This window comes from Centrocercus urophasianus, unplaced genomic scaffold, assembly GCF_019232065.1.
Source record: "Centrocercus urophasianus isolate 14NV4802_14NV808 unplaced genomic scaffold, USGS_Curo_1.0 seq_16, whole genome shotgun sequence".
Lineage (NCBI taxonomy): Eukaryota > Metazoa > Chordata > Aves > Galliformes > Phasianidae > Centrocercus > Centrocercus urophasianus.
This window is the reverse complement of record NW_024884711.1, coordinates 18,497,157-18,567,521: the sequence shown is the minus strand read 5'-3', so window position 1 is coordinate 18,567,521 and position 70,365 is coordinate 18,497,157. Positions and strand designations below refer to the sequence as shown.

Genomic DNA, 70,365 nt, shown 5'->3' with positions numbered 1-70,365 from the left:
CCTCTCCTCTCCTCTCCTCTCCTCTCCTCTCCTCTCCTCTCCTCTCCAGTGGCGAACATGATGTTCTATTACAGTGGGGCTTTTTAAAGTCTCTACCCTTTGCCAACTAGAAGTCAGGAAAGAATGATCCTGCCCGAAGTCAGTATGAGAAAAAAAAATAGATGCATATTGTTGATATGTTTTTTTTTTAATTTATGATTTTTTTCTGGTAGTGGTCCCAGTGACTTTGACCCAATCTATAAGCACTTTCTCAAAACCTGTGACTGAATTATTTATTTAGTAATATGCAACATATGTATGCACATATATCCACACACACATATCCATATGTATATATGTACATGAAACAAAATGTATTGGATAATTCTCTAAAAATAATCTTTGTCATACAGACTTCACCATCATAAGAACTCCTGAAAGCTGTACTGAAATAGATACACAGAAAGCTTTCAAAGTAGTTTCTTTTGAAGCAGTCTCATTTGAAATAATAGATTCTTCATTTCAAAAGAAAAAGATTCTTCAGTGAACTTAATGATGTACAATTGTATCTCAGAAATGAAGTGTTAAATTTACCTAACAGCAGAAGCTGTATTTATTACTCTTCCATTCATTTTGTCTTTGAAATAAGTAGATGAGGAGAAGAACACAAAGTGGACACATCGAGATTCCAGACCTGGCGTTTTGTCTTAATGATGCCAGAAGTGTATGCTTACATTTCAACATGAAAAGATAAAAGATATTCTCAATGGTCTCCATCTCCAACTTAAAAGGTCCCATAAAGCATCTGTGTATCACAGCACTTATAAGAATATGACTGTAGGTTGAGTGTATTTCATACGACAAAAAGAAGGCAAGGCTCTTTACACTTGGGGAATTGACCACAGAGGAAAAAATTAGAATTTGCTTTTCAGTGCAGTAAAATATCATGGCTGTTATCAAGTGTGCATTGTTACTTCACATACTAATACTGGCTGTAAAGTGTGTCTGACAAAGTGCCACAACTACAAACCATGTGCAGCTTGTAATCTGTACTTACAGCTCAGCAGGCAGATAAAAACTCCATGACAACTCTGTGCAAAAATCCTAAAAAATATATATATAATGTGGGAATTTACTGATGGAATTATCGTCTAATAACAGGATATTTGAGTCCCTCTGCTCTGAATTGTATTTCAGTCACCCCTGCTGCTCTCATTTCATCTCTCCAGAGACAATACATGTATTATAAATCCATTGTGCACATTTTCAGGCACTGAAGTTATTCTGCTACAACTAAGTTTCGTTTAAGTTTTAAGATTTTCACACCTTCAGAGACAGCATTTTTCCAATGAGAGAGTGCAGGAAGAGATATCAGTTTCTATCTATGTTTAATGACTAACGAGTAGATGTAAAATCTATCCAATATGAAAGGAATGAAAGACCAACTAAAACTTTAATTCAGAATTACAGTATAGCTGCGACAATACCTAGCTAATTCTACAGAACTGGCAGCTTTCACGTTATTCCCTTTTATACGACACATTTCATCCATCAGAGTCATAGAAACGAGTCATGGAAAATTTTCCATCATAATTCCTACTTTTTTAGTTACTTTAGTTTCTTGACTTCTTCTCTATGAATAATGCATAAAATTTGATCTCAGAGTGAAGCGGTCATTAGCAAAACTCCAATATTCTTCTATATAATGAAACTTTTAGTTAAAAATAAGAATTGTGTGATTTATAAAAAGTATTGTAAAACGGAGTAAATAGTTCCTACAGTCTATAACAAAATCTTAAGACAGTAGAAGTATTCTGAAGATCCGTGGCTATTTTGAAGTGTTGAATAGTTTACTTTCCCCCTTTTAACCAAATTAGTGATAGTTTTAGACAAGGTGATCTTTTACTCTGCCTAAAAGAAAGAAGAGAAAAATAAACTTGCACCTAAGAAAATATACAGCCTACGCTTCTTTTTGAAAAAGTTAACTGAGTAATTATTACTGGAAATCTGAATTGTTTTAAGGGAAGCTGGATCTCCTGCCATGATTCTGTTTTCTCATTACAGAAGTCTGCAATATTCAACTATTTAACTATGTACTCTGATATTTTTTTAAGTTATGTTTTAGCAAATGGTGTTTTAATTAATTTTTTCATTCTTGTTTTAGTCAAAGAATAAATACCTATCAAAGATCTGGACCCAGTTCCTGTTTATATCGCAGTTCTCTGAAAAAAAATCACTTCCAAATAACATACCACTTCAGAGGTGCAGGATTCTACTGCTTTCCCTGCAGGCTCTGAAAGGCAGTTTGCTTTGGAGGTGGGTGTGAAGATCTTCACATTACATGGAGGTTCCTGTCCTATTTTGCTCATAGGACAGAGCAGAAATCTTGTGAAACACAAAGTAGTGGTGGAGACACATTTAACAAAGCAAACATAAAGGGTTAAGGTCGGGCTGAGCTGCCAATGAGAACTTAATGGGAAGTGGCTGGAAGGTTTAGAAGTCGAGGCAGTTGTGATAGATTTAGGCATCTCAAAATTTTTACAGCAGTCTCTGAACACAAAATTCTAATATGCACTTGTAGCATTTTGTATTTGTCTTACTCAGTTAACACTAGTAAATGGTAAGTCAGCAAACTAAGAGGTGGAATCTGGCTCAGTCATTTGATTTAGGTTACTTGTGGTTTTCATTAAATAAGGAAAAACTTCTCCAATTGAGTCAAATTCTTTGCTGACATAAACAGTGAAAAATCATCTGGCTTAGTGACAATATAGGATAACATATCCTCCAGTGCTTAGAAAATTTTTAATCTCTGCCTAAGAAAGTTTATATCCCTATTTAGAGTAAAGAGTATACAAACAATGTGTTCTCTCTTGCATTCCGCTTTAATTAGGCTGGAATGTCTTCCCAGTGGCCATATGTCTTTGTGTACAGCTAGGCATCCTCCATCAGAGGATGAACAATTGTTTATGTTATGTTATGATCTGTTATGGCATAAAACTAAACAATAATTCAAAGTTCATAAAGGGGTAGGTGATACCCCTTCCTAACTGGAATGTTAAAATTATGCCAAACTGAACACTGTTAAAAACTTTCCTGTATTTCTCAAGCCATTTCTCTCCATTAAGGCAATTGTTTGAAGAGGGAGAGAAGTAATTTTTCCTTTCATTCAGTGCTTTGCAAATGTCATTTCAAAGGGCAAATTGTGCATCTAAATATAGTGAGCTTTGGAGGTATAAAGCAGCTGTGTACAGGAGGCTCAGCCTGAAGCCCAGGTGTTAAGAGTGCAACAAGTGCCAATACTTCCTGCTTACACTCTGCACCATTTTATCCTTCATGAGAGTGATATTCTATATACCTCAGGCATTTGAGTAAAAACTAGTATCTTTTCATTGCTATTTTAAATATGTTTTCAACTACTTCTACAATACACATTAAGAGGATTGAAAATGATCCCAGTGCTTTTAGCTTGTGATCAGCAAATATTCTGGAAAGAAAAGAGTTCATGACCAAAAAAATAGAGCATTACTGAAAAGTAATTATTGTACATTGCTCTCAGGTGAATTGCTTTTAAATCATATCCAGTTCACCCTGCTCTTGTCATTCAACTGCTGACATCAAATGGACATTTTACAGCTAGTTGCCTAGACTGCGTCATAAATGTATGTGTCCCAGAAGAGGCTAGCCATATAAAGACAACTTAGCAAAACCAACAAACCAATTATAATTTGTCTCAAATACCTGCTGGCTTTTATAATGAAAGTCCAACAGCAATCCCTACAGTTACAGGGAGCTGCAGAGTGTGTTTCTGGTTTGGACAGTAAGAAGGGTGGTTCATTCTTTATAATCACTGATGTAAAATCAAAGCATACTTGCAACAATGCTTTAAATATGCTTGTGACAGTGTTCTTTTTGGTTTATTTGTTTGTTTTAATTTGTATTGTCTGTATGTATTTATGACCATTATAAAAATGTTGGACCTAACCCCATGTTAGTATATGTTGAAATCAGTGAAGCATCTGACCTATGATTACAAGCCATTTGAGTCTGATAAACATTTATATGTTTTGTAGGCAGAAAGTTTAAGTGCAAAATTTTGAAGATAGCTTCCAGTTAGGAATGAATCAACCACAGTTTTATGGTGCTGTCCTACCAAGGTTATTGCTCCTACCTCAACCTTCACCACTGAGCATGTTTTGTGTTCTTCAGTGCCGATATGCCCATGCAGTGCTGCTTCTTCCACTTTGTCTGGGCAGCAGCTGCTTCAAGCCCTGTAGCAGTGGCAGGGTGCTCAGCTGTAGGCAGCCAAGGAAAGGTTTTCTAATATAGTGCCTACAGCTACATTGCCATGTAACTTGTGTTGTGCTGTTCTGGAATTTTATCACCCCAGCCCATTTTCTTTTTCTCTCTTTCGTTGTCATTTTCTCCAAGAAAATTGAACCATGCTCATTTTAGCTGAGAATGGCCAGACTTCTCCTGGAAAGAAACAGATTCAAGGCGGGATTTCACAAGAAATGCTCTGACCCTGTAGTCAGTCAGTTCTACTGTGTCAGCAGGAAGCTAATTCAGGTAAATGTGCGATTGCTTCTCATTCAGGTCAGTGAATTTCAGCTACCACAGCTGTCCAAAACAGAAGTATCATTCTGTAAAAGGTGATGACCATAAAAGCATGTCAGCACACAGCATGACAGTGGGATGCATGGCTGGAAATCGAATCTGCTTCAGCAGTATCTCACAGCACATACTGAAGTAGAAAGTCTTTTCATTTGTTCCTGATATTTTATACTGACAGTTGTGTGAGCTCTGAGAAGTGAGCAATGGGAGGAAACTGAGAATGCTCTAAACAAGGTGGTTTGGTTAGTTCTGGACTCTCAGGCCAGAAAAAGATAGGCTGTTGTGAGTTCAAAAGCACAGGACTCACGGTAAGCCATGAAAGCAATGACTACGGCAATGACTGGGGCTACACCACATGACTTTCTGTTCCTTACTTCATACTAATCACCTTGACTTGTCCTGTGCAGTAGGTCATGATTATTTACATGTGTACCATCCTTGTCTGAAGAGAACTAGATTCATGGTACTCAAACTGCTATTGCACAGTCACATGGTTAATGGTATTAAAATAACAATCATGTTCAGAGAGACTATGACAGTCATAAATTAGTGGATAGCTGTGATATCTCTGGGTAGACAAAAAGCATCTCTGTGCCCTTTACAGTTGAATTCTGCAGTTGTTTCAAGGATTTCTTGACAACTGCTTTTTTGCTCTGACATTATGCAATGCCTAGCATATTAGAGAACTGATGCTGCCTCTTTCTGGATCAGCTGCTACAAATAGCAGAGTAATAAATCTCTTTAAATATTATCAGCATTAAACTACAAATTTCCATAGTATAACTTTTTGACTGTTTACATCAATACCAAAATAGCATGCAAAGAGGTGAGAGGCAGAAGGAGATGCAGTTAAAATAGGACAGTAACAAAGGAAAATGACAGGGTTATAGTATTATATGTTGCCTTTAAAGTAATGAAAATGGACAAGTAATTGACAATAAAGTGATAAGTTGGCATGAGGAGAGGAGAGGAGAGGAGAGGAGAGGAGAGGAGAGGAGAGGAGAGGAGAGGAGAGGAGAGGAGAGGGGAACTGTCAAACTGGAATAATAAAAATAAGAGAAGTCTGAAGACTGCGATTATGGATGCCATTGCTAAAATATCTATAGGTGCTTTGTAGGTACTGAAACCTTCTGAATTTTCTTCTGAACCCCTCCTGCATTAATTAAGCTAATTACAAACAGGAGAACTAGCAAGATTATGCAAGCTTGATTTTGAGTATTACACTGTGCTCAGACAGTATTGATTTCCGTGCTAGTCACAGAGGAATATATTTAAGAAGTTTGTATGAGCTGAACAAATCTAGAAAAAGGAATTCATATTTTTTCATTAATGTATGGGAACTGCGAAGCATTCTCCACTAAATGAAATACAGGAAAAAGAAATAACTCCAGTATGATGAAGAGTCACCCTGTTTTTAATTAGTCTGTCATTTGAGACAATGGCTGATATTACTGTTTATTTCCATTTCAGTCAAGTTGTTTTGCAAAATTCTGGTTGGCCATAAATAATAGCATCATACAGGAACTCTATAACCCCAGAATTTATTTATCTGTCTGTTAGTCTTTACTGTTCTGGCTTCTTTTTAGCATTTGTGTAAGCACTTTTGGGCTCATTGTAATCTCAGTCACATGCTGCCAGTATTTCAACAAGTACCTCCCACAAAAATGTTCCTGTGTACTGTGTAGCAATTCCTGGGTACCTCTAATGCACAGAAAAGGAGGAAAGAGAGGAAGAAAATAAGAAAATTGGAACATTATGTTTGTTTTTGGAAACAATAAGAGTGAAAAGTTATGCTTTGTGGAATGGGCCATTTAGTACAGGGAAATAGTGTGCCTTTTGGGGGGCAGAGGGGTATTTCACTAGCATTTGCAAGAATACACTCTTTAAAATGTAACTCAATAAGTAAAACTAGCAGAATACAGATGAATTTGTGTATACAACTGAGATATTTTAATTGGTCCAATGAAAACTATTACTACTGTATGTAATGAAGGTCCAGACTATCCTTAGCTTTTACACAATTTTTAATGAGTCCCTGTTGCCTCAATGAGAAAAAGAGAGGGCTAGGAGCAGTATTCTAAACTAATGGGCATCCACGAGGACACAGATAATTGGAGCTGAGAGGAAAAACAAATATATGCAAGGCCAGTACTCTATTTGAAGGCTTGTAGTTTCAACACTTCTCCCTTAGATTAACTAGTCTGGGACGTTATTTGCCTACACAAAAAGAACCATTCTACTAGAGACAGCTTATCTGAAAATTATAGGTAAAAGAAAGCTTCTACACTGGGAGTGATCCAATTATATTGTAAAATATGAAATAATGTTTCAATTAATAAGATGCAGTCAAAATTCTTGCTACTGCCCAACCTAGACATGCATCTGACATTATCTAGAAAAGAATCTTGAATTATTTAACTGTCTTTTTTTTTTTCAAGACAAATTTGCTGACTGGGTGCTACAGTCTCATGTCTTACTTACAGTTGCGTCTGATGCAGACAGACAGAGGCACCCTTTATCAGTGCCTTTGTCAGCCAAAGATATTTCCCAGCTTTTATTTTTATTGGCCTTATATATATTTCCAAGGCTGAAACAGAAGAATTACAGCAGTTAGGATTTCTGCAAAAACATCCTGTCTCTGAAGTCCACTCATAAGTGAACAAAAACAACTCTTACAGTTTTACCTCATTATATTTTATGGGCTGTATTTGCAAGAGACCTAGTCCTTCTGCCCTACAGGTTCATCACGGGTAATGTAAAGGTGCCTCCAACCCCTAACAGCACCATCCAAAATTCAAACGTATGTCTGAAAGCATTGTCCAAACACTTCTTGAACTGTGGCAGCTTGGTGCTGTGACCACTGCCCTGGGGAGCCTGAGCCTCTTCTATGCTCTCCACTGTTTGGTTAAGAACCTTTTCCTAATACTCAACATAAACCTTATTAACCATATTTTTTAAACAGCACACTAATTATGAGTAAGCCAGATAACTACGAAGGCTGCAATGCTCAATGAATGAGGCTTGAACTGGAGTTTGAAATGAATGTATCCTTTGAGTGACATTTAAAACAATTTTTCTACCCTCACTTTGCTTCTTGTGCTTTTTCTTCACTTTCTATGTTATCCAAAATCATTGTACAACAAGTCTTCAATGCTTTGATGTCAAACAAACTATTGCTACAATACTAATAGACACAAATAGCAATCATCCAAGTAATAATAACATCTCTTTTTTTACCCTTCTCTCCTCTTGTATCTTTCTCCTCTCTAGACATACTAGGGTACACTCGAACTATGAAAAGGACTTGAAATGTGTTAATAGGCTGTTAATATCTTCTGGTGGTTTTAATTACAGAATATTCCATGTCCTGCATTTTGTCATATTTTCTTTCTCTGGTAAAATAATGTGACATGAATTTCAGTTGGAGTGCAATAGTTCCCGTAAGTTCCATCAACATCATTTTTAGAGTCGAGCACACTGAGTTTCTGTGCCATCAGTACTTACCTTTATGCAACTAAATCTCCAAAGTATAATTTTACTTATAAAGTCCTTCAAAAGGACAAAAGCCACGTGAGGATTAAGGCACTGTTAAAAACAGGAAACTGGCCTTAATTACTGTGATGTTGCTAAATTTCTTAGCTTAATTCATTAAAAATATATAAAGTAGCAGGAAACCAAGAACCTGTGAGAATGTGCCTTTTCTCCAGAGTAAAAAATTCTCTCTCATCTTTGGCTTGTCTGTAACGACTAGAATATCACATGTCTGTGAAAGAGGAGAGCTTCACTAAGAAGGTTTTAGAGGGGTTAGCAAGCCAGGGAAGACTGGCAGCATGGGTTGTAGAAGAGTCCACATAACCAAGGTACTGTGAACGTTTCTAACCATCACCTGCTCTGGAGGACATGCAGAGACAGCTCCTACACATCACTCTCTCTATTTATCTCAGCTGCACCATTTCTATTGTTTTATGGAGTAATATTTGTTCTTTATAGGCAAATAAAAATGAGGAAATAGCAAGGTCCATTTTGTTTTAGTAGTTTGATTCCAGTTTGATGTCTTGACGTGCTGTGTATGCAGACTGCCACTGAAGTCAGCGTGCTGGCTAGAGGTCTCCAGGTCAAGAAAGAGAGCTGTGTAAAAATGGGACTTCTGAACTAAAACTGTTCTAGATTGTTGCAGGCATATGAAGCTCATTCAGATTTCTGTTTCTATGAGATAATCCCCTGGTGACTAACCTTTGTAATTTATTCAGGAAAATTTCCCAAATCCCTCTTGCTTTGTAACATCTTCTTGCAGGAGCTTCAGGGCTTCAGGTGTTTTTGTTTTTTATTTTTTAAGATTTGATAATCCTATTTAACAGTCTTGCAAAAAGGACTCCAGAGAGAACTTTTCAGTTACACACAATTAGTTTTATCAGCAGCATTATTAAACCATACATTAACTGCTTTATTAAATCTCCTTTATTAATAATAGAAGTTTTTGTATGAAGAACAGAGGGTGGCATTATACAAAACGGTTTCGGACTCCAATACCAACATATCCTATTTGTGAGTAAAATTATGAACTGAGCCTTCTCATGTGAGATTTCTTTTAAAAGTTGCCTCTCCTTTTTCCCCTACATTCTCTAAACCCTTTCTGCTTTGCTCTCTGTTGCAGGACACAGGGCTGCGCTGGATCCTAAAAGAAAAGAAGACCATGGGGCAAGTCTGACTCGGTTGCTATTTCCCTGCCTAGACTTCCACATCCAGGCCACAGGATGGTAGCTTGTTCCAACCAGCTGCTCTTGGCACTTGAAGCCACGGGCCAGGAAAGTGGCCATGATTATTGCAGAATAAAAGCACAAGCTATGTCCTGTATGGAGGCACAAGGCCAGTGTAAAGGAATGTGCTGGGATGCAGTGGCCAAGTAAGGGTGGTAGTTATTAGAGCAGCAGGAGTGGTCAGGGTGAAAACGGGTGCCTGCCTGCTCCAGCCCCACAGCATCCAGACCAGAGTGTGGAGAATATAATGAGTGTGGGATGTGCTTCTCCCTGCTGCATTCCCACTCTCTGACTCTGTGTTGTATTCAGCTGGTGGCAGGACACAGACCATCACCTCCATATGGCACTTTTGTCCATAAATTTGGCTGGCTGTCTTTTGCACCCATTGATGCATTTGTCTTCAAAAACTTCCTGTAACAATTCATTCTTCAATTCCTTGCTGTGTGAAAAGGCACTTCAGCTTATTTTTAAACCCGCTGCCTGATATCTTCACTGTTGTTAGACGTGTGGAACAGTCACTGTTTATTCACTTCTTCCCTGTCAGTCCTGATTTTCTTTTTTCTCAACGTATTGTATTTGTCAAGGCTACATTTTAGATCTTGTTCTGAATTTACCAAGATTGTAATGCTTAAAATGCTGCAGTTATGGAATGGAACTGAATGCCCTTTGTATTTCCCTGCTCTTGGGACTATTGTGTTGCTCTCCTTCTTCCGTGCAGGCCAGTTCATTAACATTTTAAAAAGTAGGATTTAGAATGAATATGTAAATGCACTTTCCAGTCAGTATAGTAATTCCTGCCACTTAGTTTTAAATTAAAATAATGATTGTTAATTGAGCATCGAAGATATAGACTGTCTGACTGGACAAGAATATCCAGTAAAAGTATGATCTGAGAAAAATGAGATAAATATATAATGAAATATGAACCGTGCTATTATCTCTGTCTTCCAAATGTTCAGAAGCTTGTGCTAGTTTTGAATGGCCTTTTCAAAGATTCACCTTTTCAAACTTGCTGGCATGATTCTGCCATAAAAAGGAATGCATTCTGGGACACATCCCTGCGAGGGGAACAGGCTGCCTATCACCTTTGCTCTGAGAGCCATGCTCTCAGCAGTTGGTTCATTCTGCTGTCTCAGGGAGTGATATAAGCCAGTTACTTCTGCTTATAAACAGACTAAAATGAGTGTACATCCATATTTTTAGCACAGAACTTTCAAATGAAGGAAAGTATGTATGGGCATCCTTCATTTCTCAGGTATTAACAGATCAGCCGTCTTTGACCTCTCCTCCTTGGCTCACAAAAACAACATAAAATCTGTACAAGATTCCAGTGGACAATATCATCTTTCCTTGTTTATTTTGCTTAAAATATATACTGTTAGTTAAAAAACAAATAGATAACACATATACATCAGCAACACATATAAAGTGGCACATATGTACTAAGAACAATCTCCAGGTTATTTTGAAGACTACATTCCTTACTGTCTGTAGATATTTACTGACAGCAGAAGAGCTATAATGAACAACAGTTACCACTTGCACTGGACTAACATTTTCTTTACACGTCTACAGTTGCTGTAGAACTTCTCCAGAGGCTTTATCAGATGGGATGCTCTCTCACATTAATGTGTGGAATTCCTTTTGCTACATGCTTGTCTGAGGGGGAAAAAATATCCAACCCTCGCATTCTCTGTTGCATTATCTTTTCATAGTATTCTTATAACTAGAACACAAACAGAACAAAGTAGCAAAGCCTTCTGTTTGTATTTGGTTCAGCTGTTCATAGGTGATGAAGATGATGGAAGAGCAGAAAGATGAGAATGAGTCCAAAATGCTTTAAGAATATTTCTTTACAGTCAACACACACACATGCACAAAGAAAAAAAAAAAAAAACCACCAAAAGACAGAGTTGCTCCTTTGGAGCTGCTTAGTATTTGCTTTATATGCCACTCAGTTTAATAAGAAAAATACTGTGAAAAATCAGTATTTTTCACAAAAAGTGACATAAAAGAGAAGCTTGCTCACTCTTCCCATTTCTTTGGCCTCATCAGGAGAGGGGTGGCTGCTGCCTTCCCTTTTTCTCCCTGGATGAGTCCACAAAAAATGTTCCTACCCAGCCCACAACCTGGAGGCTGCCCTGGGAAGTAGCCCTTACTTATATTTTAAAAGAAAGTTCCCTTTTCCTATTTAAACATTTATTTTTAAATTTAATTTAAAAAAAAAAGTGAAACCTAAGGAACTGAGTCTTTCCCAGAACCTAAATGGAGGACAGAAACCCATTTACTTTTTCTCTCCTGTTAATTTAGAAACACATCACTGCAGTGTGCCATCAAATGGCACAGAGCTGAGTCGTCTCTGCACTGCAAGAACAGGAATGGCTTCTTAATTGAAAAAAAAAATAGCATTTCTAGTGTGAGTGGCAGCTAGACTTTATTTTACTGCTGCCCAACATGCAGTATGTCTACCCCTTTCAGGGGCAGACAGAGCTGCAGCAATTCTTTTTTCCAGTTTTCATCATTAGGTGAAATCATAATGTGGGTGCTCACACATTTTTCATCTGTTTAAGAACCATACCAATCCAGATGCTAGAAGAATAGTGAAAGGGTCTTGTCTGCCTACACATCCAAAGGGAAATGGAACGGAAACTGGAAACAGAGGGTCATTTAAGGCAAGGACCAGGCTTATTTTGCCTTGTCTCCTCTCAGAGAGCCATTAATCTCACCCGCTTTGCAGAAACCCAGGAAGGTATGTATGCAGGCTCATGGGAAAGCTGTTTTCTCTTGACAGAGTGGGAAGAAAGGAGAAAAGGTCAAGAACAGTGTGTTTACCAGATCCATGTGCTACTCTATGCGTGCTGCTGCTGCATGCAGCTGCTTTCACTCTCAGCTGGCATTTTGCGGTTTTGAATACTAGAGCACTAAATAAAATATGAGATTTTAATACCTATTATTTCATGTATCCAGTGTGGGATGCTAAAGTAAACAGAATATTGCACGAGTGCACATTTCATTCATATGAGCAGAAGCTTAAAGCAGAAATGGGGAGAACAATTAACAGCCAAAGCCCACAGTATACAGAACATGGGGTACGGAAAAACTACAGACAGATATAAATTTCCTTATAAAGAAATATACTTGAAAGACCAGTTGCTTAATGTTGTAAGCTAAGGAGAACACTGACTCACTAAGTCAATATTTACTAAATCTACCAGGCCAAATTCAACTCTTGTTCTAAGCAGAAACAATTTTACTGTTGTTTCACATCAATGAAAGGAACTGGCCTTGAGACCAAATCTGGAAAATGTACAAAAACTTTAATCAGGGCATGCAGTCCTATGTTTAAGGATTATTTTAAATAATTTATTTTAATTTGATTTCCATTTTTCAGATTTTTAATTTTAATATTTCAATTTGGCATTTTACCGATAAATAAGAACCTTTTATCCAGCAGCACGGCAAAGGTGATAGATGCTTTTTCCCCTTTGGGGGGCTTCGTAACTGCAAGCAGGGAAAAACAGCTGGTCTCTGCACAGAATGACAAATTAACAAGAGAGTGTGTTTTATACTTTCTTCGCAGCTCTTTTTAAAACTAGAGGTGATGAGGTACGAAATAGGTGCTAACAACTCAAACAACAGGAAATTCCAACAATCTATATCCTTTTTATCAAGGTTTCATTGATAAACAACTACAACTAATGCTCTGTAGGCTGAATCTCTCAATCTATTGCAAATCAAGAGCAAGTCCACTGAAGCCAAATGACTTGCATGCATGCTAATTCAGTCATGCCTTCATGCTTAAGGGACTTTTGTTGAGCGAACTTTTCGGTTACTGGAGCAGGAGCACTTTCCTCAGACTCTTTTCTGAGCTATGAATGCAACAGGAAAGCTTAAAGAAACGACAAAAGAAAGCAGATTGGAGAAAAGAGGAGGGGAAGAAAAACGTTTACGTGTGCTATTTGGTTTTAGAATCACAAAACCTTCCTTGTTAGTAGAGGTCATCTAAGAAAACAGCAGAAGCACAGATTCTTAATTAATCGTAATGATACTCCTTTGTGATACTCCTGAAAGAATTTGGCTTTGTCTTATGAACAAGTGATGACAGAACCCAGATTTCTTTTCTCCCAGCTGTCATGTGTATATGCTTGTGTTTCTGAACGAACGTTGCTAAAGATGCTTAAAATGGCCTTAACATTTTGAAGCTTCTACTTAACTAAAAATTTATTTAGGAGCTTATGATAAAAAAAAATAAATAAATAATTGCAATCAAGTTGGTTAGTCTGTAGCTATTATTCAGCCTGTATTTTATGTGTTTATAATAAGCTACCTAGTAATTGCAAGACTTTTATTGATGTCTAAGTAGGGTTCTTTTTAGAGCACATGACTAATGAAAATTAATTGCTGCAAAAAAAAATTCTAGAAAGCACCCCACTGCTAACTTTTTTTTTCTTTAAATTTATAGCCATCACTCATATTCCTCATACAGTAAGGTAGAAAAGAATGATCAACAGAAGAGGTTATAAACAGTCTACAGCCCTTATATCTACCAAGCCAGTCTTCCCTAATTAACAATAACAAAGGAAAAATATGCAAATCATCAGAGGACAATGTACACCAAGAAAGCTTCCTCTATTTCTAGACACAAAAAAACCCACCCTTTTAGAGTTACATCAACAAACCAACTGACCTTGACTACTACGTTGCCTGTCTCTTTTTAAGACTCCATAAAATGAACCAAAAGCTGTTTTGGAAGGAATGCACTGCACAAGCCTTTGCTTCCAAGTGTAAATAACTGTTGAATTACTCTTTTGGAAGAAGATTAATTTTGTCCCAGTTTAGGACAAAGAATCCTAGTTTTTCTAGGTTATCCTGTACATATTCTCTCAGAGTTGAAGATTTGGGACAGCTATTAAAATGTTTTAAATATTTAGATTTTAATGCCCCAGTGAAAACAATGTAAACATATGCCCCATGGGCTGCACTCATGCATGCACCGCTCTGTGTCTAGAACTAATTCCCACCTAAAAATAAGTGCAATCAGAAATAGCTCCCTGTACAAAGCCTATAGTATTCAAGTCATTTTTGACCTCACCCTTTTCTTACTTCCTCAGTAGCTATGAGCAAGGTCTGGCAATCTTCAATGGCTATATCTGAGAACCACGGGGCTAGACTCAACACCAGCAGCATTTAGCCCTGCTCTGCAAGCGCTGTTGAAATACAGATAACAGTACAGTTTCTAGATTTTCCAAAAATATATATTGATAGCCTAGTTTTATTCCTCCATTCTGGAGAAAGCACTTGCCCTTAAAACTTCCATGCAGTTCACAAGAATCAACGCTCCAGTTAACTCTCGCCACTGTTTTGTTACTGGATTTTTCATTTTGTCCAAGGCTGATTGCAGATCTTGTAAGACATCCCTGTAGCTGTCTCCATAATGGGCAGCCCATGTGTAGAGAAAGTCATATGCAGGTTTCCACATCATCTGCAAATAAGGGAAAATTATGAGAAATCTTAATTGCAAAAATTGAACTATTGCAGAAAAAAAAAATAATAAAAAAAAATCTTTGCAACAGTCAGAGAAAAGAGAAAGAAGAAAAGTAACTATTTGATCCCTAGCCACGCTGGCATGCTTTCTTATATAAGGCATATTCATTAAAAAATCCAGGAACCTTGTGTACTTCATTGATATGAAATTCTGTAATTCTCAGAGGAATAATAAGAGAAAGATAAAGTTTTCATTCAGATAACTATCACAAAGTAAATATACTTCTATGTCTGAAAGTGAAACTAAAGGCACAAGGGTAGAAGGAAAATGCTTTTCCCCTTGATCATTTTTGAAACATATACATCCAACAGAAGTTTCTCCATTGGAGAGTTTGACTTGTGCTTTTGGCGGTTAAAGCCCCGCTTTGTCAAGATTCCACTGTCCCCCTATGAAGTCCTGAAAATTTAAACATAGTTCTTATCTATACAAAAAAATTTTAAGGTGACATCAACAGAAACATCTGCCTAATAGAGCAAAACAAAACAGAAGCAGACAAACAAATAAAACTGCTCAAAGAGCAGGAGAATCGAAAGTTTTTATAATTAACTTCTTAAAATTAGGGCATGCTATTTTAAAAACTATCCTGCAACAAATAAAGGAAATAATAAAAATTAAGAAAATATATATAAGAAAAAACAAGTTACCAGTGCTTCTTATTGCAAATCACAATATGTTTAATTATTTTATGCCTAATAAATATGGAGTAGATCTTCTCCAGATGTAATTTGTCATTCACCTTGTGGCATTCATGCAGATATGGCAACATGATGCAGATACCAAGCTCGACTTGCATCTTTCAAAGTACTGATGCACAGAGTAAGTTTGCTCTTGTTTACAAACAGAAAGCTTGTCTTCCCATCTGCTGCTTTCAAAAATTTAACTTAGACATCTAGTTCCCTTCTTCTCATTGGCAACAGAGGTTTTGCAAACAGCAATTTAATTAGCAGTTGTATGGATGATACACAAAGCCATAAATAAACCCTTCGCTTTCCTAAATAGTACTGTCATATGGTGTTTTGAGAAAAATACACTTATGCATACTAATAAAAGCACATGAACTGATGCGTACACATGTATATATACACACAGAAGTGACCAGGAGTCATCTAATTCTAAAAGGATTTTTAAAATCTTTTTTCCTTTTTTAATGGTGAAACAATTGCACTTTTCTGAAGGATAGTTCAGAAGGAAATTGGTTATTTCTTCAATATCCTGTCCTATGAATGTGCAATAGACAATGTAAAGCTCCACTTCCTTACTTTGAGCTCTATTTATTTGATCATTTGAGAAAACAAGTAGCTGGAGGAAATTCCTTTACCTGTGGTTCTGAACTTTCCTCTGTATTTGGGCTAAGAAGTCCTAACTTACTCAAATATTAACTTTACTGTAGTTTCTGTCAACATCTCCCTCATCCTTAAATGCAAAAATCCATACAATTAATCTCCCTGGTAGTATACCTCATAGTTTGGTTAGTCTGATTTCTGCCTTTAGTTTAAGCCATAAGAAAGTGCAAGTGCTTTGGGTGAAGTCTGTCATTTAAGCTTTTTAAAATTCTTTATTCTTACTTCTAGCTTGATAAGCAACATAGCCAACAAGAAAGCTGGGATTTCTTGATATGCTACTGCTGTGTCTTTTCTCTGTCTCCTGCTTCCTTTTCTTACAGCCTGCTGGACCAGGCTATTTGAAAGATTAGGGGACAGCCTTTCTCTGGTGATACTTACTAGTATGCAAAAAGACAGGGAGTATTAAAAGATGCTATGCTTTGACTTACATTGAAGGTCTGTCTGACACAGCACAATCAGAGAATTGCCTAAAATACAAACCGTGCTTTCCTCAACTGATTTTTTTTTTTTTTTTTCCAGGACAAAAGAAAAATGTAGACAATCAGAAACTTTATGAACAGGTCATCAGTAATGCAACGAGGCAGTAACCTACATGTTCATCACACCTAACTAATACTGCAGACCAGGCTTCTGAGGTAGGTCCTTCTCCGCAATCACACACTCTAATGCAACAGCTGAACTAAATCAGGTTTGGCACTACTGAATTTCAACAAAGCAGATTTTTAAGGCAAACTATTAAATCACTGCAGCATGCTGGGCAAATCACATTTCAGCTACGTGCCTGGGTTTTCCCTCTGCTCCCACTACCTCTGCTGAGTAGATAATAATGATACCCACATTCTCCATAAAGTGATTTGGAATTTACTGATGAAAAGCACTTCAAAAGCAAGGCATCAATTGTATGCACCTCAATTTGTCTTTCTGATCATCTGAGAGAAGATTTCTCCCACTAAGAAAAATACTCCAATTAGAAATAGAAACATTTTTTGGCCAATCAATCCTTCTGATGGAGAATAGTCCTTGATTAATGAATTGGTTAACGTTTTCAGACAATAGTAATTAGTCAGAATCATTACTCCTTGAATTTTCTTATTTTTTCACTTACATACAAACAACTACTATTAACAAAAAAAACCTACATTGCAATTCGTAAACTCCAGGATAAGATTATTTTAATGGTATTTCTTTTGTAGCTTCTAAGTAAACATGACAAACAGCAACCATTCTGAAATAAATAATCAGACTAACACTAACCTGGTAAAAATCATGCAGTCTTTCCCACACAGGTATGAATTTACACCATGTTAGCTATATTCATTTTGCATCCCACATAGGCACTCCCACTGAACATAAACAATAAATTTTATAAGCAGAGTACTGTTTTCTGTAGAGGTTTCTTCAGAGGTTCAATTCACTATACCACTGAGAAGTTCAGAGATTTGTCACTGGTTTTATATGATAGATATATATAGAACTGGACTATATTATCTTCAGGCATAAGATGATGTCATAGGAAGGTGGAGAATCTTGTAGATGGTTTATTATACTATGATTTACATTAGGTGGGAATGTACATAGATGGATATATAATGCCTATATATTTGAAGCAATGTAAATATGTATATAACAAATTAAATATCATATATATGTGTGTGTACATACATTGTGCTGAAAGAAGTGTTTTAAGATTATGCTGGTTCTACTGTCTGGTAGCTAAGAAAGATTTTCCAAATACATGGAGGCCAGCGGAGACACACATTGCTCAGGTATAATAACCTTTATAATTCTCACTCAAGAGAGCAGTGATTTTGTCAAACAAAGGAATCTTAGCAAGTAAAACAAAAGTCTAAGAAGTTAGAGAAGGCACTACAAAAGTTAAAAATGGAAGTGGCAGTCATTCACACACTAGTGCAAAAATAAAGCTAACAACAAGGTGACTATTTTTCCATTGGAAAGAGAGTAGTCAAACGACAGGTAGAGTTTCATAATAACAAAAAATGTAAGGAGAAATGTGCACCCATGCACAAGTAATATATCCGGAACAACCAAACAAAGCAAAGCCTTGAAATAGTTCAAAGAGAATAGTAAGCTTAGAGGAGCAGAAAATATTTTTGAGAAGAAATGATAGAAATTTGCAGTAAATGCAGAACACTGTATGTGAATCAAAATGTGTATCTGAGTCAAATACAGGTCTGGAGCTGGAGCAAGGCATTCAGAGGAAGAATCGGTGGTTCATGATCAGAGCAGAAATCTCTTGACAGTAATCACAACGCAGATAAGACTGAGATTAAAGATTCAAAGGAATTAGGCTGTAGGAAGGAAAATATGCTCAACAGGAATCAGGGAGAATCAGCTACAGGGAAAGAAAAAGGAAGAAAGAATATCTTGACTGCTGTGAAGGCGTGAATGGCAAATAGAAGCAATTTTTTAGATACCAAGATGTGACAGAAAAGGTATTCAGATTGCGTAATGTGCATTATCTGCAATAATCAGAGGATATTGCAGGCAAATGGAGAGTCAATCCTGAATACCCAATCCCAAGCAGAAAAGTCACATTGAGCAACATTCAGTGATATATATAAGAGAATGTTCAATGTTAAACCCAGTCTGAGAACTATCAGTTATCGGCACATAGCTCTGTAGGATACAGTGGATACAGAAAGTAGAGAAATGTAGGAAGAAAGTTGGCTGCCCACGCTAAGGTCTGTCAGGAATACAGGCTGGCCCTCAAGTCAGAGGTGGGCACGAGCCCAATCTAAGTCTTATGACATATCTGTCACACTGCATGGATGCTATGGATACCTCTGAGCATCTTCAAATAGCACTAGAGATATACTTAGGTGCCTAAATTGCCTCTTGACTGTATACACACTAAAATATATCTGAGAAGACAACTTGACTTTTATTTAGAAGTCATACTTCTATTTAACCAGAGTGCTTTTACAACAGAGGGCAAATATGAGCTACGTGGCAAACCATCCACTTAAAACAGGGTTTGCCATATTCATATAAAAGGAGGTGAAATTGGTGTCAGAGATTGCCTTGTCTGAGTTTGATGGTGAGAAATTTGACACAGACGAAGAAAAGGAAAATGTTAATAGTAGAGTTAAGCTTGTTCTCAGTGGAGAGAACAAAAGCTGTACTGAAGGTGATTTGAAGGAGCTCACTGCAAGGACTGGATGGTCTTCCTTACTGCAACTGAAATTACAGCAGCTGGGAAAGAGAAAGAGAGGAGTGAGCAAGACTAAGAATGAGATAGCAGGTCAATAAGGGATGGAAAGTGACCCTTGGGATGGAAAGTAAAGATCTGAAACTCAAGATAGATACCTGGATCTCCACACCAAATTAATTTGGCACAACACTCTACAACTGGCTTCAAAGGAAAATCTTAATAATTGTAAGCAAAACTTGATGAGAATTTCTTGCCCTGAAGAGATTACAAACTAAATATAGAGGCAGTAACTATAAAAGGAAAAAATTAAACACAGCAAGGAAGAAGAAAAGTCCCTGGAAAGGAGCAAGGGTGCACATTGCATTACCCAGAACTTTACCTCCAGAGCCACTGCTCCACTTTTCCCTTGATGGGGTATCTCATAAGCCTCTATTTGCTGCTTTGTGAGTCGGGCTAGCTTCTCTGCGAGCTCCCGCCAGTATCTGCCAAGCTTCACAGCCGATGTCAAAATGACGGTGTCCTGAGTAAGACGGGCCACTAATCCCTGGCAATCTATTTTCAAAAGTGCCTGCAACAATCATTTTCATTAATGTCCCTTCACAAAGGAACTTCCTACAAACATCATTATCATTTGTCTTCAAAGCACTAGTCTACATTTTCAAGCTGACAAATATTTTTCCAATAAAAATGCATTGCCAATAATTTCACAGGAAAGCTTCCCACAAGCTTAAGAAAAAAATTAGGCTGGCATTCAGCTGCTTCAGCGTTCTAGTGTCACATGGATATTGCCCAGCTAAGGGATCCTGAAGGGAAAATATTTTTCTACAACAAAAATATCTGGCCCATCAAATGATCTTAGAGTATGACATGGAACTTAAAACTGAAATTAAAGTACTGTTGCACTAAGATGTGGTCCTCAGTCTACTGCTTTTCCAGAACACTGATTACACTGGCCAGCACCCTTTGATTTATTCCTCTCATATAATGGAAAATTTGCCAATCATCACACAGAAATGTGAAAATGAAAGTCCCCATGCCAAATGATCTTTCAAGAGCAAATGAGTTAACATGTTTCCAGGAGCAAAGTCCTCAAAGGCTGCATTCTCACTTCTTATTTATTTCCTCAACAGCTAATGAGAAAATGGGTGGCGGTTATTAATTTTTTTAACAGAAAGATGTTCCACAAAAAATATTGGTTTGCCAGAGCAATATAAATAACCAAAACCAGAGAAGTTTCTCCATGTTCTGATACTGATTTTTTTATACAATAGCAAGCTTTTTGCCTGAAAACAGCTAGTTGTATATTTTAGTTGAAAATGTTCCATAAAAATTCTCATGGAAACAGAAATTTTGGTAGATAAGATGCTTGGCTAATGTAGCTAATCAAGAAATAGTCAATATGGATCCAAAATTCTCCCATACTAGTGCCCAACTAGAATAATATCCTAAAGTCACTACTGAGAAATAGACAGTAATATACAGTACCAACACCCTTTACATTTGGGCAAAGTGGACTGCCCCTCTGCTGCCATCTGTCACATGGTAATAAAATGTAATGGAATATTGCCAGGAAAGTTCAACCTTTACTACCATACCACCAACATCTTCCTCTGACTTTATGGGCCAACATAATAAAATAGGAGGCATTACTTTCAGAGCAGCCCTCATATAAGTTGCTACCACAGAAAATAAATTCTAAAATATTTTTAGTGTTGTCCTTATGCAGCTACAACACTGAAACTGTCAAACATGGACCAAAAATCTTGTCTTCAACAAACAGATAGGTCACAGTTCCCTTGCTTTAAAAATATAATGCAATCTTAGAAATACATCTTATGGCAGAAATGCTATAGCAGTTCTCACACTGTGTGGTTATTAATTGCTTCTAATTAGGACTGTGAATTGCTTAGGTAAATAATTTACTATTGATTTGTGACAATGACAAAAGACAAAACTACTTCAACGATGGCCTGTCAACATACTACATGAGCAAGATTCCTGGTATGTTAACAGAAGACTATTTAAAATAAATGGATTAAAGCATTATTTTTCATAAGAGTCTGGATGCATTTTACATCTATAAGTATCTGCAAAAATTAGTAGTATGTTCAGATTTGTAAAAGTTCCTGTGAAGGTGTAGGACAACATTTTCTTGTTCATGTTACTACTGACATAGCCTCTTGACAATGCATTCCCAACAACCAAGTTAGTTCATGCAATACTTACAATAATGAGCTCATAAAGGAATAGTCTCTTTTTTTTGTTAGCATGGCAGTCTTCCTTTAGCCTTTTTACAACATGCGCAACTCTGTCTGATTCTTTATCACCATGTACCTCATTAAAGTCATCCAAAGATATATGTGAATATCCTAGCACCTCAGCCAAAGCTCTCCAGTCATAAACACTCTCTGATACTGTAGATAAAACTACTGAGTAGATATAAGTCAGTTTTTTAAATGGCAATGTAATCTGTTCAACAAGATTCCTGGTTGTCAGTTCGCTGTCAGTTGTGTCCATAGCTTGCTCTTTGGAAATCACTTTTATGTTTTTACAATGTACAAGACCAATCTTTCTTCTGAGAACTCCTACATACCAGTCTTTTATCTTAGCTTGTCCAATGGCTTTTACTTTATCTTCACCAAGAAGTGCAATTGTGTCTCCTTTAAAATATTCCAGCAAATAGTCAATTTTATTTTGACGTAGCACAGTTTTCAAAGCTACTCCATAAGTATTAACATTCAAAATTTTGTCTTGAAACTTTGGGTATTTAACTGTTGGTATTAAAAGCAAAGGTGCAGACTTGATTTCTTTGCGTTTTTGTAAGCGCTGTGGCCTACTGATAATTCCACTTAATTTTGGAGCTGGATCAGGGGTCGTAACATGGAATTGTGTTATTTGGCTACTTTTTGAGACTTTAATCTGAACAAGAAAAACAAAGAAATGCATCTCCCTACATCCTAGCATGGAAAACAGGAATTGTTGGCGGACCATTTCACCAGTTTTCAGTTCCTCCTCTTTAATATTTTTGCCTTCATCTTCCATCTTCACTTCAAAATCTGGATCACAGGATACCAAAGAAATGTTTAGATCTTGGGGCTTGTCAAGCAGAAATGTATGTTTTCCCCACAGCTGAAATACTACAGGGGGCATATTTTTCCCTCCTTTTTTTATATCACAAATAGTAAGTTTTCCTGGAATGTAGTTATGACCAAATACTGCAAAAACTGCTGTAAAAGATGGATGAATATATTTGGGACCATAAATCCCAACTGAGACAGTTCTATGAATGTAGTCCCAGACGTTAGTGGCTGGAGGCTGGAGTTTGTTTGCCTGTACTGCAATCACTGCATACATCACATGACTTAGGTCCGATAGCTTCACTTGTATAGTATCTTGATAAGTGTAGCAATTCTCTAGCTTCTTAAAAGGCCCTTCTTTATCGAGACTAAAAAAACAGACAATATCACTCATAACTTGACTGAGAGGATCATTCTTCACTTTAGCTGCAACTTTCACCTCTAGGAAAATAGCTTCCTTCGTGTTGAGGTTGCTCAGTGTAAGTTCTATCAGAGGACTTACAGTGCTAGACAGCTCATTGTTAAATGACGATGGAGGGTTAAGGATAGCCCTTAAACCAACTTCTTGGAATTCTCCAGGTAATACATGACCTACAGGGATGTGAACATTGATATCAGAGTCAGGTAGCTGTACTGAACCCCCTTCATGATTCAGTTTACAAACTACATGAATGTCTGCAGCTTGCGTCTGTGCCCATCCAGGACTATGGCTCATGGCTTCTAAATCTAGGCAAGACCGAGTGAGTTGTCGGTGACTCAACCAAGCCATTTTGTAGGCTTCACGGTCAATTTGAGGGCACGTCGTGTCAGAAAAAGTAGTTTTTTGAGGCATTGGCTTATGAGGATTAAATCTTCGGTTATCAATAATATCCAAAAAGTCAGAAACACTCTTGGATCGTCCAGACCTTCTTGTTGAGCTCTTTCTTAGAAGACAATCAATATTCAGCTCATCTCCAGAGGAAGCCAAAGAATCCCTATCGCTAGAAACTTTAGAGAACAAATGGGACTTTTCTTTCAAAATAGAAAAGTATTTATTGTTTTCATTTCTATTGGAAGCAGCTATGTCATGTACAAAAGGATTGGAGGATGACAGTTCATTCCAGAAAGGGTTAGTCTTGGAAATAGTATAGGTATGTTTGAACAGATCAGACCACTCAATATCCAAATCCATTTTGCTTTCATTGACATCTGTTTAAGAGAAGAAAAGAAAAAAAAAAGAATCACCAAGTATTCCCTAAATCACAGAAACTTTAGACATTTCATAAGTTTCCAACCAACACTCTTAAAATGACTGAGAGACCAAATTTGTCATCTTAAAATGCATATGGATCAAATTGTCAAGGGATATATTTGTATGTTTTTACTTCAGATCATTAAAGAGTATCAATATTGACTATCAATGCTTTCAAGTAGCATTAAGAATTTTCATTAATAATAATAATAGTACTAACAAATCAGCACTTAAAGATGTTAAAAAATCTTCTGCAAAGTTCTGATTACTATGAACACCAATAAATGTTAATTAGTATCAAGCATGCTAAGATCCCATAAGGTTTAAGCCACTGCATTTCAGTAATCCTTGGTCTCCTACAAGATTCCATGTTTTTTTTCTTTTGTGACTATCTCAATGCAAAAATTAAGCAACCACTGTTTCATTTTCAGACACTGTGGACAGTATGGATTCCTTTTCATGTTAGAGCATGTGTATTTAATTGATATCAGCATTCTTACAATTTATCTCAGTGTGAGTGGAATTTGTTCTACCAGCTTTTTTAAAAAAAATTCATTGGTATAATCTATGATTTTTTTACAATTTGAAATTCAGAAAGAAATGATTTTGTGGCAAATAGTTTTCCTGAGATTGCATTTAAATAGAATAATAGAATCCTAGAATCATTAAGATTCGGAAAGACCATTGAGATTATCTAGTCCAACCTTCAGTACACGTAGTAAATAAAATGTAAATAGAAAAATAAGGGTATATAAGTGATATTTAAATGTGTTTTTAATAAGAATACTCATCATTAACAAGGTCTATTTGCTGTGAATATAAAATGCCCTAATATTTTATATTAAAATCACAAAAGATGGCTTATATGTTTAATGACTCACACTTCCTGCAACAGTCTGACTTTTTTCACTAAGGGTTTCTGTCACTAATAGCTTGCCACTATTCCATACAGAGTATGTTGTATACTATCCTTTCTTTGTACTTGCTTAAAATCCTATGAGGGATTTTAATTTTAGAGGTAAAACTCAGCATTTCTATTCATTCAGCATGTTTATATTCTTCATTATTACACTTCCCATAGAAGTTTTCAAGGTTATTAATTATTGCTGAAGCACAGGAATGGCAGTGCACTCAGCCAAAAAAAGAACCGAAACACTTGTACTTTTCAGTTCCAATTTTTCATGAACTGTGACAAAAAGCCTGAACAGTGAAATTTTTCCACAGTTCCAGTAAAATCCCAAATGAGAAGAACCAAAATGGAAATTATCTGTTCTTAGCTACCCATCTGGAAGGCTCTAGGATTGTCTCAACCAGACTCTTTGAAAGGAGCTGCCAGCAGGAACGAGCACAAGGCCACCAGACTGGGCTGGGCTGCTCAATCACCAATTGGCCTTTCATTTCTGTCCAGTGTCCAAAAGCTTTCCCTGCATTTCAGTGCTATTACAGTAGAAACATCATGTTAAAAAATAATAATAATAATATCTGAAGTAAAATTCTATACATTTATATATATTAAATATATATATGTGTCCCAGACTCCAGCTTCTTAACTGGTATGTTTCCACAGAAGTCTGAGCAGAAAGCTCTGACAGAGCTCATTTTGTTAGGGTGGAGTCTTTTGCATACCAAGCTAGCAGCACAAGTTACTGAAGTGCAGTAGGTTAGCAACCTACTTACCCCCCAGCTTGCACAGGGTGAAGCTGTGCCATTAGTCATATCTGTAATTGGGCAAAAGTTAAGAGGTCTACCTTGTGAAGGGGAACATTACCTCAACTTTTGGTTTAAAACAATAGTGAGAGTAAAGCAACTCTGGTTTTAACTCAAATTAACAGATGACATTCAATCCAAAGTTTTCTACAGTCCAAAACTCAAGTTGTCATCTGGGCTAGTGTCAAAATTCCCTCTTCAGATTTCTGGTATTTTAAAGAAACCCTAAATTAATGAAGTTTGGTTAAACTTCTCTCTTCTCCCCCCATCTCCATCACCAAGAGCACACCCTAAATAGCACTTATTCACATGAGGATAATGGTTCCTCCTAACCTGACTGAATCATATTTGCCGAGATAGGGAACTTCTCTTATGCTGGCAAGTTTCTCCTAGGGGACCTGCACTCTGACTCCAAGGACAGCCATTATGGTTTGAGCTGCGCAAAACACAAGCAATACAAGAAAAGCAAACAAACAACACAACTGTTGTACAGGGATTTACAGGGTAGCTGTAGCTCTTAACACTATCAAAAGTTTTGTAGAAGTACAGACTTGAGGTGGAAAGCCTTAATAGAGAAAACAGCAGCATACTGTAAGTAGCTGAAGGTATCCGGTCATCCACATCAATCAGAGTGCCCTCTGACCTGCTTCGTGGAATCTCTGAGTTATGGAGGGAGGCTGTTCCACTGCTAGAAGCATTTTCCTCCTAGGAAACAGTTAAATGTGTAAAACATTAGCAAGCCGTAAAAGTGGAAACTGTTGAAGAATAGTTGAGTTTTGCTCCTGTGATAGAATAAAAGAAAAAACTTTGTGACATTATGGTTTAAGGTATGGAGTTTGCCCAAGAGCACTGCAGTCCTCAGTCTCACTGTCTAATTTACAGCAAAAGCACCAGATGTAACAGCTACAGTACAGTGAAGCACCCCAGCATTTGGGGAAAACAAACAAATCACATATTTAAATGTCTTGCACATAGAATTGAGCCAATTTTACAATAATTTCCATTATGAATGTCTTGTAGAAAACCTTTATAAAAATAATAATAAACATCTCAATTCCTATTTTCAGTTAAACTTGACTAGAAACATTGAAGGAGAAGATCTAGGTCTATTCATTCCTCTGTCAAGTAATATAGAACATTTCCAGCCCTATACTGTTGTAAGTGATGGCAGCTAGTAAAACCATTAAGACACTCGGAATTTTAAAAATAAATAAATAAATAAAGAGGAAGGGAAGGGGAAAACCACAGATTTTTTGTGGTCCATCCACAGGATACAACAACAGTCAGCTTTGTTCAGGAGTCTAAAGTACTGCAGCCTGCCACTTCTTCAACAGAAACTGCAGACGACTCAGATCTTGTTTTTATTGTGATTAAAAAGAGGAAAAAAATGCTTTGGAGAAGGTTTTGCTGCGGTTATTAAAAAAAAAAAAAAAAAATCAGTTACAGTTCCAGTAGGTGAATTATGGGAAAAAAGAAGTACGCTTTATAATAGAAAATTACTGAATGAGAAACTGGAAGCTGGATGACTGTTTCCATTGTGCACGGTGCAATGGCTGAAGATGTGATTTTTTTTTTTTTCACTGCAGATGTAACTCGGTACCTTTTATTCTTATGACAATGGCTATCTTCAGCAAATGGCCATCTGATCAGATGCTGATTTGCACTCAGGCAGGATGGAAGGCTGATGTCAGGCTAAGGCTGACAGCCAGCCAGTGGCTTTGCTGTAATGGGGCTGCAAGCACTCTTAAGGCTCCTGCTACCAGAAATCTCAGCCTTCAGCTTTAGAAAGGCTGATTTCAGATAACAGTGGAAGCTTGCCTCCAAGACTCATAGTTTGTAGCTTCTGCTATTAATGCCATACCAAAACCAAATCTAAAATGTCTCTTTCACCCTGACACTGTAATTCCAACAGCTGACATCCCATATCTGTATAAAATTATCACCATCTGCTGTAAAGAGCAGTATCTTTGATAATGTATCTGCTTTCCTACAAAGTAAATGTTTTTTATTGTTGCTGTATCTTGAAATGCTGAAAAACTGAATATGTTGTAGAAGTATGCCAGATTTTAATCTCAGATTTCCATTTCAGGGATTTGGGGTGTTTAATCACCAGTTTCGACTGTAGAGACATTATGTTGGTATCCATAGTTTAAATTCCCAGTAAGTTTACAAAAAGAAAGTCTAGTTCTTGTAGCATCAGCATATGCATTGTCAGCACTGAACTCTGACTGATGATTTACTGACAAATTAATCTAAGAACAGTTCTTTGAATAGTTAATAAAAAGAACACGTATTTCAGTAGCTCTTTGAATGGGGATGCAATAAGTTAAGATGAGGATAGAGCAAGATAAGGCAAGTAGCTGCAGAAAGACTAAAATAAGAACCCTTAGGGAAAGGGAGAGAGAGAAAGAAAAACAAATCTCTTACACAGTGGGTGCATATTGTCAGAGACATGAGAACAAGATTGCATATTGAAATCTTATACACACTACAAACTTCTGCAGAAAGAATAAGCCAGTTCCTAAAAGGTTCCTCTGGGAACTCGTTAAAATCTTACCACTAGCCTGGCACAAAGACACTAGAGACAGATACCGAAAAGGAAAAGCAATCTCAAAAATAAGGCCTCTCTCTTATGATGAGGGAGCCCTTGTTATTTAGGTGCATCTTCAGGCCAGACAAAAAGAGGAGGAGGGTGAGGGACAACATAGATGTTTGTTTGCAAACATTGACCACATTTGGTCAGGATGCCATGGGATGTGGGAAATACCAAGGACAAGCTGTACACATACCATGGGGTACTGTGTGCTGTGCTTCCTGAGCACAATGACATGATCTGACAGCAGGGCTGGATCCAATTTCTTCTGTGTTTCAGCCCTAGTGCTGGGAGTGCTTATACTACCATTGCCTCTGTATCAGACTCTTGAAGTAAGAAAGCCCAATGCTTCCCCTTCTCTGTATGTAAATTCTGTGATAAAATTGCATCCTGACAGAAACTTTGGATAGGGCAGCCCTAATAATTAGAAACTTACCTCAGTAAATCCAAATGAACAATCATCTGCATGAGAGGAGAAATCAGTGCACATGGGGCGAAAAACCATGCTGAACAGGAGCGAAGGGAAAAGTTATGAAAATCCTTTGCTGCAGAAAGAAGGAATTATATATGGAAAGAAACAGAAGCTATGCTTTTCATTTCTGGTAGCTGCTGAGTAAGAAAGATGCAACCTGACAAGTACTTAATGGTGCAGAGAATTATTTGACTGATAGTATGTCAGCTCACAGCGTGAAGTGAGCAGGAAATAAAGGAAATAAAGAAATAAAGAAGTTGGAAAGAGATCATCTACACTGGTGACCAGAGAGCAAACCTGTGGAGAGACATGACACTTTTCCTATGAGAGAAAGAAATAGTTGGGTGCAAACTGCTATTACAGCCTCAAGGACTCTGCTCAGCCCATGGGGAAAGCAGGGCCACAGTGCTCCTGGTAGGCACACTGCAGACTGTCACATGGAAAGGAAAACACTTTAGAGGGAGTGGAAAGACTCAGGTAGAAAGCTGAAATTTTCAGAGAAGTCAGGAGACAGATTTGCTGCAAACAGCATTTTTGCTGCATACGATGCCTCTGGAAATGTCATCCAGGTCTTTTAAAATTCAAGTGCATTTTTTTTCTTCCTCTAGAGCTGCTACCAAAGAAAACATGTCTTGCTGTGCTTAAAATAGTGGTGAGGAAAAAAATAAAGAAAGCCCAAAAGCAAACACTTCCCCACTGCCTCTGCCCTCAAAAACAAGACAGAACACATTCCTTGGTGTTTTTAAAGTATCAACATCCCAGAGACACCAGCAATATGCCTTTCATTCAACCTTAGCCCTGTTTGGCCTGCTTCAAGAAGAGTCTGTGTTAGCAGCAGAGTTCTACTGTGGCAGTGCCACCCCACAGATTCCTTGCACATGTAGTGATATTCAGGCACTATTCACAATGATTCATGGCCTTTGCATCCAGAGGATGAAGTTTTGTCATTTGCAAAGATGAGACAAACAACACAAGCAGGTGATGGAGACGTACTACTCAGGCTTACTCAGCTGTTATGAGGGATGATGAGTTTCTAGTTTCAGAGGCTAGATTATTAGATTTAAGATTTACAAGTATAATTCTGAAAACGGTGCGAGGCCTTTTTGTCAGTTTTAAATACAGTATTCCTGACCTAACCAAGTGCACAGAATCATTTAAATCTATCAAATAAAGAGAAGAAAAGGATTTCTAAAGAGAAAGCAAAACAGAAGAGAGAGATGGTTTCAGAAGGTACTACATATCATCATAAAGTCTAAAACATCTCATGCTTTGTATAGATTAACATGTCTGCAACTTGTATCAGTTACATCAATGGGTCATATTACAACAGTCCCTTGATACTCATGGTCTGCAGACAGGTGGTTGGATATGAGCCTACCAACCTCTTGACCACAAGGCTGAACTATGGTACTATAGTTAATGGTAGTACAGGACAATGAGCAAAGTTTTCAGTTGATACGATACAGTCTTCATCTTACTGTCTTAGCCTAGGATGTGTGAGACAGTTAAAGAATTGCATCTGTATCTCATTTTGTACTGAGAAAGCAGTGGCTTTTAATGTTCATACTAAAGATCTCAATCGTATATTACCCACCTTACCAATACTTAGCAGCAGCAATGATAGTGCCTTAGTATCATCCTATTACCTGTCACTTTGCCTATAACAATAAGAAAATGTTTTCAATTGATACAGTTACTAACTTATTCTACTTTTAAGTAGCTGACTCATTTGGTACCTACTTTTCAATTCCGAAAACTTATTATATTATGATAATGTGATTTGCAGATGCATTCACACTCCTGCCTGAACCCAGGTTTTAAGGTTTCTGCAGACCTTCGTGTGGTAATGCTTGTAACTGACATAATCACTGCTCATAATACTTAATTTGAGCTAGCTTTAAAGGGCAGAGCTAGTAGTCTTAGCGCAGCAGAGAGCGAGACCTGAAGTGGGTCATCCTCTCAGTAGATTTCCACAACTTCTCAAGGGGCTTTTTATAGCCTCCACTTAGCTCTGCACTACCCAGAACTTGCTGCTTTGTAGTCAGTTTGGAGAATACTATGCAAGCAAAAAGTGCCTACACTCCCTTTACAAAGCAAACACTCTTCCTTTCATTCCACACATCTACACTACTAAATTGCTTGCTGTAAGCATAAGGGCAGTGGCCTTTATTTTATTACAAACCTTGCATTTGGGAACATTGCTTGCTTAGATAAATCTTGATGTTGTATTTTATGTTTCAGCTACCACACTGAAATAAGCTATGGTTTCTCTTTGGCATCAGAAACAAAATAATAATAATAATAATAATAATATAGATAGATAGATAGACAGACATTGCTTTCCACCTGCATTACCAAATAAATTTTTAAAGAACTGAAAATGGAAAGTAAGGATATTCTTAACAAATTAAAGTTACCAACTTTGTGCCACTAAATTGTAATATTACTTCTTTATTCTGAACAGAGAACTTCCTACATTTATTTCCTTAATTGTTCTAAAAACTCATTTACTTCTTCTCAAAAGCCTCTAAAAACAATAATAGTGTTTTTTTTAAAAACAAGCAAGCAAACAAGCACAACAGATTATCATGTGCCATGTTTAAATAAACATAATTGGGAAACACAGAGTTGATTCACTGCTGGAGGCCCAATGGAAACATTTGCAGATACTTCACAGGGTTTACAAGTTACAGTAATCCCAAGAGTTATTCCTTCAAAAGTGATGTTGGACACCCTCTGTAAGGAGCATCTTTTATTTAGCAATCTGATTATAAATTTCCATTGCTAAATGATGCATTTTTTCTTTTTTGTGTTTCAGTGCCACCATAATATAAGCTATATTGCACAGCACAGGTAGGGCTTCTATGTAAAGTGTTCTGCATGTAAACCAGAGCCTTGCTGCCTATCCTGTTCTTCTCTTTTTTCCTAAGATTGAAGGATGAGAGCAACTGGGAACCCCAGAACTTTCGCTAGCTATGTATGTCCTTGTGAGCTATAGCTTTTATGTTATGATCAGTTTGTAAATACAGGATACCTCCGAAATATTCAACATGTTGAGCTTTTTGCCCTTGCTTTCATCTTTTTCTGCTAATCAGACTTTTTCTCCTACCCAAGCCGCATGCAGAAGGTACACACTGGGTCTTTAGTTGAACAGCTTACCTGCCAGTGGAGGGTCTATGAGGCCTTAGGCACCTACACACTGCCTCTGCTTGGACAGCACTTCCAGCTTTCCTGCATAGTGTTTATTATGCTTTTCCCAGGAAAAAGGCTCTGCCTTTTTCCTATTCTTGCCAAAAGGCAATTTGCAGAGGGACAGATATAAGCTGTGGTTTCTTTGAGGGCGGGAAGCAGTGGTGGGGGAAAAGAAGCAGCAATAACATTTACAGTAGCAAATTATTTACAATCTCATGGCTGACAGAATTATAAAGGACACTTTTTTTTTTAAAAAAAAAAAAAAAAAAAAGTCTGTGTCTTGGAGTCACAAAGTCATGACAAAAAAAAATAAAAATAAAAACAAAACAAAAAGTGGCTTCCTCTATTCCAAACACTGGGTTTTGGCAACATCTAAATGTTTAATGTTCTTACAGTTATACATGGAGAACAGCATATTTGCTATCCACCCAGAACACAAGTAAAGGATAACAATTTCCAGAAAATCCAACCCAGGAAAAGTAGTGAACTTGTTCTCCATTAGGAACCAGCATTCATGCATTTCATCAAGTCACATGTTTCCCAAAAGCAAATAATTGAAGGGCTGAGCAAAGGCCTTGACTTTTAACATTTAAATGTCTCATCTAGTCCAGTGGTGTGACAAGTGAAATCCGTCAAAAGCTGTGCTCTCTTCATGGCACTAAGTCAAAGCACCAAGGAATCCACCTGCAGAGAAAGGCCATTGTTTTATTCACTCATAGTGCTTCTAAGCTCTTAACTTTATAATTAGAATCAACATTAATGAGTGATTTTAAGCACCTTTATCAGCTGGACAGGTTACAAAGATGTAGGATTTTTTTTCCTATTCCAAACTAAAACAGACACAATCATGCAATGTGATTGACACTGTGCCTGAACCCAGTCTTGAACTTCCAGCTGTGAAATTGATGTACCTCCCCGGGTACTGAACTACATTTTCTACAGCCATAGACTGAAGATACCTAAGCAAAATATGCAACATGAACCTCAGAGTAAATTCAGCTTGATACCCAGTCTGCATGAAGCACTTTTAATCCCCTGGTGCTCTCATTTCAGGAAAATGAGGTGATTGCCTGAAGAAAGACTATGTTGTCATAAGGATCTAGTTTAGAGAGTTTCTAACCACAGCATAATCATTCTCCAGCACACTCACAAATTTTATATTTTTTTTACTTCTGATTGTGTAACTGACACATGAATATGTGACAGAACAAATAGTATATCTGACAAATTATGATTTTTAATTATTATTTTTTAAAAATTATTTTTAAGAAAAAGCATATACCTATTTTTTATGCATTGATCTGTTTTGACTGAAGAGCTTGTTTAATAGCCCTTGGCATTTTAGCAACATAAAGAAGAGAGCATCCAATGGCGTCTTAATCACTGTGACTCTTTCCAAGGTATACTGTAGAAAGCCAGTGTTTTCTTTGTTGCTTTTTATGGCAGCCATAAACCACAAAACTTGGTCAGAACTTTTTCTCTTGTAGTGAGATGTCATTTCATTTAAAACATTTGTGCCTTCATTGCTAGTAACAGGATACCCATTAAGGTGCACCTGCCAATATTTTGAAGTTATTTTTGACATTGTTTGCTGAAACTGTAATTTTGAAGGGAAGAAGGGCGGAGGATTCATAAAAACAGATTTTGTTCTCTAAAAGCCAAACCCAATACTTCTCATTATATTGCAGACACTCCCTTTACATAGCAATTACGAACATTCATGACAGGAAAAAAAAAAAAAATCTTACTTCTATTGAAAGGGATTTATGTTTAAATTGTTAGTTTCTCTACCAATGAAGGGCATTTTGATCTCCAAATTGTACTCTTAGATATTTATCAATAGATTATTAAAAATGACATACTTTTACTGAAATAATATGATTAATATGAAATAATAGAGCCAGATAGATCCTGAAGTAGTGATAATCCAGCAAAAAGAATTAAGTCATAGAAAGATAAATCGCCACATAATATCAGATCCCATTTAATAATCCATCTCTGCTTGCAGCAAACTAGGTATTTCAGAATTAAGAAGTGCTACATATGAAAGCAGAGGAAGGAGTGCTTTTAACATTGCTGGCAGTTTTATACATGCATGTGATGCTGAAGACTGCATGTATGTTATTCTAAGGAAACATTTGAGTTCAAGATTTGAGTCAAGAAGTTCCCAGAAAATTCCATGCCTCTATGTGTCTAAATTTAGTTCTCAAATCTTGCTGCTTTACATTTCATTGACTGAACTATCTGTTCCTATCTATAGAGATGAGGACTCCTGTACTTCCCTTTCTTACTACTCAGTAGGACAGCATTCCCAATGTTATCATTGCATAAAAATGGGTGACCAAAGCCATCCTTCAAATGGAGAAATATGTGAATGTAAGCACAATGTGAGCTCATTGTTGCAGCTTTTGTCTTCCTCCAATCCCCTTGTTCTTTTGCTCTTTTTTCTCCATTGCACTGCCATGACCAACTGGCTTTCTAGCAGCAGTTCTCCCTCCTGCAATACATACCGTTAGCGTGGATGCAATACCTCAGTACAAAGCTAGGTTTCCCATTCAGGAAAACCATATTATTTTAGTGCTACATGTACTATTTACCTGAAAGCACGTCAAGTGTGTATATTCCTTTTTCAGCCTCCATCGAGTGCTCAGAGGCAGAAATCATTCCTGAAGTCCTCAATGACATCTGGCTGACCTCTTGAATGGACTGATTAATTACTCATGTGACAAATAATAGAAGGCCACATTTTAGCCCAGACATTCCTATGTCGACTTCAACCTCTTCCTTCTACTCACCTCCAATAGCGCAGCTCCAGCTTTCACTTCCTAGGCTGCTACAGGCACCCTACCTCCACCCCTACTTGCTCCAGCTCTTCCATCTAAGAAAACATCATTGACTTCTGAGGGCAAAACTTGATGAAACAGATGAAAGCTGTAGTGGCTCAGGAGTAACTTGAGCAGGTACTATACTCAGGACCCTGTCTGCCCATTCACGAAACTTTCTTCATTCAGCTCTATTTTTCCATGCCATTTGCCAAGAATAGAACACTTTAATTTTCTTTCTTCTTTTCCATTAACATGGCAGTGGTGAGAAGAAAAAGACAACAAAGCTGTTGCTACTTTCTCACTTCCTAACCATACATAGGTGCATTTGCAATGGCAGTGAGTGTTAGAGATGCAGAGGGAATGAGCGCAGGATGAAGTGAGGGGCCAGTAGGTCAAGCACTAGAATAAGTGAGATTCTCCACTCAAGTTACAGTTCAAACTGGAAGGAGGGGCAGAAAAATCTTTCCCTAAATTATCCTATGTTTCATTCTTTCATAAACAAAAATTAGTCAGTTCACTTGAAGAAGTTTTCATCTATATAAAAGTTTGGCTGATTCCACAAAGAAAAATAATGGCTGAAGTCCTGTGTCTCTTTTGCCATCTAAAACCATCTCTGCAGCCACATGATGCTCCATTCACTAAAAAGAATAATCACCAGGCATATGAAGTAAAACAGTTATGTAGGCTATTGCCAGCCTACTGTTATCAAGGAAAAGTTACAGAAAATTGATCTGGAATCACTAGGATATTTAAACACTGGACAAAGATGAATTAATTTCATATATATTATTTTAAAAGGTAATCTTCATACACTATCTCGAGTTGAGGTTCTTCTGACACCGTTCTTGCCATTGGCTACAGCAGACTGGAAAGAACAGAACAACCATTTCAAATATCCCTTAATAGCCTAGGGTGAAGGCTAGTTGCCCATTTTCAGTCTGATCATTGATAGCCAAATAAAGTTCACTTTGAACTGAAACCAGGTACAAGGTTACAAGTAGTATAAACTGAAATTCAGGCCACAGTTACAGTAGCTTTCTAGAGTTTTGACATTCTTAGTTAGGAACCTGAAGGCATCTGCAGTGTGGTAACTCTGAGGATTCAACCTATGCAGCAACGCCTTCCAAATGCCATCCCTAAAGAAATTTCTTGGTTTCATCTTTGTAAGTTTGCTGTCCTTGTTCCACATGAACTGAAATGTGGGAGGAAGCTTTCACATCTTTATTATAAGGCCACTGCCTTTGATGTTAAAGCATTTCACTCCTTCACAGGAAGTCTAGAGTTTTGCATCTTTAATGAGCTCTCACTACTTCAGATAATAAGGATTCAAAAATACTTATTATGAGAAATACTGCAGATTCCTGTAAATGAAATTAAAAATTTTAATGAAATTTGGTGTTTTATACATTTTCCATAGCAATCAATATACAGGGCACGTGTACAATGCAGCTGAAGGACGTTAGACCAGAAACTCTCTTCTGCCAGTACATGTGTATCCTTACCATTACTGTCAGGGGTTCCTTGTTTGAAGTATACAAGTGTCAAAACATGCAGATATCATATTAGCATTTAACTTGTAAACATCAAACATGCACCTTGATGTGTAATAGTAAGTTACTTTGCCTAAGAGGTTTTATTCCTTGGCTGCAGAGAGACTGGAGATTCCTGTTACTTCTCTTTGCTACAGACATGTGCAAGCCTGTTTGTGCCATTTATTATACGAGATTTTCAGTCTCCTCTTATGGTAAGAAGAGACTTTCATGTCACTGATGACAACAAGCAGATATTTACAGAACATAAGATTCTCCAGCCAAGAGCTATCTGCTACAGAGAGCAGAAAGAGCGTGATATTTGGAAGTCAAAATGGAAAGGATATGTTTTGCTTCCAAAGTTTCATCTAAACTCTAATTTGGCAAGTATTCTTGGAGATGCATTTCCCAAATGTTTAGGCCTGAACTTGGTTTAGATTACAGTGCTTTTATTTTAGCTATTGTATAGCTATCCACTTCCATAAGAAAAAAAAATAAGAAAAAAAAAGCAGCAGTCAGTAAAATATTAGTAACTACATATAAAGATATTCGTCTAAGTTAGTGAAAGTTGTTATCTTCAGAATTGCAATAGATTATGCTGAACTTCACACCAAGACTGTGTGTTTATCAAGGCAGTCTGAATTTAACTGAATAGCTTGTTTTGCTCTGCAAGCTAGTTCAGATTATTTTATTTAGGTGAGATCATTAAATTCATCTCACACTACTGATTTTAGCATGATTTTACAACGCTGAGTCAATGTCTGTTGTCTTCATTTGGTATGCTGAATCAGTAACGTGCACACATACTTTTGTCTTAATGTTCTTTAGAGATTAGCATTTAAAAAAAAAAAAAATAAAATAATAAAAAAAAAGGCTTAAAGCATAATCCATAGAGAACATTTTGCCTGCAGGAGACGAGTGAGCTTTCACTCCACTTTCTCCGTATTAAGAGAGAAACAATTAACTAGCCAAGAAAGCCATAAGCTGCTCAAGATACAGACCTACTCGTCCCACTTATGCCAAGAGAAATGGGGCCTGAGACACATGGACTTTAGGACCATAGGCACAGAAGCTCAAAAGCTGGCAGCGTGTCTATCTGTTGGATTCTTTCAGAATCACTAGATATGATTTATTCACAGATTTCAAAGCCAAAAGAAACAAAGCAATTGCCTTTACTCTTCCTACGCAGAACCAAGGGCACAGACATTCACCTTCTTATTATTCTGCCAAGCTAAATATATTTCTATTGAATTGGGACAGTTAGAGAGACATCTGATCTCAAGATCCAGAGCTGATGTTTATATTATGGTGGGACACAAATGAGGGTTATGGTTTAGTTTTTCATTTATATCCTGGCAGGCCTAGCTGCAACAGCAACCCTCTCCTAAGCTTTGTACAAATACATAGTAAGCCCATCCTGGTCACAAGGATCTGATTGCTTAATACACCAGACCAGGAAGGGCAGATACAGAAGATGGTAGGAGAAAGGAGTGAAGAAAACTGGTTTACAGACCAAAAACTAAAGCACAAAGAGATTAATAGGCACATTACCATCTCTTCCACTCCTACCTAAGAGCTGCATAAACAAGTGCTAAACCCCTTAAAAATCTGGCTCCAAAAGACCTGTCCCAGACCACACAGGAAACCAGTGACAGAACACAGGATGTTTGAGTGCCTTGGGAAGAAAGCTACCACTGCAAACAAGGCTTTGACAGTCACTGCATAAATATCATAAGAGCCCTTTACTGTCTCAAAATGCTCACAGTCTGAAAAGGCAATTAACTCAAGAACAAGGCAAGTGTTAGAAACACCTCCTGAGAGAGTGTTGTAGCATGGGTACATCCAGCCTTGCTTTTCAGCTATCAGAAGAAATCAAAAGCAACAGTTATGCTCAACATGTGGTAGAAAATTACCAGTATAGAGAGAGATTATACACATTCACCACTGTTTTTCTGGTTCTTTCATTTGTCTTGTAGAACAATTAATTTTATTACTTCATAAAACAAAACAAACAAAACAAAAAAGTGATGGTGAATGCAACTTCTGTTAAATGCAGCCTTCAAGAAAACTGTCCAATTATGATTTACAAATAGATTTATGAACCCTTCGGATGTTTCTGAGCACCTCAGAACAACAGTTATCCCACTGGGCTACCATGCTAGCTGGCTTCTCCCACAATCCTCGTAGCTATATGGAGTTTAACAGTGGAGTTTTTCAGCTCATTGAATTAGTGTAACCCACAAATTGGCCCTGTGTACTACCTAGCTTCAGAACTGGGAAATTTTGCCCCATTCCAGCTTGTAGTAGTTTGTCCGACGCTTGGAAAGTGAGGGTCAAAGTTTTGCTTAGTTGTCCTCTTCCCACCCCTTGAGAGAGATACTATGAATGCTTGTCTCTAGTGAGAACTGCTAGGTGTTTCTTTGGATGTATTTGTTGCGTTGCTCATTTCACTTTTATAATATATAGTATAAAACTTACTGGAAGCAAGTTAAACGGACCAAATTTCAAATGGGAAATCAAAAATACCCACACACTGAACAGAAGAGCAAACAGCCATTACTCAGGTTCACAGTGCTGTAATTTCACACAGAACAACAGGTGACAAATTATGCTGCAGGAATTAGGGCAGCATTATGAGCAAACGGAGAATTCTTGTCTCCCTGCTATGTTGAACCCCTCATCTTTACAGAGACCCTTAAGTTAGGGGAAACGGATCAGAGCAAGGGAGCTAAAAAAAGTGATTACCAAACCATAGGCTTTTCATCAGGGCTCAGAGTTAGTGCTAACATGAGATCACCTATGAGTAAAGCTAATCACCTGAAAGTCTTGCCAGTGGCCCCACCCCTCCCCTCGGATATTTTGGGCTAAGTCATTTCCTTTTAATTATACCGCTCAGTGCATGTAGAAATACAGTTTCTTCTTCTTGTAAATACATACCCAAATTCTGATCCCAATTAGATCAGAGGACTGAAATTGGCTGCAGGATCTGCCAGTGATGGATCACAAGTTTTGAGCCTAATAGTGAAAGTTTTGATCTTGATAGACCCAGACTAAGCTGGGAACTCAAACAACTCCTTAAGTCACCACATAAATGTTTTCTTATACAGCTTACTGCAGCCAACAGGCAAGGAGCTGTTTGCTTTGGTGTGATAGCAGGAGGATTGGCACAATGGACAAGCAATGCCGTTAGCTGGTAGGACTAGTTAGTAAAAGCACAGAAAGAATTAATACCCTGATTTTTTTTTAACTAAAAGCCTGTGGAAATTGAAGTAAAAGTCCATTACATAGGTCACTCCACAAGTAGTGTCTCCTATTTATTTCCATGGAAACTACAACTGCAAAGAGCACAATAACACTATTTGATAGAGCAAATTCTCAGTTACAAACGACTACTCTTCAATACTGCCACCCTCCAGTAGCTATGCCAGCAGAGGTGATCCACTGTTACTGTCACTACTGCTGAAATGCACCACCCCACCAGCTCACTGTGCACACATTCACTGTTTGGTCTCTGTGAAGTTTCAGCAAACATCAATGAATGTCAGAGGGCGCCATTTTTTCTGCGTATAGGAATTTAATTCCACTCCTTTGCTTCATCTGCACTTCCGTATCAGATGCCATTCTGTCAGGCTGCTCCTCTGCTGCCATCTGTCTCATGGTAACAAAATGTAAAGGAATATTGACAGGAAGGTTCAACATCTACTGCCATACTACCAATACATGCCTCTGACACCATAGGCCAACATGATAAAATAGCAGGCATTAGTTTTGGAGCAGTTCATTTCAGAATCATCTTAAACATTTGAATATTTGTGAGCCTCCTATTGGAGCAAGTGAGAATTATATGCTTCCATGGAGAAAGAGATGGACATCACAGTACTCAGAGCAAGCTTGGGATAGAACAAAGGTTCAAATCTACCAAGGTTTTAAGACTTTAAACAAGAGACATAATCACATGGCAATTGTGCTTAAGGCTAAGGCTGCTGTTGGGCATGCCACTTGCTGCAGGGCTGGCTGTTCCAGAAACCAGCAGTCTTACTGTTACTTATCTGGTCTCACAGTGAGCTGTCACAGCTGGCACTGATGAGTCAGTGTTTATCTGTGCTGCTTCGTGGGATGTAATAGTAAGGTGAGAGAAGTGGGACTACCACATTCAGCAGCAAGTAGCCATTAGAGCAGCTTGAACATAAAGCAAGACCTTACCCAAACTAAAATAGCAGCTTCCTATCTCTCAGGTATGTTGTAAAGAGGAATACAAAGATCATTTCAAACTCAGATTCTTCAGTGGAAACAGACTTCCCTTAAGAACTTGAAAAGATCCTTTTCCCATTGATAAAGCTAAAGAAAATGGCTGATTCAAGTGTTTACGTTTTAGATTCCTGTAACTGTCATCTAGAGTATTTTGTAAATACAAATCCTAAGAGCAGAAGATCTAGAAGTGCCTGTTGTAGACTGCCAAAATGCTCACTGGGTTTCAGAACAGAGTCACTCATACACTAAGAAGAAGGCAGCATCCTCAGGTACATCACAAGGATTTAATCCTCAGCTGGCTTCCTCCTGAGCAGGCTGGCTCAGGGAAGCTCAACTGTGCAAGTAAGGGACTCCCATCATTGCAGTATATGCCTCCTATAAAATTCCTTAAATAGAATGCCTGGACACATCCAAACCTAAAAACTTTTCCCATTCACCACAAAGAGTATTACTCTTTGTATTAATAAAAATATTACTCCTTGCAAGCTCTAAGAAAGCTTCACTTTCCTGAAATTTTTGGTGGTTCAAAGCCCTGCATCAACTTTGCTTCCACTCCTAGGTATGCATGAACTCCTACGGCTAAGCATGTTGAAGTACACAATAGACACTGAAGTAGACACTTACTTTACTGAAGTAAAGTTCTGTTGGGTGTGAAGGAAGGGTCAGTGAAAAGTAAGTTGAAAGTGTTTGCTCACAAAGCAAAATTCTTTCATTATTCATGCTCCAAGAGACTACAAAAACTACCAGAAATTTTAATAAATTGAACAGCATAAGATTAAGTTTGCTGCATTTAAGAACATCAAATGGCATTTTTGGAGGAACACTTGTTAAATGTTCCTATGGATTGAGTTCTAAAGTAGTTGCAATTTCTTAGGAAAAGTTTACTTATGATCCTGGACACATTTGCCTGAAGTACAGAGATGCCAAGAAATCAAATAAGACACAGGACTGTACTAAGAAGCAGATGAAAATATGGAAAAATATTACAGAGCCAATACATGTGTATGGTTTATATGAATTTATGACCTCAGATTTACTCTGGAGTTCGGTTTCTGAAAAAAATGTCTATTGAAAATAGAATTGAAGAAAATGAACTGAAAAAGAGTTCAAGAAAGGGAGTGACATGAATGAGGAATGCTTCCCTAGGAGAAGATAAAAAGATATAAGGTTAAATTAGTCTAAACTTCTTGTAATAGCAGCAGAGTATGGGAATATCAGGACAAGGACAGTGTTGAAACAGCTCCTTTCTGTTTTTCCAACCACATCCCATTTCCCATCATTGGATTTGGGAGGTAACTTAGGATCCTATGTAGTATTTTGTAGTAAAAGGGATGGAAGATCCTGTAGTTCCAGAACAGAGCTATGTTTTCTATGTTTTGTTTTGGTTTTTTTCTTCAAGTACACAGCATGGAGTTTGTGGTGCAGAAGTTTGCTATACCACAGCTGCCACTGACAAATAGTTCAGATATTTATACAGGAGATCCTTTCATGGCCACCAGATTCCACTGACTGATCAACTCTTCAGATTCAGTCTTTTGGTTTTTACATTAACGTGATTTATATTCTTTCATTTTGTGCATTTGGAGTTTTATCCACCTATTTTGCATTCACATTTTAAGGCTGAACTTCCCCAAATAGGACTCGTGCCAAAGTTTACAGTAGCATAAACATGGATAATTTCTAAAGTTTGTCTGCTGTGGAAAAGAGAAAACAAAGGCATCTGATGGGAGAGAGAGTGAATTTCAAAATTTTGGCTTCCCTATGATACCTTCATAGAAATCCCTCAGAGAGAGTCCACCAAACACCAACATTCTTGGGCCACAAACTGTAAGTCCCTATGACAGAGTTAAGAGAAAACTGTGTAACAGAAGTGTGCAATTGAACACAATTAACCATTCTCATAATAAGGGGAGAGGAGAAAATAGAGAGAGAGGAAGAATAACATTTTAAACCAAACATTTAAATAGTCAATAAGCCTTCTACTGCAATATATAATTAGCTTGTTAAACTCATTTCCAGAGGATATCGTTGCACTAAACAGCTTAGTGGATACGACTGAAGGTATTCCTCATTTTTAACATGCTCAATGTAAACACTATTTTACAGCTTTCAGGAAGACAGTAATCGGATTCTATTTGTGCTGTAAGTTTCCTTGTATGTCACCCATCTAAAACAGTTTCTACCATCAAACTAGTTTCAATGTGCAAGTTCTTCACTGTCGACCTCTGTCAAACATATGGTTTTGGGCTATGAAGAATGTTGTTTCCAACGTGGTAATTTGTGCCTTCCAAGTTCTGTGCGCTAAAAATGATCCTCCTCCCTCACTTACTCAGGAAGATGCCTACTTTCAGTTCATAGTAAATATACCCCCAAATGATTCCCAAGCTGTGTAAGATTTTGAACAGTCTCCTTTAAAAATAACTTTTTATCAAAGCAGAGGTGTTACTAGCTGAGCAGTAATAACAGGTGGGAAGAGAACAAGAACTGTTTCTTCCTTGTCTTACATTTAAATGTGCGGTTGTTTTGTTTGTTTGTTTGTGGGGCTGGGATTTTATTTCATTTAAACAGACTAGCCAGCTCTGCTTGTCATATTTTTAGCCACAGAGAGAGAGTTTGTTCGAGGTCTGTCAGCATTCTCCTGCAGTCAGCCCAGAGATACAACCTTTCAAGAATCCTTTTAATACAGAACAAATATGTTAAATGTCAGAAGTACACATGCTCTTTAAACTTTGTTTTTCTGATTTCTGATTAATAGTTTTCTTGTTAACAGTGAAGATGCTGATGTGGTGTTCAGTACACCCTTTTGCATGTTTCAGACCTCTCACTGACAAAGCACTGCGGGCCGGAGCAACTGCTACATGCATCAACATGAATGCTTCTGTTCACACAGAAGAAAAGAGAAACAGAAACAGAGAGAAACGGAACCAAACAACAACAAGGAAGTAAGTCAATAAATAAAAGCACATGCCCACCCAACCAGCAGAGGCTTTATTCACAAAAGAAGAACGACATGGAAGGTCAGCTTAGTATTAGCTAATTTAAAATTTTAAGGGGCTCACTGTTATTTGTCCTCTCCAGAATGGCAATCACCGGCACTTAGCAAGCACAGTGCCTTTTTCCACATATCTCAAACTACCTTAGGATACAGTACCGTGCAATACATAATATATAAAGGTTCTGCACCTTCTCCAGAGGTGCCTGGCACTAGCAACAGCCAGAAACAGGGTAGCAGACTGCAGTATTACTATTAAGTAATCAATTACTGCAACATCTCAGACTCTGAAATATTTTAAATACAAAGAAAAATACTTGATATATTAAAAAAAAAAAAAAAGAAAAGAAAAGAAAAGAAAAGAAAGAAAAAAACAACTCACCATTCTGGAAACTAAGAGCCTTCTCTTATATCCAAATTATGCTGTGGCTCAGGACATCAGCGCTGTTGAAAGAGCACCTATTTTTCGCTCTGGTTTTGAAAAATTCCAGTGCTGAGGGCTGGGTTAGCTGCTAGGAGCACACCTGGTGTGTGCCTGTCTGTGAGAGGTGTTGCACAATGCCTGCTGGAATTTGCAGTCCAGCAAGTACCTAGCACCACTTGTGCAGGAAGTTAGAAGAGAGTGAAGGAACTACATTACCCACAACTGCCTTCAGCTGGTTTATGATTACACCTGAAACCAGAAGAGGTGGTGTGGGAGTTTCGCCCTAGGGAGGAGAGATGGGTACAAGTAGAAAAAAGAAGAGAACGTGTTCTCCTTATGCACCGCCAGAAGCCAGTTAAGGTTTTCTGCTTTCACATGCCGCATTACAGATCTGTTGAATGTGCTGGGAGGTGGACAAGGGATGGGCTTCTGATAAAATTCAGGGTTAGAAATAATTAGATTTACCGGCAGTGAATTGAGCGACCAAAATTGTATGAACCTGTAGGACCGGTTTGGGAATCTCTGTGCATATAAGGTAATCAGACAATTGGGTATGAGTAAGCAAATGAACAAGGGGCCGCAATGGCTTGAGAAGGCATCTGCAGAGGAGCCAAGGCAGAGACATTCCAAGCAGAAATATTTCCTTTTGGCTCTGTGACCTTTAGGAAATCATGTTTTCCCAAGTGTGATATCACAGTTGCTGCAATACTTATTTCAGTATTCTTTAGGATATAAAGGCAAAGATCATAGTCACAGAGAGATGTGATAAATGGTCTTTGAAGTAGGCACATCATGGGGAGTTGGAGAAGATATGATCTTCTTGTCCTGTTCTTAATTACCAGCAGTATTTTAATAGAACTTAAAATTCACAGCTGAAGATTTCTTTTGAAGAAACAAGCTTTACAGACTTTCTAAGCCAACCTTCAAAAAGCTGAAATACAAACCAAGATAAAAAATTATAGAAAGAACAGAATCCTGGAGCAGATGGTGTCAACATTGGTGGGCAATTTCCAACCAAAAAAAAAAAAAAAAAAAAAGCTATTATTTACCAAAATATGTGGTTCTGTTCATCCAGAGCTAGTAGAAAAGTGAAATCAAGTACAGCAAATAGTTTCATCTGGTAAAAATACAGGGGGAAATGTATTAGAAGGAATAGTACCATCGTCATTTCAACAAAAGGGTCATGCCACTGCAACCCTACAATTTTTCAGATCCTTCAGAGAATTCAACACTTTTTCTTCTACCTGCTCATCCAGAAGGTAGCCTTTCCTAACTGACTTTATGGGATTGTGAGGTGGGAATCTCTTCTATTTAATATAATAAACTGAGGTGATGGTGACAGAGATTAAAAAGAAGAGATGCTCCATTTCCAAGTGTCCTAACCAACTAGATATGTCATTGAAAGAGCACTGTTCTGCTGTCAGAAGCAGGTGAGACTACAGAAAACTTAACTGATTTCTCTTTCCACTGCCTTTTTGAACATCTAGTTTTGAAACTCAAGGCCTAGTAATAGAATACATAGTTCAGATAAAATTTTGTCAGGAGATTAAAGGAAACATTTCCAGGGACATTTATGAGTTTGCTTGTTTTGTTTTGTTTGAGTTAGGTACTACTATCCCTCTCTAATACAGAAGACGATGACACTTCCAAACAAGCTGAAATTCTTTGTTACAGTAATATCATTTAAATAGGAATGAAGATCTTGGTATCTTAATCTCTAAATTTCAACACCATTTCTATCATCTCTGATTATTCCTTAAAATTTCTATTTAGCTAAACTACCTTCCAGAGTCTTCATGTCTCTGAGTAGATCATCATTAGCTCAGAGAAGAAATGTTAGTTCCCAGTAGAAATATTTTACAGCCATATGTTTTTGACAATCCGTTCTTTTGATTGAAAAAAAAAAAAAAAAAAAAGTATTTTACCTTAAATAAAAGGTAATTTTATGATTTGACTGATTATTTTTAATATCCATTTTTCTCAGAGGAATGTATCAAAACTCATTCAAGCTAATCTGCTTGTCAAATGTTTCTCAGCTGGGAAAATACTGTAGAGGATATCTGTACTTGTAGCTTTTTTGGACCTTGCTGACCCATGTAAAACACCTACAAGATTCCAGGTTACCTTTTAACCTCAGAACAGGGCTTGAGTAGTAATATAGTTTATCTGGGTGTTCTGTAGAAGGGTGACCAGTAATGAGTTCCCTTATTATTATTAAAGTTTGCCACTTCTGTCATGTTACAGAGCCTGCCATCTAAAGTAAGTGTTTAAAAGACAATGCTGCCAAATCTGACTGGTCTGCTCTCCTTTCCAGACTCCACAAAAACTCTGCAGCAACTTTTCTGTGAAAATCAGTTGGTGAGACGCTGTAATCTCCTGCAGCTTGACTCATTTTCAAAGCACAAGTCTTTCATAAAGTAGATTAACACTGTTAGGTTTTAGGAATGCTAAGCATTATGTGGACAGTTAGTAAGCAATTTTGTGAGTTTAATTAACCACACAGTTTATGCACAGGGGAAACCCACATACTGGACACACAGACAAATGCAATAGCAGATGTTCACAGACTCATTTGGTAATATATTTTTCACATTTTATTTTGGTTTGCTAATCTCAATCTGCTTCACAGATATACTTCGGTCTTGAAATGAGTGGAATTTGAGGAGGGATATTTTGGGATATAAGTGGGGCCTGAAAGGGAAGATCTGGAAGCTGAGAACACCTGGGCAGTGCAGGAAGTCTGGGGTGCAAGCTGAACACAACGTGTGAGCCCACAGGAACACATTCACTAGTGTAGAAAGGGCAGAAGAGTTGTTCAGCAGCATGTAGGGCTGCCAGCTCCAGGGTACAAGAAACATCATGGGAAACTTACATCACTTTGGAATGGGGTGAATGCCACCAAGCCACATCCTTTGGCTTTTGCAACCTTACTGGTAGTGGTGGTAGGATCCTGGAAAGCCTGAGAGCGTAAACCGTCACATTTTGGCTTTATGTAACTTAACACATATGGGAAGTGGTCACCGTGTCTTCGCTTCTTATTTGATTACAAGTATGCACCTTACACTTTACTGATTTTTCCTTTTTCCTTTTTTTTTTTTTTTTAAATAATTATATATTTTGATGTCTAAAACCAGCAATAATTACAGGGTCAAAGGGGTCGCTTCATCTGTGTCTGTAAACATGCATTGTTTTCAACAAATTGAATAGTTGGGCAGAAAGCAGAGTATCTTCTTTGGACCTGATCTCAGTTTTGCTGCAGTTCTTATCAGAGTAATAAGCACCGGGACTTTAAAGTACATTGTACATTGTTTTCATCTCATTTGTTTCAGTTATTCCTAAAGCTTACAAGAGATAAAATATGAAGCCCCTGCCCACCAAGACATTGAAAAAGAAGAATCATAAATACGAAGCTATAAGACAGTTACCTAATGGTCTTCCTGAAGATTAGCTATGGCCGCTACATAATTATTTATGTATACACGTAACAGGAAAATAGGTACAATGTCAGGTCATTCTGGATATAAATAAGCCACTTGCACATGGCAAAATACAGTTTTGTTTTTTTTTTTCTCCCTACCAGTGAGAAGAAAGCTTCCATAACAGAGACTATTCTGGCTTAAAATGTTTACATATGGGGTAACAGCTTGCTTACACCTACCAGCGAGATAATATTTAATAACTAAGAGAGATGTAGGGGTGAGAATTGATTTTCTGCCAGGTCTATGCTAGAGCACCAACATACTATACTATAATTATAATGGCAGGAAAAGTTTTGGCTGGTTGTACTGATTCCAGAACGCTGAGTATAGTCTATACCAGCAAAAACACTGATGTTGGCAGTTCAGCATCCACATTAGGGCTTTTGCCAATATAGAATATTGCCAAAAATCACATTCCTAAGGGACATTACTTATGCCAACAAAAGTTTCTAATACAAAGCAGGCTTTACATTCACTAACGAATACTCCACCCAGGCAGGCTAATAAACTACCTTTCTCGATAAACAGAGAACCAGAGATATCAGGAAGTTCTGCATGAATGTATTTAAGAATTTCTTCATAGTAAGGGTGACAGAGCACTGGAACAGGCTGCCCAGGGAGGTTGTGGATTCTCCTCTGCAGATGTTCAAGACCCACCTGGATGCCTACCTGTGCAGCCAGCTGTAGGGGGCCTGCTTTGCAGAGGGTTTGGACTCAATGGTCTCTGGAGGTCCCTTCCAGCCCCAACAATTCTGTGATCCCATGAAAGCTTTTAACTTTATTTCCAAACGGCAGGATATAGTCCTGGGCGACATTAAATAATCAGAAAACTCTCAAATCATGATATATCCATAGCAGGATGTCTTAGAATTCAGCCAAGGTGAAGATTTGCTTTTTAAAAAAGCATCTGTTGTATTTTAATGAACACAGAACTGGTGGAATCAGTACTATGTGGGAAACAACAGCCAATGTCCGCAGCAGGAATGTTTACTAAAACTGCTGAAGGCAATAGACCCAACTGAAACAGCACTCTACAGCACAGAATTTAGTAGAGAAAATATGTTGAGTAGCAGGTGCTATACCTATGTTTATTGTATCTACTTGCACTCTGAAAAAAATTGAAATCAGTTTTCCTTGAAATTTATTAGAAAACAAATCAGAAAGTCTTGGTAAAAACACGGTTGCTCTGAGTAGAACATATCAACTTGAAAAATATCATGCTTTTCCTGTAGTATTTATATTAGTGAAGGAATGAGTATAACATGCCTTTACATGAGTGGAATGTTATAAATATCTTATTAAATTATTTTTAAAAGAGGAGTGGGAGGAATTGTTTGTTTCATTTGTATTTGTAATTATTTTATTATTTAGTGAATAAAAAACTTTAAAAAGAATCATCCAATTCAAACATTAGTGTGAATAGCTAGCTGGAAAATTGGACTGAAAATCATTAGGGCGAGAGCTTTCTTAAATGAGGAGCACGTGGTTGCCAAAAGAGACTTGGAAAAATGCCTCTGAGAGTGGCAAAGGGAGATGAGAGAATTCTCTTTCTCTCCTGAAATAGCAAGAACATTGAAACTTGAGCTACAGACAAGGACCCACAAAATGTTTTTTGTGACATGGGAACATTTGTTTCCTTTCTGTAAACACAACTGCTTAGTTTGGTTAGTTTCTAGATTACTTTATGCAAAATCTGTTCTTTAAACAAACAATTTATCTTTTGTTTACACCATTCTCACTCTGTTGCTAGAAAACCTGTCTTCCACAGTAGAATCTGCTGCTCTCCACAGAGAAAAACACTTATTACATTCCCACAGGGAACGCACACAAGGTGACCTCAGAGAAGGAAAACTAATTTGGTCTTAGTATGCAAGCCTACAGCCTCAGTCAATAAGGCACAAAGACTCAACGTGACATAGGTGGTGTTTTGGGGAGACTCATTATAGAGAAGTGCTTGCAGTAATGCCTTCAGAACCAAGTCAGGAGCAGCAGCACATAACAGGGCCTCGTTACACTTTTTTTCTGTAATGTTAGACTGGGAAAAGAATAACTACTTTCAGATCCAGAAATGCCTAGTTTTCTCCTAGTTCCTCATTAAATCCCCTAGGCTTATTAAGGATATTTTCTGTTACAGTGCTTGTCAACAGTGAAAAATTATTTGTGTGAAAGTAAACAAAAATCCTGTATGCAGGACTCCAAGCCAAGAAGCTCAGGTATTTAGGATTAGTCAACAGTGAATAAAGAAATACTTTTTTCATTTTAGAATATTTTCTTGCCTATTTAAGAAAGGATTATCTCATTGTATGCAGCAGCACATCAGTAGAAAATAACTGATCACTAGAGAAGTAAATAAGGGTTTTGGTGGTGGTGGTTTTACCCTAATTTCCTAGGTGTATATACAAGTTATATGCAATCACGTTATGTCATGTCTTAGACTGTGCGTGCACTACAGTGTTTTGTGAATCCATCATTCATTTTAGTTCTGTTTAACACAGTGCAGGGACAGAAACCTCAGACTTGGTAGAATGCTGCAAGTTTAATGAAAATAATCATCCATGTAGAAAAACATAGTTAAGGATCTCTGTGGAGAAAAGGTTACCATGTTATTAGGCATCAGAGAATCACACAGAACAGTGAGTGAGGGACTGCAATGAAATCATGCAGAGGTTTCAGGACTTCTCTTTTTTAGTAGTGGAAAATCCAGTTCAAAACACGGATTTATGAGAGATTTACCTTCTGAAGTTTCTTTTCCTTATAGGTATACATTTTCATTTTTTGTTTTGTTAGTCAGTGTCCACATAGGGGAAAAAAGGTATTTATTTATACAACATAAACAAACAATCAGAATCTAATCTCACTGTAGATCCCAAGCAGGTCTGTTGAATTAAGTAGTACGTGCCTAGCTTTGACCATATAGGTTGTCAACATGGACCAGTTTTTCAGCAACTACCATGTTAAGAACTTGAAAATCTGGCCACAGATGCCTCACTGGGAGTCACCAGATAATGGAAGCTTTCTGAAAGACAAAGCTTTTTTTAGCGGCTAGGTAGAAAACAGGCTCTTCTGAAAAACAGATTTTATCTAGCAGGCTAAGACCTGAAAAATGTGTCCTACCTCCAGTACAGACTTGAGATACAGAAGCAGGGATCTGAGCCCTCAGTTTCTGTGTAATCATTACCTAGAAGAAAATGTGCAGCTCTCACTACTGGGTACATAAGGAAAGAGAAAAATCTTAGAGCAGAGAGAAAAACGTCACCAAGAAAAAGCTCAGCTGTGTACCCACTCAGTTGTTCATTAAGTTTGAGTCAGCAAAACATCAGCTAATCTTACTGTTGATGCAGTTCAGATGCATATTTAATTGTGTGTTTTGCTGTTTAGGAATAACATTATCATATTGGCATTGCATATGTATGTGCTTTATTCCTGAGCTGGAGTCTAAGCTCTGGAGTAGCATCTCACAGCCATACAAGCACCAATATGAACCAGACTGTGCTACCAGCCTGCTAATGCTGCCTCGCTTTTAATAACTGCAATTTCCTCAAATCTCTGCAAACAGTCATCAGGTCTGTAAAACTCTATTTCTGGAAATGAAATCTTTTTTCTTTTTTTTTTCCGTAATAAGAAATTTCTGGTGTGCTCTGAGCATATCATGCTTCCTTGTAATGCAGGCTGATCCTGCTTCCTTCGCAAAAGGTCTGGCTGTGTCATCTTTACGGGGGAAAGCCGGACCTGGCTTTAACTCCCAAGAGATACACAGGCAGTAAGAGCTGTGCAGACATTTGCTTAAAGATTACTCAGATGCTCTTTCCTCAGTGTAATTCGGGATCTGGCAAAGTTTCCAGTTGTCCCTGTGTTGTGTGAGAGTATCTCAAATCCTGCATAAGCAAGAGGCTGCAGCAGGTCTTGGAGATGCTCCTATGTCAGTTCTGCACGGTCACAGCACCAGGCATTGAGACATCCACCACCAACACCCCATGCCTCCTCCATTGCTGAAATAACCCCACTTAGTTAATCTGAGATACACAGAATGGCCCCAAGATCTTCATAGAAGGTCTTTAATGTTGCCTGAGGAACTGGTTGCCTAAAAGGGAAAATCATTTCTGGCTGCCTTCAGAGCGGAAGGACCAGAAAAAAGAATTTCAGGAAAAAAACCACTCTAAGAACTTGGCAGCTTTGAGAATAGCAATTGTTACCTCTGAGCCCATGGTACTTAAGCAAGGTACTCTTATTTAGTGCTGCCACCAGTCACACCTCACTACTAAAGTGTGTTTCACCTGCCCTCCCCATCTCTGCCAATATAATGTTTTTAAGTTATCTCTTTTAAGGCTAGAAATGAATTGTCAGCTAAGAGAAAAAAGGTATAACAAATAGCATAATTTAAGTACAGTACATGCTGAGGACGGAGTTATAAAAGGGAAGTTATGCCGGATCTTCAGCTGTTATTAATCATAGCAACTCCACTGAAGCAGAGAGAGTAATTCCAGGTTGCATCTGCGGAGGATCCCACTCCTATATATGTCACCACCATTGTTGAATATGGAACATTTCTTTGGTGCATGAGTAACTGAAAGCTCTGGAAAGAGGAGTATATTTGGTTTCAAGGCCCAGAGGCTGTCATGGGACCTGTTGAGAAAGGGGGGTTCTGCAGTACACTGAATATATTCAGTGCTGACAGGCTCAAGGGAGCACTCACTCAGAAATCTTGCAAGGTTTGTTCCTGTTGTCTTCATTTTGAATGTAATGAATGTTTTTGTTGACACCTACAGAAGCAGGATAAGATCAAGTAATTAGCTACTTCAGATCTCATTAAAAGACATGGGTGGTTTCAGGAAATGTTCTCCAGCAAAGCACAACCAGCAGTCACTTAACCTAACATCTTCCAGTGCTGTACCTAATTTCACCTGCTTTTATTATTTTTTTTTTTCACCTCCAAATGTAGTGAGGAATGTAGGTGATAAAACCACACCAAAGCTGATTGTGATGCTCACAGCTGCAACTTAGCTGACTTCAGACAACTTGGAGTTCAGAGCAGCAGTGGCACTGCCCTGTGGGTGGTCCACAGCACAAGCAAAATATTTTAAAAGGCTGTAAATTCATCACAAGAAGTGTGATTAGATGATTAAATAATTCGTATCCCTTTTGTTCAGTGTTTGGTTGAGTACTAAACATTGGCAAATAGATTTACTTGAGACTCACAAAAAAAAAAAGTAATTAAATACTTTGTTGAACTTGATAATCTAGTTTTATCTGCCCCACTTTCTTTGGAACTTTTCTCTTCCTTGGAATCTCAGACACATCCTAAAATTTCTCACTTCACATCTTTTTGGGGATGTCATAGAATATAACCACGGGCAAATTGTTCCTGACAAAATGTCTGTATCAGTTCAGAAATTGCACCCTTCACAGATTTTTATCCTGGCTTCTCTGCCAAGAATTCTTTAGCTACAGATCTTCTGGCATAACCTATCAGGTAAGTTCTCCTCATTGCATATATAGTCTGTACTTATGAAAACTCTGTTACTGCAGTCCTATTCTGCCAATTGAATTAGAATGTGCTAATCTTTGCTTGATATCTTATTTCCAGTTTTCATCTATTTGAGTGGACGGAAGTAAGATTTTCCTTCTTTTGCTGCAACTTTAATTGGAAAATAGGTCTACCTTGCCTGGAAATCTTCCATAAACTTAGATTGAAAAAGAGTGATTTTTAAAACAATACTTTGTGATCAGCTCAAACAATCATTTTAAATTCTTTCTCTACATCTCTCTGTTTTCCCATTGTACCACGTGCTAGTCAGCTCAGAAAATAAAGCCACTTCTCCCGCGCACATACACAATTCTTTTGGTCAAATTCTTAATGATGTCATCCTTACTTTTCTTATGCGGCCTGAAGAATAATATCTCATTTGTATCAAATTAAATTTGGTAGTTTGGCAAACAGGAAACAGCTACAGGAATATTAAATACAACAGCAGTATTTTGCTTTCTCTACCCAAGCCAAATTCCTAACACAGCCATTGCAATGGGTAAATGGAACTCCTGTCCTCTCCTTTTTCCTTCTTTTTATGCTATGGATCTTTGCATAGCATTGGAATTTTCACAGAAGATTTCATGACAGTTGGCAAACCTCAGGACTGAATAAATTATCTTTACCATTGTAACTACTTCTCACTGAGCAATGTAGTGGACTCTATATGAACCTTCTGTCATTATCCCTGTGGGCTTGCACAAAGTCAGTTGCTTTTTGTGCAAGAAGTTTGCTGCTTCACCAGCCACAGTCAGTTACTGTTTACAAGAAACCATTGCGAAAACACTCCTCACAATTTGAAAAGCTATGATTTCTGTTATCTCATTTTGAGTAAGAGGAATTGCACATTTATTTTGACCCTTTTCCAGTTGCTGTAATTTCCAGGATCACATCTGTTTTCAGAAAGCAATTGAATAAAATGTTCAGCTTCTGAGGAGCAGTCGTGTCTTCAGCTTGTTTAGTCCAATGATCTCACAATACAAATGTTGGTCTTGGAAGATGTTGAACAACATTCAGAATTCTGCTATCATTTTCTTTTTCCCTTATTTCTCCTATGAATACTGAAAGGTTTATTGATGTTCTTAGTGGCTGCTTGAAAAGTAGGACTTTTGATGCCTCGTGCTTCTTTTTCCAGTTAGGTTTATCCAAGCACAGTACATTCTTCTTCTGAGTACATAATCAGAAATAATTCAGAATTAAAAACTGCATGACCACAGAAATGAAGTGCACGGTCATGGACTTTAAAATCAAACCCCTGAAAATCCTCAAGTTACAGTGAGCAGTGGAGTGGTTTCATTTTCCATTGTTACATAAAAGGGAAGGCTTCAGTGGCCTCTGATGAAATGTTTGAGATATTTACTGAAATCAAGCATTGATTCTTATTTTCTGTGATCATAAATATAATCCACAATTACACCAATAAAAATGCTCATTTTTTTTGTGAATTTCCTTTTTGAATAAATAACATTTTAAAATATATTTCATTTTAAATATATTTGACCTTATCTTCTAAGAAAGCTTTAAACTTTCTCACTATTTTGCTCAATCACTAGAAGTTTTTTGACATTTGACAGCTGAAACTTGTTAGCTGATTTTAGATTTATCTCTTAACTGTTCTTTGTGAAGTAATCTGAAGTACAGGAGAATGAAAAAAGGAAAGCTAGAAAGATGCATCTCTATTTATTGCTCAGAATTAGAAAACCCTGAAATATGGTTTTTGGTGATGGTGTGAGGAATGAACAATTCATTTTTGTTTATTTACTGAAATGTTAGTCCTGTGATTTGTTAAAACAGTGTTTTACCTCTGGCAAGGCCTTTGGTTAAACAAAGAATATTCTGTTGAAATTATGATTTGGCAGCACACTTCTTTACCACTGGTTCATCAGTATTTTTGCTGATGTTTAGAGCCACAAAGAAATATTTCACTTCTGGTGGTGTTACTTTTTCTTGTGAAAATGAACTGAATCCATTTGGCAGAAAATATCCTATTTCCTTTGCTTAGTCATTGTTCCTCAAGAGGAAAAGTAGTAGCTTATTTGTAAGAAAGTAGAGAATCTTGTGTTGATCTGTAAGTTCAGGAGTTAATAGAGATCTAGGTTTCCAGTTTCCAATTTTTAGGTGTACTGATGTGTTTCTTAACAAAATAAATGGTCATTTTCAGCATGCATAATGATTTCATATACAGCTTAAGAATTTTCTCAGTATTGTGATCTATTTACTTTTGTTGCTGTTTCTCTAAAGATCTTATCTCAGTCATGGGTGACTGAATTCACAGTGGTACCTGATTTTTTTGTTACTTGAACTTCTGTGGCATTAAAGTTTTTAATTGTATGTCTAACTTGAAATGTTTGTATTTAATTGAAATGCGCATTTACACATCTTTGTGTTGTCATGTATTTAAGCAGAAAATGTATTCAAAATTCAATTTCTACAATGCATTATTTTAGAATTGGTCTATATTCAGTAATAGATGTCTTATGAGATGTTAAACAAAAATGTGATTAAGTGATTTTAATCTACAGCAACTTGCTTTCAGATTACTGGAATCAAGAGATTATTGAATGTGAGCTGTATGTAAACATCTGAAATCAGGGTTAACAGACATCTTTAAAAGAAAATGCTCTAACTTCTTTTACAAATGTTTCCACTGACAAAACACGCATGAGTCATATTTTAAAAGCTTTGCAATAAAAAAGCTGCTATAACAGGGCTCTATTCCACACGCACACACAAAACCATTGGAAACTTACATCTGTTTGATAGTGGAATAATTCTATTCCAGAACACACTTTTTGCCAGCTTTTTTCTTATGGAAACAGCAAATCTTTCCCTGTGAAATATAAGGCTGGAAACAAAGTGTACTCAATCACCAGAAAAATGTGCAAATGCATAGATCCTCCTTCTAGAAGGATAACGCAAGTAGAAAGAAAAACATACTTTGCTTTTACTCGCATGTCAGACTGTGAACTCACTTTTAAAGTGTAGAACTTTTGCCTATCATTAAATGAAGGATTAAATATTACTGACAAGAAAAAAAAAAATAAAGTGATTCAAAAAAATCACTAAAATGCATTTTGTAAAAACTCAGTCTTTAAAATACTTTTAAAATTTACATTCTAGATCACTTATTAATTAATCCATGAAGAAGACTGAGTCAATTTGTCACTAGCTTAAATATTTTAGCCTAAGAATGAAGCAGATATATGTAAGTAGGTAACTCTGAAAGTAATTCCTCCTATTTATTTCCATGGAAAATACAGCAGATACAAAGAGAAAAGAACACTATTTGATAGAGTATTTTCTCAGCTACAAGATACTATTTTGTAACATAGTCATCATCATTAGCTGATTTGCATGGGTAAGATGATCAAGATGTTCTTTATTTTCTGGTGTGACAGATATGCATTGTTGTCCAGGACACAGCTTGACTTTCACATCACTGCCGCCTCTGCTGAAATGTGTTATCCATCAGTTCACTGTGCTCACATCCACTGTTTGCCTCTATGAAGTTTCAGCAAGCGTCAATGAATGTCAACGAGTACTATTTTTTCTGCATGGAGGAATTCAGTTCCACTTCTTTGCTTCATACGCTCTTCCATGTCAGACGCCGTTCTGTCAGACTGCCCCCGCTGCTGCCATCTGTCTCAGGGTGACAAAATGTAATGAAATATTGGTGGAAGGTTCAGTCTCTACTGCCACAGCACCAACATCTGCCCTTGATGCCACGGGCCAACATGATAAAATAGGAGGCATTACTTTTGGAGCAGCCCTAGTAAATGGTACATGGCTATGGTTTGCAGCCCCTTCTCCAGGAACAGATGTTTTCAAGAGAGCAGCAAAGAGATTCTTTGTGCCACAGTCATTTGCAGGTGATGACCTTCAGTGTACTCAACAGATCTGGCACTCTGCCACCGCTGATAAATCATACAGTTTGCTATGTAGAGTTTTACTGTTGTGGTTCTATCAGAAAAAGACAAAACAGACAAGAGATAATAGTTAGAAAGTGAAGAACGCATAAAATCAAAATATTTCCCTGTTATCCTTGGGCTAACCTTCCAAGAGCTATAAGGAATGCCTGGGGCAGATCCTCCATCACCAGAAAAGTTTAATGGTTCAAGCGCAATTATTTTCAGAGAAGTTTTTTTGGACTGCTTTATCTGGGAAGCCATAACAGATGAACGCAACAGTCCCTTCTACCTATATGATCTACGAAAATAAAAAGGATCTCATAATCTCCAGAAGAGTATTTGAAACAAAGATATGGCCAAGCATGTGAAGAAGCAAAATTATGGAGTCAGGATTGGTCTAACATACTGTAGCAACAAAGAGCAGGCCAGAGAATGTTTGAACAAAGGGCACTGTGCTAACACGGCTAAGGGGTTTGGAGATAGGGCTGAAAGAAATCAACTCTGGAATTTTTAATAGATGAAAGATATAGAGGAGAGGTAGGGCAATACGATAATTTCAGTTGAGTGACATGAACCAATAAAATGTTTGTTACAGAATTATATCTTTAAAACACAATTTGCATGTAATTATTAACAACAATATAGTTTGGGTTTTATTTTGTTTTATATATTTTTCCATTTTTAGAAAGATGCAAGGACTCATTTTATATCCCGTGGGCTTCAGGGAACAACGAACAGTTCTCACAAACATATTAAAGCTGATTTTTGGCATCAGGGTTGTGTCAACCATAAATTGTCAGCAGCTCCTCTGTAATGTCATTACCAAGCACAGTGTATGTGCAGCAGGCACAAAACAAGGTTTCAGCACAAGTCGTGACACAGCCATGGGCTTTTGCAGCAGTGCCGGATCGCTGAAGTAACTTGAGCAGCTGCAGGAGCCAGTGACGGCAAGAAGAGTCTCAGTTGCCATGGCAGCTAGCTCTCATTAAAGGAAATGATCTGTGGGTTCTGCAAGTGATGTAGTCCAATTATCAAACCAAATGTTGCTAAACATCTTTTAGTAGAATTCATGCTTTCTTTTCCTCCTTTTTCAGTCGTCTTCTTTGATGTTCTGACTGCACATGTTGTCTTAAGGGGGAAAGAAAAACTTTCTTCTTGTTCCAGAGCAGCTTTTCTGTGCTTTCTTTTTGTAAAACTGAGGATTTTGAATCTCATGAGGTCATTTCTCTCTGTTTGATATACTTGATAGATACCAGATACATCATAAAGCAACTCTAGTGTTGTTCCAGAAAATCTACAAGTATTTTGAGGATACGCATTTCATAACTGTATAAACTGTATGGTCTCATAATAATTATACTCCTGAAGAAGCAGAGAGAAAGGAGGAAGAGAATGAGGACATTTTGGGGGTTACCTGAAATGCTCCTCATTAGAGGAGTTAAAAAATCTTAACGGAATTTGGGACCTCTTAGTTTGATTTGTAATCAGGACTTGGAAATAAATTACTTCTCGGAACAAAGGTACTTTGAAATTATATAAGTAGAGATTTCTCTTGTATGAAAAGAATCTTTGTGCCAGTATTTCCTAACTCGAGTCCTTTATTTTGCAACACACATTTTCTATGGAGCACTATTGGTAGAGAGGGGTGAGCACGCAGACCACCTCTCTGTGCTCTGAATTAAATGAAAAGAAATAGTTTTCCTATGTTCGGTGGGGTATTTTCCTTGCCAGTGTGGGATATGAATCACAGCACCTTTCCTTGTCCTAAGGACTGTTTGGAGGAAACTACCACTTTTAGGCTCAGGAAGACAGTTAAGGCATCCATAATGCATGCTTTCTTCCCAGTTACGCAGTGGCTTTCAGTGACTGCAACTTTTTAGAGCTATTTCCTGGCTGCTATTAATCTTCACAGTTTCTCATGGAAAACTATCAGCCTTAGCGTCAGTTTCTACACTATTTGAGTACTCAGTGTTACCAACAATTGGGAAACAGCAGTAAGTAGACCATGGTTTGGAACCTGTGGTTTAAAATACTGGCTAGGTTAAAAAAGAGCTGTACATCTTTGGAGGGTCTTTCATCATTGTTGACAGTTAAAAAACTGATTTTGTTAAAAAAAAAAAAAAAAAAAAAAAAAAGTTTGACTGTGCGCTTTGTAGTGACAGTTCATCATTTTTAAAATAGAAGTATAGGCCCTGAGAGGTGATTGAGACAAGTTTGGTGTTCTATTAAAATGTCACTTTTTCAGAAAGATTGGCACTTGGCAATTTCTCACTTTACAGGAAAATGATTTCACTCCTAGCCTTTTTTGCAGCCTTTCATCCTACTATCTCACATTTCTTTCAGAGGTCTCAGTGCCAAAAAAAGTCGCTGTTGTCAAAATTGTTACAGGGTTGTTACAGATTTGAAGACAGATCTCTCATTTAAGCATAGTAACAGTGCTTTGTACGAGAACAATCTGTTGTACTCCTTAAGGATCAGACTATGGATAAAGCAAACTCGCTATAATAGTGCTTTGAACAAGGTTATTGCTTTTCTTTTTAAGACTGCATCAAAATAGGTAATATACAATGGGGAGGCTCCAAAATAAGTTAAATTCCAGCTTACTTTGTCATTGGGGCACAAGATACTGCAGACCTGCCATACCTCCTAGATAAGTCTTTGCTGCTCAAGCTCCCTAGCATACAGAGGAGGAGCAGCATTACCAGTTGCCTGACTGCCTGTTCAGCCTGCAACACAGGGCAAGGGAAAAAGTGCATGACAATCATGAGAATACATAGGAGTGATAGTTTATAGTTGTGCCTATCTAATGTGTGTCTGTATGCCACGCATAATTCACAGGAAGTCCTTACAAAGCAGCCTATTATATATGCATAAAATGAAAGTGAAAGACACCAGAGCACACTGTACAGCCTCTACTACTCCTTTAGCTCAGCAGGTTCAAAATTGATAATAATCTCTCATGGGACCATGTTTTAGAATAAAATCACTAATATGCAGTTATACACTTAGAAAGATAATCTTGTACATTGGAAATATTATTAGGTTAGAGGAGACTAGAGATGAATGTGTTATTCACTTGCTGAATTAATGTATGCCATATAGATAACGTGCAGAATAGCAAAGACTCTGTTGTACAGAGCCCTAGAAACTGTAGTAACCAAGAGACAACAGGCTTTCTTAACATTAGAATTTTTGCACTTTGATCCTTCATAATGATACCAGCATCTCATAAAAGAAACAAAAAAATGCATAGGATTTACGTGCTTAATTTTTATTTTGATCATCTGTACTCTCTAAAATAATGTAACCTTCTGAATACTTCATAAGACTATTGCAACTATTCTTTTAATGTAGTTTTACCTCTAAGCATTCACAGCTGCAAAACCTTGAAGTCAATATTTGTGTTGCTTGTTGTCTCCTGCGTTCAGTTTGATTTCAAGAATGAAAAAAAGAAATTAACAAAAAAGTCTGGTTTTCTTTGTTAGGAACAGACTCAAACACATTCACTTGAAAAACGGTGAGCCTAAGACCTTAGGAAGTTCTGAGATGGGTGTACTTTGAAAAATCAAGTGACAGGTCAAAATCTATGGAAGGGAGTAGGAAAATGCAGATAGACAGCTCAGTTTATTCAAAGATAGAGCTGCAATTCAAGTACATGGGTGACAGTCTACAAAAAAGGATCCTTGAAACAGTGATTGCACCCTGTAGAATGCATTTATTTGGCAGAATGAAAAGCACTCATATACTTCTGAGGACCAGCATAAGGAGTGAAATATTCAAGTGTGCTTGTAGATGAACTGACTTGTAACCCACTCTAACACCAATACTGCATACTTTCAATTCTCAAAAATAAAATAAAATAAATTAGTTGGAAGTGAATTTAGGTTTAAACCATCATGTAGCAAACACTTTTTTTCTAAAGGACATGATTTTTTCTTTTCTTTTCTTTCTCTCTTCCTTTTCCCTAAGGGGATTTCAGTCATATTCTGTAGCAGTATGTTACTGAGGCTATTATACAATGTGAGAGGACACTAGCCTGGAATTTGAGACCTTTCTTTTCTCCAGATTTTCCATGTGACCCTGAACAAGTTATGTATATATATATATATATATATGTATGTGTATAAAATTATTATTATTTTGAGCAAAGTAACTAAAACTTTTTGGAGGTCAGGCCTTAGAATCCCCTCTCTTCCATTTTTAGGTCTGTAAAGTAGAGATAACAAGATTTTTCTTTCTTACAGTTTATAAGAAAAATAAATTTAAAATTATAATTTATTTAGCAGTCAAATACTGAATATTTTTTTTATGATTCTTAATGTAGTATTGCACATGTAAGCTGCATATTTGTTCTTGCTGGGTAAAAAATGATGAACTTACGCAAGCTATAATTACAGACATGTTAGACCCTGTCTTCAAAAGGCACTACCCATACACTGAGATATTAACTTGAAATTTAATATCTGATAACTAAAAAAATAAGGTTACTCTTAAATGTCATGACAAACCTGCTTAATCAGATTAACTTGAAAGATCTAAAATACAGTGTAGGTCATTGCAAATGGAAGATTGTGAACATACATGTAGACATGAAAGAGTTAGTATAGCTTCCTGTTATCACAGTCCCAACAGAACAAAGTGTGTTCTGCCAGACAGGCTATGGAAAACAGACATTTAGGGTGTGTGTGATTGGCAGTTATTTTTCTCTGGAATTAATGCATATATATGGAAAAGTAAGAACCATGCATATACTTTCACATACAAAATGATTATAGAAAAGTTTATATGTACTGTAAAAAGCTTTCAAAACCAACAACCAACCAAAGAACTCAGAATCATGAAGGCTTAAAAAAAGACAGGCAGATTAAAAATGTGTGATTTTGTAATTCTGAGAAAATGAGCTATGGCTTATTATTTTGAGGGTTTCAGTTTGACAGAAGTGACTGTAATGGTAATAACATCAGTAGCTGTCTGTTTCTTGGAATATTACCTTGGATAGAAATGGAATCAGTGATTTGTGGCAATATTTTCTCGTTTTGATTTAGCATGAATTTAGAGTTTGTGGGGAACTGAAAGAATAGAGCCTTGGACACACACATGTGACATATGTATGCATATAATATTTAATTCAACCAGTGGAAAATGTGCTGTAATTTATCCCCAGATCATAGCTACAGATTGTGCTTTAAGGACACACAGATTCATGTCCTGAAAGCATATCCCTGCATTATAGAATGGCAATTTCTGCCTCTTTCCCAGAGGATTTCTTATTCTAATAGCACAACAGTCATACTTTTTACACATTCCTCTTCAGAACTTCACCATCTTATATCAAGATAAAATCCTCTTGTGCCTCTCAAATTGCCAACTCTAACTCTAAACAGTGGATATGTCTTTAGTATGGAAATTTCTGATGTGTCTTTGTAAAATATAGAAGTCGTATATTTCATAAGCCTGGTTTTCCAAGCAGGAACTAAACTGAGAATTATAATGGGAGGCACCAATTTTTTGAGCAGACTCAAATAAGGAAGAATGTTTAACACAACACACAGAATAAAAAGCAGTACTGGAATGACCTATCATGATATGAACATTTAGCTGCATGATCTGTCACAGAGTTTAAAATACATACACAGAAATGAAAAATGATATCCTTTCATTCTGAAATACATCTTCAATTAGGAAACTAGAATGGTAGCTCTACTTAAGCTGCAAGGAATACACACGTCAGTATAAAGAAGAGAACTTCCTCTCATGTACTCCAGTATAGAAAGTAAGTATCTTAAAGTCTAGCTTAAATTGAAAACTCCAGGACTTTTGTCCAGGAGTGAATTCATTTGCTAATGACTGTGTGGAAGGAAGTAGGACAGTAAGAGTAAGCAAAGAAAGAGCAGAGGAAGCCTCTGACAATTTGTGCATGGGAGCTGAGTTTATTGTGATGGATTTGCAGCAAAGAAATGAGAGCTTGTACTGAAGGATCACTTTCTGTTTATTCAAACATGCATTGACAAAGAAATTAGAGCTGTATACTGTGTGCTTCTGCTGTACAGTCTGTCTCCCAAAATCCAGAATTTCACGTTCCCACATGGGTGACAACTTTTTGTCACCGTGGTCACACAACATATTCTTTCACCAAACCATTAGTTTGGGAATCTGAGAAAAGCACAGCTATTTGAGATGTGGTAAGTGGAAGATTTTCAAAGATATTAGAGGTGTTCCCCGATGTGAAAAATGAAAGTCTGAAAGATAAAAATCACCAAAATACAGAGAACTCTGAGGCTAAGCAAGAGTTACTTCAGAGTAGATTTTCCTACACACTTGACATTTTGTTTCATATTCAATACTTTTTTCTGTCTCATATTTTCCATTAATTGAATTTTAATTTGTGTCACACTTTGCCTTTTTAATCAGTTGGGTAAATGGAGATACCAGTTTATCTGTGATTTCAAACTTTCTAACCTTTCAAACCCTTTCACCAGAATAGAGAGGCTAATAATGTGAAATGTGAAATATTGAAAAGGTCACCAAACCTACAGAAGACTGAAATGTAAGTTATGTAACTTGGTACAGATGTGAATGCATGTCAGCCTGTCTGTATTTACTGTTTCCTATAACATTACCCACACAGGTATGCTTAGGAAATGTGGGATAGGCAAGTGGACAGTGATGTGGATTGAAGACTAGCTGACCAGCACTGCTCAGAGTTGTGATCAGTAGCACAGTCTAGCTGGAGATCTGTAACTAGTGATGTTCACCAGGGGTTGGTACTAAGTTCAATCTTGTTCAACGTCAATGACCTGAATGAAGAAACAGAATGCACCCTCAGCAAATTTGCTGCTGTTATGAATCTGAGAGACTGGCTGACACACCGGAAGGCTGTGCTGCCATTCAGGGAGACCTGGACAGGCTAGAAAGTTGGGCAAAGAAGAACCTTACAAGGTTTGACAAAGGCAAGTGTAAAGTCCTACACATGTGGAGGAAAAACTGCATGCAACAGTACATGTTATCATAGAATTAAAGGAGCTCTTGGAGAAGGACCTGAGAGTCCTGGTGAACAAGTTGTCTATGAGCCAACAGTGTGCTCCTGAGGCTACGAATGCCAGTGGGATTCATTAAAAAAAGCATGGCTAGCAGGTCAAGGGAGGAGGTCCTGCCCTGATGAGACCGCATCTGGAGTACTATGTCCAGTTCTGGGCTCATCAGATCAAGAAAATTATAGAGACAGTTCAATGGAATGCCACAAAGATGCTGAGGGACCTGGAGCACACAAGAAAAAGGTGAGAGCTCTGAGACTGTTCAGCCTGGAAAAGACTAAAAGGGAATCTTATCAATGCTTATAGTTGTCTAAAGGGTGGGAGTCAAAGAGCAGGGCTCTTTTCAGCAAAATCTACCAACAGAAAAATGGCCTTCCAAAACATCTATGGTTTTGTGATTCTGTGAAGTACCAATCTTATCTTAGTTTTCTTAAGATAAACACTTTACAGATTCTCAAGTCACTTGTTCTTCTCAAGTCACAGCTAATTTTTCTGACAGTGTTCTGGTCATTACTGTTTCCAATTTCCTTGGTACCAGTCTAGCTTTTCAGCCTTTTCCAAGCCCACATAGAAGGCCGTGAAATTGGGAAGAAACCACACTTGAGCTCTAGAGAGGAATGTGAAATCTGGAAAGTGGAACAGCAGAAAAGTCATGAAAGATGCCCAGATCTTGTGCTGTGTAGGAAAGAAGAGACAGAAACAAGTTTACCTGGCTACAGTCCTGTGTCTGTTGTGGGTTCTTCCCTGGCTTTTGGTTAAGTCAGATGGGGAGTGCCACCTACTGGGTGACCCTTGGAAGGTAAAACATTGGTTTGGTTTAAGTTAATTTTAACATAAATTTATGTAGAGTGAAAGAACAGCAAGGGTCTAAAATTAATTAAACAGCTAATCAGACTCAGCGAGAAGGACAAATTGCACTTAAAGGAGCTCCCCTGTGGCTTCATGACCAGCATACTACCACTCTTTCATGGCACGCTGATCAAGAATCTGTCGAGTTGTTTGGGAGAAGTTTTTCACTGAGAGGGTGGTGAGTTGCTGGAACAGGCTGCCCAGGGAGGTTGCAGATGGAATCTTCAAGGCCAAATTGGATGGGGCCCTGGGCTGCCTGATTCAGTGTGAGGCAACCCTGCCTGTTAGGGGGCTTGGAAATAAGATGATCCTTCCAACCTAAAACATTCTATGATTCTATGATGATTCTACAATAACTTCCTCTTTTTATGTGTGAAGCTTTTCAACAACAGTCATGCACAACCAGCCTGACTCCTACATCTCCCCTTTAGGATTAGATTCTAATACACAAAGCAAACAAGCAAAATCATCCCATGTCAAGATTTTAAAACTACACATACCAAGTAAAATAGTCTGAGTCTGCCTGGATATCTCAAATTAATTTTCTGTTGTTCACTCAATATAACTGAATAGCCAACGGATGAGAAGGCTTAAACTAGTTAAAGTGTTGTACTTTCACTGTGCATACATATGACTCTGCTAACCATGGCTCCAGGATTTCTAGGGCAGGGACAGCCACAGTACATTCTAAGGAAGTCACAGTACATGCTAAGAAGGCAAACTTTTATCTTGGCCATCAGAAGAGGTAAATTTTATAGATTGCTTTAGGTTTCCTTAGATATTTTATCCTTTAGATGTGTTTGAAAAAGCTGACCTAAGGAAGTTTAAGGAATAATTTCATGCATAGAAAATGTTGCAAATTGCATTTCTGTAACTTTCCCTCCGGAGAGAACATTTTCTAAACTAAAGATGAAGGCATAAAAACGTGGATCTTTTTAACCAGATTTGGGTCGCTGTGACATGATTGACAAAATGTGACTGCAGTTTAAAGCTGTAGAAAATCACATATTGTGATGATCGATAACTAAATAACACAAAAGGTTTATGTTCAGTGGTTTAACAAAAGAACAAGATCCTGCTGAAGGGATAAGAAAGGACTATCTACAAGAAGACAGAAGTGTAACTGACAAGATGGAGCCAGACTCTTACATAGCAATGCATAGTAGGAAGATGAGAGCTGATGGGTGTCAATTGGAACAGAAAAAAGTTAGACTAAGTATAAAGAAAAACTTTCACTGTGAGGGCATATTGGTAGTGGAAGTGTTTGGTTATTAGGAGGCTGTATTGTCTCCATTCTTTCTTTTCAAGACCACAATAAAGCCCAAGGCAACCTTGTGTGCCCTCATATCTTCTTCGAGCAGGCGGTTGGACTAGAAGTTTTCTGAGCTAGCTCCCTTTCCACCAGAATTTTCTGTGATGCTATGCCTAGATTATGCTGTGAAATGGAATAGATTAAAAAAAAAAAGAGTAAACTAGACAGTGATCAAGCAAATTATGAAGCACATATCGAGTTGGTTGCCAGTAAGGAGAATAGAAGAATGACTACAGAGTGAAAAAGAAATTTTTCAGGAGTATTTTGCAGTAGAGGGTGAATATGAAGTTATAATCACAGCCTAGTTATCCCCTCTTATGGCCTCTTATCCCCTCTCACTGAAAATCTTGACGAAGTTAAATAAAAAATTTCATCATGGTAAAAAAAAAAATTACAGAAGATTAAAGAAATCACTGGAAGGAATAGAAAGAAGTGAACAAAACTGTGGTCAGCTTGAAGATAGCAAATGATATTTGCTGACTTCTGAAACAGGATAACAAGATAGATCTGCATATATCTGTATGGCACTTTAGTAAAGAAAATAAAATGCAGTAATTTTCTCCTTAAGAATAATGGCCTCTGGTCTAAATCAAGCCAAAATTTCATTCCTGTGTTTTGTTCCAAACAGGTGATAATCTTCAGACACATCCTAGGAGAACTAGGTTTTTTTTGAGTTGTTCTGCCCTTGGTGTTATAGTGAACATGTGAACATTCACCTTTAGGCTGAATACAGCAGATGATGTTGCAAAGGGAAAAGACAAAAATGCAATTTAAGAACTTTGAAAAAGATGTTCTGTTTTCTTGTATGGTTGCTGTGTGTTTGTTCCTTAGCAGTAGGGTAATAAGTCCTGTCCTGAAACAGAGAAGTTATGGTTTTGTATTAAAGAACTGTGTTTTTCCCCATGGTTAAGGAAAAAAAAAAAAGAAAAGGTAAAAATTTTTTTTTTATTATTTAATAATGTTTATATTATAAAGCTTTGAGATAGCAAGATAGCACTGAGCACGGCTGATAAAGAAAAAGAGAAAAAAAACAAACAAACTATAGCATATTAAGCCACTGAAACTTTAAAGATACTAGAATGAAAGGCTTTAACTGAAGTAGATCAGGAACTGAAAAGGTGAGCAGAAAAATGAAGGAGTAATGTGAAAGTTGTGGGGAGACTTGATGGTTATTTGCGAGTAATAGTCTGTGGTCAAAAAAGTACACAGCCTGTAATATGAAAAAGGTCTACTTCAGTGTTCTTAAATCCCGTATTTTTATACTTTAACCTGACATTTGCACATACAACATCAAATTATGAAATATCTGTTGATACATTTATTGTCTCCTGTTGTATCAATAGTGCTATGGCAGGAACAATAAATGTTCTCAGTGGCTCCAACCTCATTCTTCTTTTATTGCATGGGCAGTTATTCTGCTTAATTTGATTCAAATCTGTTCTAGTATTTGGCCTCTGCCTTGAAATAATTCTTCATTAAATGACATCAGATACTTTACAGTGTTTCTCTGACTAATGCTTCCATGTGGGAGAAAGCACTATTGTAGGAAAATAATGTCTCTCATTCTAATTATTCAGCAATATTTAAAATTCTGATTAAAAAAAAAAAAAGAATTGGATTAAGTGGCATCGTGTTATATCCATCACTCTCCAAAAAAAGCTTAAAGAGAAGTGATATCAATTAATTTCTTCAGAGCTTTCATTCTAGCTCTAGTTCTTGGGGCTCTGGAGGCAGAGAATAAAAATATTTTTATGACTGTTGGTGACATATAAATGTGCCACAGTCGGTTGAGGGCCTCAGTATTTCTACCTAGAAAATGGAGAGCAGGTGAGCTCAACATGATAAAATATTTGAACATCTAAAATCAAGCAGATAGCAGAAGGCTTCCCCTGGGATTTATTTCATGGTAATATTGTGCTCAGTTACTTTTTTTTTTCTTTTTTTTTTTCTTTTTTTTTTTTTTTTGGAATTACCCTACATCTATCCTTGACCAGTTTTATTCACTTCCATTATTCTAGACCAAATGGAAATTTGCCTGTAATCCACTTTTGATTTCAATTCACTTTTAAACAACCAAAACCCAATTTTTTTTATGTCATTTGGATTTTGCTAGTAGATATCTGAACACTACAAAAATAGAACTTACCTTTAGAACATAATATCAATTCTCCCAAACCAATACCTGATTTCATATTTTGATGGAAAAATGTAGACATGCAGTAAAAGTTATGACATGCCACTAACCCGTCATTTCCTTTTCAATGTTTTTCCATTTGTTATGACATATATGTTTCATTAGTTCAGATTTCATCTCCAGATAGCACAACCTTCTACAACCTTATCTTGCCCTGCTTATCACTGAGGCTTGTGTGCAAATTACGGTGCTGCATATTTCAGTGCGGGGGAGCGTTTTTGGTTACTGAGGATAACAGCGTGGGGCAAATGAAACTTTCTTGTGGGGTCAATCTATGAAGTGTTCTGTTTTCATGCTCCAGGTAACATAAGAACCTCCATTTATGGTGATTTTTTAACTAAAATATTAAAAATGCTCTCCGTGTTGAGAATATGTAATAGAAATATGTAAATAGACTATTCATACCTTGCTTTCCATGAGGCTTATTTTAAGTTTCACAAGTACCAAACCTATATGTATTACTGATAATTTTTAGAGATGCAGTAGAAAATGAATGTGTGAGAGCTGAAAGGCAGCCACCTCTGTGCTTCTCATGTTCTACTTTTGAACAAAAGCCAGATGGGCTTTCAACAGCCCACAGTTGTCTCTACCTGTGTGCAGAAGAGAGACAGAAGGCTGTATATTCAAAAAAATCTCTAGCCTGTGTCTACTGAGGAGAGCTGAGGAACTGTTCTGGCCTTGCTGAAATGGCCCAAGAATACCAGCTGTACAAACACCTGGCAAGTGTGCACCCTGGCAGCTCCAGATTCAGCATCTGAGATCTCACCTCTGACTAGGCAAGCAATGGCACTGTTGGCAAAGAGATGATCGCTCTATACAGTGCAAGAAAGGTTCTAGTATCACCTCTGCCTCTCCAAACTTGTCCCCTCAGAGCTCTCAGACACCTTATCCTATGCTGCCAATGCCCAAATATTTTTGGGCCATGTTCTACCACCATAGAAAAAACTGACATGGCCCAGAATACCAGGTAGTGCCACAACTTATTTAGAAATAAGCATCTGGTTTGAATGTCTCACTTGCTAACAGTGAAAATGCATTTGTTCTGAATATAGTAGCTCAGTTTGCCTGACAGTGTAATCATTTTAATGTATTACTTCTGCCTGAAGAGCCTTTCCACCATCTCCTGATTTGTTTCTATGCAGTGGGGAATGTTAATTCTTTGCTTGATGGGATTTTAATATAGCTGCGAGTCTTGCCATTTCCCAGAAGCTGGATTTACAAAATTTCTTTTCTGTCCTTGGTTTTTTGTTTTTTTTTTTCAGCCTATCTGTGGCATATATTCATGTTCCAAAAAACAAAAAACAAAAAACAAAAAACAAAAAACAAAAAAAAAAAAGAAAAAAAAGAAAAAAAAAAAAACTTTCAAACAAATTTTACACAGAATTAACATTCTTTCCTTTGTGATTAAGCATCTAGTTACATGCTGGTTACAGAAACTTGGTTAAATTTCCAACTTCATCAAAAGTTCAGTTAATTCCTACTATGTCTCCAGGGACCAGGCTACTACTGTCATATAAATAAATTAACCTGTTTCAAACAGTATTGGGAAGAATTGTAATTCTTGGAAATTAAAATTTCCCTATTAAAATCTTCTACAACTATTTGTATATTTCTTTTAAGCTTGACCTTACTAACAAGTAAGTTACTAAGAGTGAGTCTCTCGTTGCCCAGCAAGCATTCAGGTGAATAATAGGCTCAAACATTATTTCTGATTTTCTGAGGGCATTATTTTAAAAAACAACTCCCAGAACTGAATGAGGTGGCTATAGGTCAACTTGAACAAATACTAGCAACCATTTTTAAAAACCATGTCAACGTGATAAAAATAATAATACTAAAATAATAATTAATTAAAATATGAGTAAGAGATCTGGAAAGCTCACATTCAACCATTTGGTTCTCAGGGAACTAGCACTCAAAGAAGCATGTGTGTATTTACAGAAGCAATGGGTGTAGGAAATTTGGTGCTGTCTTCCCAGTCGATCCTGCAATTGTTTGGAGTCTTCCAAATGTTTCATTTCCATAATGAGATTAATTCTGAACATACATATATAGCTTTATAAGGTATTACATATGTATAGAGGAATTATAATAAAACATAGCAGGCACAGTCAAGTTGACAGTTACAGCTGTAGAGAAATATTCAAAAATCTGTGCTTCATTGTCTCTAAAGCATCCTTGAAGAGAAGTCCGCATGCTTCAACAGCTTCCAGATGTAATGTTAAGGATGGTTTATCTATGAAAGAGCTCTGTCTAATTTATAGCTTGAATACTTTTTTCTTCATGTTGTGACACTTCACAGTGATGCAATGCTGTAAAAGGCCACTGGTGCTGAGTTCCTCAAGCTACTTGCAGAAAATGACAG

General features: G+C 37.3%; 1 protein-coding gene across 1 annotated transcript; it reads right to left on the bottom strand.

The window, feature by feature from the left end:
• Nucleotides 1-14,618: 14,618 nt before the first annotated feature.
• MACC1 (MET transcriptional regulator MACC1) lies at nucleotides 14,619-43,789 on the bottom strand. The gene is made up of 5 exons (XM_042817313.1): nucleotides 43,659-43,789; nucleotides 26,013-26,127; nucleotides 21,634-23,672; nucleotides 19,787-19,975; nucleotides 14,619-14,829 (listed from the first exon to the last, which is right to left on the bottom strand). The coding sequence occupies exons 1-5, from the start codon at nucleotides 43,659-43,661 to the stop codon at nucleotides 14,620-14,622; spliced, it is 2,556 nt and encodes an 851-aa protein (XP_042673247.1). The 5' UTR covers nucleotides 43,662-43,789; the 3' UTR covers nucleotide 14,619.
• Between the last annotated feature and the right edge of the window lie 26,576 nt (nucleotides 43,790-70,365).

Coding starts and splice junctions, on each gene's coding strand:
- MACC1 (XM_042817313.1), bottom strand. Junction 23,673..26,012: donor GATACCTTCAGCTACTTACA/GTATGCTGCTGT, acceptor TCTCTTAAACAG/ATGTCAATGAAAGCAAAATG. Junction 14,830..19,786: donor GTGGAGCAGTGGCTCTGGAG/GTAAAGTTCTGG, acceptor CCTTATTTGCAG/ATGATGTGGAAACCTGCATA.